The sequence below is a fragment of the Myodes glareolus genome, chromosome 25 (genome assembly GCF_982192425.1).
Source record: "Myodes glareolus chromosome 25, mMyoGla1.1, whole genome shotgun sequence".
Classification (NCBI taxonomy): domain Eukaryota; kingdom Metazoa; phylum Chordata; class Mammalia; order Rodentia; family Cricetidae; genus Myodes; species Myodes glareolus.
Window position 1 is genome coordinate 8,971,134 of NC_142050.1, and position 72,089 is coordinate 9,043,222.

The following is a 72,089-nucleotide window of genomic DNA, read 5'->3' on the forward strand; positions in this document are numbered from 1 at the left end:
TGAGTGGGTACATATGATAATTGTTTTTCTGGGTCTGGGTTACTTCACTCTTAAGAGTATGTTGTTTCCCCAGTGAGACTCCCTTGGAGAATCCTGAATTTACAACTGCAAGTCGATATTTTTTGGAGGTTTCTTCTGGATTATGGAGCGGGTTTTGTTGCCTCTTCTTTCAACTGCAGGAACACATATGGTGCAGACATGAGCAGGACCTGGTAATGCTGTCTCTGTGAGTTCATTTGTGTCCATCCTCTAACATTTAAAAGGACGTGTTTCCTTTTTCTCTTTCATCTCTTCTGGCACAGCAGAGCACTGGGATGATCTCTCAAAGTCAAGTTGAAGAGTAGGAGGAATAAGAATATGAGCAAAGAGGTCAAGACCATGATGGGGACACCCTCTGGAACAGTTTACCTGAGCTAATGGGAGCTCACCATCTCCAGCTTGAGAGTGAAGGAACAAGCATAGGACCAAACTATACCCTCTAAATGTGGGTGACAGTTGCATGACAGCTTGCACTGGATTTTTGGGAACCCATTCACTTTGGATAGAAGTCTTGCTCAGTCTAGAAATATTAGGGAGGACCTTGGACCTTCCCCAAAGCAATGTGCCTTATCCTATCTGAGGAGTGGTGGAGTGGTGAGGGGTAAGGTGTGGGAAAGGTGGAGAGAATGGGAGGAGGGGAGGGAGTGGGAACTGGGATTGGTATGCAAAATGAAAATGAAAATTTGTGGGTATTTATTTATTTATTTATTTATTTATTTATTTATTTATTTATTATATATACAATCTGTCTATGTGTATGCCTGCAGGCCAGAAGAGGGCACCAGACCTCATTACAGATGGTTGTGAGCCAGCATGTGGTTGCTGGGAATTGATCTCAGGACCTTTGGAAGAGCAGGCAATGCTCTTAACCTCTGAACAATCTCTCTAGTCCCTGTGTTTTTTAAAAAATAAAAAATAAATTAAAAAAGAAGATTATCTTGGAGGGTTGGATGTCTATAAAGCCATAAGCTCCAAATCTCTGTGTTTAATGATATGTGTACTTTTGTTCAACATAAAACCTTCCTGTAAATGTGTGGAGGGCAACCTATATTCTTGGCTACATCCTGAGTTTTCAGTGGTTCCCATGTGACCATATTGGACAATAGTTCAGGAAAATGCAATCTATTCTTGGTATTGCAAGCTTTATTTGATTATAGGAGATGGCCAGTTGGAGCTCTGTCTCCCCATTATTTGCCAATTTCACTTAGATTACCTTAATATATGTAAATAATTTAGGAATTTTCTACTATATTATGTTAACATACTATTCTTCAATGGGCCTTAAATTTTAGCTACCACTGTATTCCTTCTTACATCCTCCTCTTTGCCTCCCATTCTTACATGATCCTCCTATTCCAGTCCCTCTAAGTCATCCATTTGATATGTATATATTCTGTTTGTCTAAATATCTGTCCTAATCCCATATTATATGCCTTCTGTATATGGTTCTATAGAATGTAGCTTTATCATTTAAATAACAACTCATATTCATATATATGAAAATAGATGCCATATTTGGCTTTCTGGATTGTGTTACCTCATTCATGGTAGTTCTTTTTTATATAGATCCATTCATTTATCTGTGAAATTCTTGATTTTTTTTGATTTTTATTTTTAAGTAATAATCAATTGTATAAATGTACTACATGTTTTATATCCATTCATAAGTTGCTGAACATCTACCTTGTTTCCAATTTCTGTTTGTTATGAATGGAACAAAAGTGAACATAGGAGAGCAAGTGTCTTCATGGTAGAATAAAGACCCTTTGGGTATATTCTCATAAAAGGGATAGCTAGAACTTGAGATTGATTGATTCTTATCTTTCTAAGAAAGACCCACACTGATTTCCATAGTGACTGTATAAATTTGCTCTCCCACATCAATTTATGACTCTTCCCATTACTCCACTTTCTAGACAGCATAAACTATAATTTGTTATATTGATTTTAGTTATTCTGAGGGGTGTAAGTTGAAACCTAAATATAGTTTTGATTTGCATTTCCCTTATGAGTACGGATGTTTAACATTTATTCAAGTGGTTCTCCACCATTTGAGTTTCCTCTTTTGATAAAGCCCTCTTTAGACCTGTACTTCATTTTTAATTCTCTTTGTTTTCTTGATTTGCAGGGTTCTTTTTAGTTCTTTTTGTGTATTGGATATTAGCCCTCTATTGTATGTGTATTTGGCATAAATATTTTTTCATTCTTTAGGCTGCCATTCTGTCCCAGTCATTGTGTCCTTGTCTGTGTAGAAGTACTTAGTTATTTATGTTTTTGTTTATTATTTCATGACCCAATGCGTGTGCTAATGGTGCTCTGTAAAGAAAGTACTTTCCTTTGCTAATGAATTCAAAGATACCCCCCTATTTTCTCTTCTATCAGAATCATTGCACATGGTTTTATGTAGGGTATTGATTGATCTGTTTGGAATTGAGTATTCTGCAACACAATTAGTATATATTTACTTAGGTTCTTCTGCATGGAACCATCCAGTTTGATCAGAACTATTTGTCGAAGATGCTATTTTTATAGAAATGCAAATGTGTATTTCTGACATCTTTATCTCAACTCAGGTTTCAAGGTATGTAGATTTATGTCTTTGTCTTCACTTAGATTACATTGGTTAATATGTCTATTTCTTTAAACAAGAACCATGTTGTTTGTATTATCATAGCTCTGAAATACAAGTTGAAATCAGAGATGAAAATATTTCTAACAGCTATTTCAATTTTATTTTTCAGATTTTTGTCAATCTTGAGCTTTTTATATTTTTATTTTAAGATAAATATTTTCCCTTAAAGGCCTTGGAAGAATTGTGTTGGGATTTGATAGGGGTTGCATTGAATCTGTACATAGTTTTAAGTAGGATACCCATTTTTAAACTATATTAATTATATAGTACACAAACATAAGAGAACTTCACATTTTCAGATATCATCTTCAGTTTTATTTAACAATGTCTTAAAGTGTTTATGATATGAGTTTTTCACTTGCTTGGTTAGATACACCGTCAGATATTTTATATTACTTGAGGATATTGTGAAAGGTGTTGATTCCATGATTTCTTTCTCATTCTGTCTTTTATACATTAGAATGCTACTGATTTTTGTGAGTTAATTTTGGATTCCTATACATTACTAAAAGTATCCGCTGGAGGTCTTAGTTTCTGTTGGTATTTTAGGGTAACATAATCTACAATTAAAGATCTTCCCAATTTGTATCTGCTTTCTATTCTTCAGTTCTCTTATGGGTCTAGCTAAGAAGCAAAGTACTATGTTGAATAGGAATGAGGAGAATGAAAAGTCTTGTTTCTGATTTTAGTAGAATTGTTTTAAGTTCTTTCCATTAATTTGGGGTTAGTATGGGCTTGCTTTAGACTGCATTTATAATGCTAAGCTTTGTCCCTTGCGTTCCCAATCTCTCTGGATCATGACAGGGTGTTTGATATTATCAAGGGCCATTTACGCATCTAATAAGATGATCTGCTATTATTGTTGTTCAATTTGTTTATATGGTGGATTACATTTATTGATTTCCCTTATGTTGAACTGACTCTGCATTTCTGGAAAAAAGCCTACTTGTTCATGTTAGATGATCTTCTTTCGTGTGCTATTTATTTGCTTTGAAAGTATTTTATTGCGTTTTTTGCATATATGTTCATAGGCAAAAATTGGCTTTTATTTCTTTTTTGTTGTTGTTGTTGTTGTTGGTCCTTTCCATGGTTTGTATACCAGGGTAAAAGTGGCACTTAGGAAAAAACTTGGTAATGATCTTCCCATTTCCATTGTATGGAATAATTTGAGAAATGTTGGCATTAACTCTTCTTTGTACATCCGTTAGAATTCTACAGTACATCTATCTAACCCTGGCCACTTTAGGTGGTTAGAATTTTAATTACAGCTTTTACTTCAATAGTGTTTTTAGATCTTCTCAAATTGCTTATTTTATCTTGTTTTAACATTGGTAAATGACATGGGCCAAGAAAATTATTCATTTCTTTTAGATTTCCCAATTTAGTGCAGTACAGGCTTTTAAAGTTTTCTCTTATAATTCTCTGGATTTTCTGTATCTCTTTTTATGCCACCCCTTATTTTCTTGTTTCTTGCTAATTTGGATTCTCTCTTGTCTTTTAGTTAACTTGACTAAGAGTTTGTCAATAGTACTGATCTGTTTTCGAAGAACTAACACTTTTCTTACGGATTCTTTTCCTTTTTTTTTTTTTTCTTGTACAGAGATTCATGAGAGGCTGCAGTAGCTAGTATGCTATAGAGTCATGGATGAAACTGGGAGATTAAATTTGGAGGAAAAGAGGGAGAGTGAATATGTGAAGCTAGCCTACTTGTTTTGCTGGCCTACATGCTTCAGTGTCAGGCTTGACTGGTGTGTTCCCAGGGAATGAATGCTGGATTTGAGGCACAAGTGGATGAGTTGGGGTTAAGCTTGGAGGAGAAGAACTGTGTGATCTGCTGGAGATGGGGGAAGAGAGAAAAGACAGGCCACAGCAGGTGATCTCCTACAGAGTTGGGAGTGAGGTAGAAGGGTTTGAATTTGGAGAAGAGGATATAGTGGTAAAGAGCTGAAGAGCTGCAGTTAGACTACCTTCTTTCCTCCTCACCTGGACTGAGGTTTCCCTGGGCATGCCCGCTAGCGTTGGGGCCTCAGTTAAAGGCATGACTGGGGAAAGGAAAATTGAAGGAGATCTGCATAATACACTAGACTAGGGCCAGTCAGGAAGGGGCACAGCAGCATATGGTCTGCTATAGAGGTAGAAATGCATCTGGGGCTGGAGGAGAGAAGAAAAGGGTTATCATCTGCAGTCAGCATTCTTCATTCTCTCCACAGCGGACTTTAATATGAAGAGTGCTACTGACAATGAAGTCATCACTAAAATAGTATAAAAGTTAAAATTTAAAATTCCACATCCAGCAGGTTTTTTTCCGAAATGAATGAGATACACTTTCAGACAGAAATATTCTGAAACAGTGACTACCTTTTGGATACACACAGTAAGTAAGAAAGATTGAACAGAATGTTGCCTTCAAAGAAAAATATAATCAGGTAGTTTTTGTGCACCTATTTAATACCCATGTTTAGTAATTCAAAGATGCAGAAAATTCCTGATATTTTCATATTATTTTAATAATTTCATTGGTAACTAACTATGTAAATCAAATCATAGAAACTTTGCATGCAACTTGTAATATTAAAAAGCAAAATGCATGGTAATTTAGCACATAATCAGATGGGAGAAATGAAGTATAATATGGTAAAGTTGGCAGGCTGCATTGAATATGATACATTATGCTTAGGAAGACATGATAAGTATGTCTTCAATTATTTAGTAAAGCTCAGTATGGCAGAGTTAAAACTTATAAACTAAAGGGTAAAGTCAAATGAAATCATGAAAATACCTAATTAATCTGAAGGCAAGTAAATATAAAAGAAAAAAATAAAAGAACAAATCAGTTAGAAGACAAACAAGGTAAAGACTAGGAAATGTTTGCAGATCAAATACCCCATTCAGAAATCCTGTTCAGAATACAAAAAAGAATTTCTAAAGCACAACCTTTTAAAAACACCAAAACTGAAAAACAAGTTCTTCAGATAAGATAAATTGACAGGAAATAAACACATGAAAAGGCATGCAGTATCACTAGTCATTAAAAGCAAAAATGAAAAGAGCATAAAACAAACAAGCAACAGCAACAAACAAAACATATTAGAGCCACAAGAAAAAGTATTCACACTATGAGAAGGCTAAATCATAGTCACTTGATATGTACTGTGCTTTGAAGATATGGGAGCCATGGGACTCTGAATAGTGCGTAGAGGAATGTCAGGTAGAATTTCCCACAAAAATATTTTATAGATTTATAAACTGAGGTGTGCAAGACCCCATTGCTGATGACAACACTTACACAATTCTTTGTTTTTTTCTTTCTTTTTGGTCCTGGTTTTATTTTAAATATGATAATATTTAGCAATGTAGTTTTTTGTTTGATTAATTGATTGATTGAACGAATATAATTTTCTTATTATTCTTTGTTTTAGGTGACTTATTTTTAAAACACAAGTATTATTTTTGCATGGACATTTTGGTGGTGGCTTCTAAATGTTGAATGATGAATAAAATTACTATAGATATACCAACGATGTCTTTTACTTATATGCAGATACAAATTTTCTATTCATTTGGGTAAATATAAAAAAAATATGAATCGGGGTCATACCATTAGATAATATGCTTAGATTTGTAAGAAACTGCATGTTAGTAGTATTTCTTTTTCTGTGAGCAGAGGGCCATGGGATGCCAAAATCATCCCATACAACAGACCTCACTCAAGGGATTTAGTAGATAAGATGTAGAGTTACAAAAGGCTACCTCTGAGCAATGCTGTAAAGAGAGCTGTGCTCTTCCAGCCCTCACTATAGGAACTAGCTCATGTGCACCGGAAGACTATGGGACCTGTGGCAACAGCGGAAATGTGTTACATTGGGTGACTGGTTATGAATTAGCTGCTGATATTGTTGCCAAAGGAGTGTGTCCTGGAAAGGGCAACTGCTTCTGGAATGTGGGTCATTCTTGGTTTACAACACTGTTAAACTGTCTTCAAAGTGTGATTGCCAGCCAGGTAGTGGTGGCGCATGCCTTAATCTCAGCACTTGTGAGGCAGAGGCAGGCCGATCTCTGTGAGCTCGAGGCCAGCCTGGTCTACAAGAGCTAGTTCCGGAACAGATTCCAAAACTACAGAGAAACTCTATCTCAAAAAACAAACAAAACAAAACAAAACAAAAAAAGTGCTATTGCCTCACTGTGGTCAGCAAGGAAAATGAGTTCATTTGTAAATAATAATCAAATAATATAATGAACTATCTTTGATTCACTATTAGATTTAACAGTTTAAAATCTCTTTTCCCATCTGTGAAAAAGACATCCTTTAAATATAAAAAAAATTAAAAGACAATCCTAAGAAATCATTAGTACACATGAACCACCGAAAAAAAAAACATTTAAATATTTAGTAATCTTGTTCCCTCTCATAATAAAGAAAGATGTCTGTAGTTGTAGAAAAACAATAAACTGGTAGTTCTTTCATTTCTGTGTTCATAAGAAGAAAATGCATTCCATCCTGATAATTTAAGAATGTTAAAATTTTGAAGAAAAAAATCCAATTTATTACGACTAAGTGTTATTTCACATTTTTCTACAATTGTTCCTAGGAAGCCATTAGCCCTGACTAAGAATTATTAGGTTGTCAAATTTTTGTCTATTCTAAAGATTACATAAGCATGAAAATCCTGGTTCTTTTTTCTAAGAAAAACAAAACAAAACTAACTAACTGACAAACAAGCAAAAACTACTGTTCTATCATGATATGCTTAAAATTGGAAAGCACAACAGATTTGTAAAATAAATTGTTTGGCAGGCTAAATACATCTCAGAAAGCAGATAAGGATTTCTTTTACATAAAAGATTTACATAAAGGATTTCTTGTGCATATCAGTATTTGGAATTTAGTTGCTTGTTTGCATTAATAGCTTTTGTCAATTCTTTGTTCTCAATGGTCATATTTGAAACACATGAGGAATATCTATACACAGAGATGCATTAGTATTCAGTAGCATTCAGTAGTATTCAGTCAGTTAAATAGACAAGGCTTTGTATTAAGTGCCCACAATGTGATGACTCATGGCAGCCTTTAAAGACTACTTCTCTCACTCAGCTATCAATCAAACTGACAGCATTCTTTAGATTAACTTTGGATTTCCCAGCACAAATTAATTAATCTGTCCACTACTTCCTATCTCAGTGTTTCCATCAGAAAACAAATAAAGCCAATCAAGATTCCAATTCTTTGCTGATTAGCCAATAAACTGTGACAGTGGACTGGTGGCAACACCATTTCTGAGACTTTCGTGGAGATTATTTATAGAGGTAACGTTGTTGTGCTCAATCTCCACACCACAAATAAGAACGCTGTTTTCTCTGTTTCTTTCACCTTGTAAGAAATCATTCAAGCAGATGAAACTGTTAAAGAAACCCATGCAAGGCTTTTCTCTTGTGGTTACACTATTGATACTGATTGTTCACGCTGTGGCTTTAAGTGCAACAAATTATAACAATGGTAATTGTCTTTGTGGAAGTGAAAATGTCCACACTATACCAGACATGATTGCCTTGTCATCAGGAATCCTTACAAAGATGCACACTCTACCCCCAAAGAAAATCACATCTGGATATACATCACTTAAATATGTAGTTCAGGAAAATCTATCACTCCAGATTGAGTAATTTAGGGTCCTTTTGAACTTAGTTAGTAGCAAGAGATTTTTGTGGGTGAGAAGTCAATTCATACACTTCATCTTCTCTTACATGAAAATATGGATAAATAAGCTTTTAAATTTGATAATTCATATAAACATTGTAATGTCTTCTTCCTGAAAACACTATATCCAGAAAAATTTTTGGCCTTGAAGTATTTTCATCATGACATATATATAATGTATATATATATATATATATATATATATATATATATATATATATATATATATATATATATAAAAATTTACTACTGATCTTATACACTGGACACCAAACCATAAGACAAGGGGATGAAAGGGAATGTGTAAAATGAGTAGTAGTGACAAAGGTCACCTACATTTCTTGTCTTGTGGTTTGGTGTCCAGTGTATAAGAAAGTAACGAATTTCATCACAGTTTCAAAGTATAAGCAATGCATCTATCCGTGCTGGTGCTGTCTCTTATTCTGACAGTGCCTGAATTCTTCCATTCTCACCCATTAGACGTTTGGTTTCAATACTTAATTGATTTCAGCTACTGGAGAACAATTTGTATTCCAGTGCCTAAGTGCAATTATTTTGGAAGAAGACGCAAACAGCTCATTTCTAATGACGTTTTTTTCACCACTGTACTCAGCCAACCATCTTGTGTTTTGCAAAGAAGAGTTCCTCCTGCAGTATCTATTTTACTATTTATAGCAACCATCTCTTAACCTTCAAAGAAATTGTTCCATTGTGTTGTCTTTGAAATTCCTTTATTTGACAAATATATGCACAATATTTTGTCCCTCAAATATAGCATGTAGTCACAAATTTCTAATTTCGTTGTTTCCATTACCATTCATTATAATGATTGCAGACTCTCAAAATCTCAGCTGCCTGTTACTTATGCTCACAGTAGACCCTGCTCTACCTGACACCTGAATGCCAACTCTCTCTCCTCTTTCCCCTGCTTCCTTAACTTTTAAAATGACGATTAAATATTTTTCTCACAAGACACTTTTGTGCATTATAAATTTTTCAAAAATATAATGTACACATTTAAAACTCCCTTTTCTTCCTGTCAATAAATAAACCACTTGGGAATAGTTAATATATTTTCTCCGCATTATTGCAAAAACTATTTCTACTAATTTTAAAAAAATTCTATTATCTATGTGTCCATCTGGGATCTGATTTGTTCTCTCCTCTAAATGCATCTTCTGATTTTGATGACTTTTACATATTTTATACTTAAACTAGTTTTCACTGGTGAGTATATCAGTTTGTGGCTACTAGACCTTTACTCACAAGATCAAGTGGTCTTACAAAAACTAGTTCACTGAGAAGAACAGGCTGGTCTGAAATGTGTAGAGATTTACCTTCTACTGTTTTCCTAAAATTAAATGCATATTTCTCCATGCCTGGAAATTACTCAAATCTGATTTATTGTTAATATCAAGTATTTAAGAATGTGTGTGTGTGAGAGAGAGAGAGACAGAAAGACAGATAGACAGACAGACAGACAGACAGACAGACTGAGAGACAGAGAGAGGGCATTGCAGGCAGAGTGTATATGGAAGTCAGAGGACAGCTTTATGGAATCCAATCTTCTTCCACCTTTACAATGGTTCCAGAGATTGAGTTCAGTTTGACAGTATTGCATAAATGGTGCATTTCTGAATTATTTCACCAAACTGGTGTGGGAGGTCTTTCTTTCTGTGTGTTGCTTGTATTGGTGAATGAATAAAGAAATTGCCTTGGCATGATGTGGCAGAACTTAGGTAGGCAGGGAATACAGAACTTAATTCTGGGAGGAAGAAAGGAGAGAGAGAGGGGGGTGGCATGGATCCACTGGAGACAGACACTGGGAATTTTAACTGGTAAGCCACTGCCATATGGCAATACACATATTAATAGAATTGGGTTAAATTAATATGTAAGAATTAGCCGATAAGAAGTTAGAGCTAATGGACCAACCAGTATTTTAATTAATACAGTTTTTGTCTGATTATTTTGAGTGTAAGCCAGCCAGGCAGCCAGGAAGAACAAGCAGCTCTTCCCCCAACACCAAATATCATCTGTCTTCTTTTTACATCATTCTTATACAACAAGGTCTTAGAATTTTTCTTAAATCATCAAATACTGAAAAATGCATTGGAGACTTTTCTACTTTCATCTTGTCCAGGAGACAAACAGTTCTAACTTCAATTTGTAACAGCCACCGAAATATGCCACTCAGATTCCCCTTCAAGAATGAAATTCCATTTGCTGCAAGAAGTGAAATTAACTAACAGTCTCCAGCTTCACTGCCCTCAGGATTCACTTCAGCTTTCAAGCTAAGACTTTTTCCAAGGCAGCTCTCACGCAGTGTGTGGCAAAAGAATTAGAATCTAGACATTTTTCCAAAGTACAAATTTTCTCCAAATGGGCACTCCATGCTTCACTAATATATAACTATTTCACCAAAGTTTCCACAAAAAGTAGGAATATTAACTTCAAGGCATGTACTTTTAGGAAAAATTACTTCTACTTTTAGGAGCTTTACTTCATTTTCATTTATTAATTAATCTGTCACCTAAGAAGAAGGAAATACTGAAAGCACAGGTCTTATGCAGTCCTGAGGAAACTATAACTCCTAACATAATACTGAAAATAATTGCAAATAGTAAACAAATGCAATATAAACAAATAATTTAACGTTTTCATCTTTAAAAATGTAGTCTTCTAGCATCTTCTTAAAGTCTAATTAAAATTAAATTAAAATGAAAATATTATATATTTTATTTGCTCTGATAATAAATTCAAATTTTAATTTAGAAATATTAAAGGTGGGTAACAAAGAGAAATAAAACATATAAAATGAAAATTTCATAGTTAAGTCAAGTTTAATATCATTGATATTCTCCAATAAGAGCAAACATATTTAAAATTTAAACAAGTGGCTGCATGCATGTATTCTTAAACCTCAATGGTGAAGCTCTAGAAGAAAAGCCTATGCTGAAAATGACATGCAACTAAGAATATATATCTCTGTGCTTGTAATTTACTTTGTAGGATTCTCTAGAAAATATTAGTGACTTCCCCAAACTATAAATTTATGTAATATACAGATAATACAGTGCTACTATTAGCTATTCAAACAGTATAAACTAAATCAGTGCATGCATTACTTTCTCTGAAATGACATTAAATCTTTTGCTCAAACCATATAACTTAAACAGAAATTTATTTTCCTACAACTATGGAGACTAGTAGCAGAACATGATTCTAACAGGGAAGGCTATCGTATCTATATCTGAGCTCAGAAATATCCTCATATTCTAATAGGAACTCAGGATTGACAGAAATAAAATATATTATGTACATTGAAATTAGAATGGTTGTGACTAAGGAATGCCAAGTGGCAGACTGAAGATGACTCATATTTTTATACCCCAAACCATGTTCTATTTGTTTTGTGGAAGAGCACCATATCTAAAGTTGTGTGTTCCAATCTACTTTAATGTGTGATCATGACATATCATGACTCTCAATGTCTTGTGACCATAAAAGGTATGTGTAGCTCCCAGAAAGACTTATTGGAGGGTTGTGGCCAGGTCTTTAGCACATTTTTTAGAATAATCTCTTGGTCTTTCTTCTTTCTCCTTGCTCATGCCAAAAAGAGAGATATGAGATAATTTTGTTAGCCTGCCCAAGTCTTTGTATGTGAAAATCTCTATATCAGGGCTAGCATGAAAGACCTTTATGTGCTTTACCCAGGAAGGTAATTCTCAGTCCCAGCATTCCTGCTATTTTCCTCCTATCCTTCTCCAATTTCATCTCCTTATGTTTCTCTTCCTTTTTTTTCTCCTTACTCTTTCTTATGTTCCTTATGTTTCTTATGTTCTCCATCTATGGAGATGTTTTTATCTCCATCACTTAATCCTCATTGTAAATGGGGATCTGGGATACATTTGGAATTATTTGTTTAAAAATGATAAAATGTATTATACTTTAACCCATTTATTATTGATTGCTTTGTGCTCTTGACCCTACAAACGGCATTACAAATATCCATCATGTTTATTACTATTCAGAGTTTCTTTTTTGATGGGATTCTAAGATCAGATAGAAATGGAAACATTTTCAAAATATTATTTTCTGATATTCCCTGGATTATTAGCTATGACCGAGAATAATTAAAACCTGAAATATTACTCTGAAAAGTTCATATTCTAATATACACAATTAAAATGTTACTTCTCATTATTTCAACTCTTTTTTAATATGTAAAGCAGAAATCAGTTGAAATGTCTGTAAAGATAATATGTTCTTAATTCAGAAAATATAATTATTAGGAAGATTCCTATTGCTAATAATCTTCAAATTACATAATTTAGAAGCAAAGTTACCCTTGGCAGTTAAAAATAAAATCAGATCCCAAAAAGTATATATGATACAGTAAGTTAATACAGTTGTTCTACAATATTCTCAAGCCTAGAGTTATTATCAATTAAAACACAATAATTAGATTTTTTATATGTTCCATTCATGTCAGATTACCTAAAACCTGCCAAGTGGTAGAAATAATGTACACAGCAGAGATATTGCATATGTATATCAGAAAACAAAAGGTATTCATTTTCCTTTGCTTTATGAAAAATATCACAAATAATTTGAGAGTGTTTCTGATTAAAATGATGCAGTTACTAAAACTTTTTAAAATATATTATACTTCTTTGAGAATTTTGCTCAGGTTTTTTAAATCGCATTCATTCAAGCTCTTTCCAAGTTTATTCTCTTGCTCTATATACTTAACTTCATGTTCTATTTTCATCATAAATCCTACAAATAATTATGATATTCAAGTATTCTTGAATATGTGCCTTCTACTGGCACATGCTTAATGATACTGAGTCTACCTTCTTAATGAAAATTGATTTTCTATGTACTAGCACCTAGAAATTTTCAATGACTCCATGACTATAGGTCAGATTCATACCCTCTCCCTGCTGCCATTTAGTCTAACTTGGGCTTGCACAGCTCTTGTGCATGCCATCATAACAATTGTGAATAAACAATGTACACATACAATGATTTGTCCAGATGGCACTATTTCCTTGTAGTAGCTACTGTGTGTGACTCTTGTAGTATTTATGTTCTCTCTTCTACAATGATACATCAGTAGATGGAGGAAGAAGTTCAATATAAATGTTTCATTTAGGAATTAGAATTCTAGAGTTTTTAAATATACTCTAGTTAAGTTTTTGTCTGGTTAGATAAAATCTATTGTATGTAAGAACTACATTTGATGAAGGTTGAGAGATGCCAAAATTAGCTATGGGGATAATGATGAATCATTAGAAGTTGTTTTAATACTATGCTTATTTAGTAGAATAATATTAACAGATTCTCTCCTCAGGTCTGTGTTCTTTCTAGTCATATGTTCTTTGTCCAATAATTATGTCATATATAGGCTTCAATTTGTGAGCCAGTCTTAAATTCAATCAGAAAGTGATTGTTTACTCTCATGACCATTCCTGCCACTGTTACATCAGTGGCTATGTCTTGTCAGTACTATTATAGTCATTATTGTAAATGACTATTTATTGTAAATAAATTATACCTTATAATAGTATTTACATTTTTGTAAATTATATGTTATAATAGTATTTACATTATACATTTATTTATTATATATTATATATTTAGTATACACATTATTATAAATGACTATTTATTGTATATAAATTATAGATTATAATAGTATTTACATTATATTTACAATATTATATTTGTATAATATTTTACAATACAATAAAATATTAAAAATTACAATATTTTAATATTATTGTAAATACTATTATAGTCATTATTGTAAATTATTATCAGTCATTATTATAGCTTTTAGGTTTCATAGGTGGGTGAGACTGATGGTTAATCTTACAGAAGTCATGATACATTCTGGCACTATTAATTATAGCCAGTATGGCAGAAGCATCCAGATCAGTAATAGCTTGATTTATCTGTATACTGTAAACCGCGTGTGTGCTTTAATCAGCAATAGGGTTTGACTCTCAAGTTCTAAAGGTTGACCAAGAAGAATTACAAAAATTTGTAATGTTTTGCTATCTATAAGTCCTCACTGACCAAGAACTTCAAAAGAAATGATCTATTCCTGGGGATAGGCTTTTTATTTATTAGCCTATGGTATTTAGCATGGATATTTTTGTCCCATAATTAAACTTTATTTAAATTAACTTCATTTAAACCTGGTGTGGGAGGTCCTTCTGTTTATGTGTTGCTTTTCTTGGTTTAGTGAATAAAGAAAATGCCCTGGCCTGTTGATAGGGCAGAACTTAGGTGGACAAGGAAAATTAAATGGAATGCTGGGAGAAGGAAGGTGGAGTTGAAGGGACACCAGGAAGCTGCTGCCAGAGTCAGACATGCTAAAACTTTGCCAGGAATCACTCTCATGTGGTGTAGATTAATAGAAATGAATTAAATTAATATAAGAGTTAGCCAGTAAGAAGGTAGAACTAATGGGCTAAGCAGGGATTTAATTAAAAGAGTTTCTGTGTGATTATTTCGGGTCTAAACTAGCCAAGCATCTGGGAACAAATAAGCAGCTCTCTTCTTTCAACAGACTGGTGCCTATGTAGCCAACTAAAATTCATTTAAAAACCTGAGAGGGCTTGAAAAGGAATTCTAGACAAAAAAAAAAAAAGCAGAGTTTAACACAGCTTCTTACTGTTCGCTGATGGTGTGCCACAGCTTCTTTAAGAGAGGTTTTCCTGACTCAGCAACAGCAGCAGAAAAAAAGCATGCCATTTTAAAATGCAAACTTTCTGAGACATGTTGCCAGTGCCACCTCTGGCTCTTTTGGGAGACCAAGTATTTGGATAGCGTTTGTGAGTAGAGTATTGCAGCTTGCTTGATGGCAGCTTGGACCAACCATGTGCCTGGAAGTGGGTCGGTATGTGCCACTCAGAGGGGCAGGAGGTTCTGCCATGCTGGACTGGGTAGGGAAAGTATGCAGTACTGTATTTGACCTAGTAATACTGCAGCTTATGTTTTAAGAATTGCTTAGCATTTTAAGAAGTACTCCTCAACAGTAAAGAATTACAGATACACAGTAGGACAGATTCAGATATAAAAGACCTCTAAGTGGGTCACAGTGTTGGAAAAATGCATGTAGGCTTGGAAGAGAAAAGGAATAAGAAAGTATAGAGAGTTGGAAAAGAAGTAAATGGTTTTTTTAAAGGTAAAGTATTTAAAGAAACAATACAGATAGTCATAGATTAAAAGGAGTAGAGAAAAATGAGCCACATAAAAATTCACAGAGTGTTTGGATTATGTATATTATTGTGTTATCTTTGAATTTTTTTGACTGAGAATAGGTAAGAACAAAGAGAAAATTCATTGTATGGACTGTTAGGTTAAACCAGCATGTATATTATAAAGGTATCATGACTTTGAAATTTGGGTCTAGTATACATTGCTTTGGAAAAGAGGTTCTTCACTTGTTTCCACAAAGGATGAGAACTTATGTATTGCTTCCAGACTGGTAGAGTTTGATGGAACAAGACACCGCCCCCCTACCCCTTGAAAGGTTGCTGTGAACCACAAAGGAAATACTTCACCCAATAAACAGCAGGAAGTAGTTTGGAGAAAATATACTCATATTCCCAAATATTGTTTATAAATATTTATTTACATTTAAAGGAGGATATGATATAGATATCTTATAGAGATTTGCATTGGTATAGACCTTTGTTTATTTATACAAATTTAAGGTAAAATTTTATACTGTGTATGTATATTTCTACCCTTGATTTTGTGTTTGTGTAGTTCATTTAAAATGTAATTAAGAAATATAGGTTAATAGATAGTCATCTATAATAGTCAAGATTGTAGTCATTTTAGGTAGGTGTTTTTTTAGATATATACAGAAATATTCCAGTTAGTTAGGTATTCTTCAAATTTTTCAAAGACCTTCAGAATATGGCATTTAAATGTTTTAAAAATTTAGAACTTTTCATGACAGTGAGACACGTCTACTCCTGGCAGCACCAATCTACTTCAAAAAGAGAATGGGCATCAAGGAGGCTCCTTATGAAATTTTTTAGATGAACTGGACATGCCGAATCCACAGAGAAATTACTGCTGAACTTGCCTAAAGGTGAGATAATCCTTATGGTTCCTGTTACAGGAAAGAGTCTGACAGATGCTCTGCAGGATACAAAAGAGAGACTGACAAACTGCCAATATTGGTGGAACTGCCTTTGAAATTCCCTGCTTCGTGGAAAAGTCTGCTGGATACTACGGGCCTCAAGGCTGAAGATGGATGGCCCAATGGTACAGAAAAACTTTGGGTGACTGTCTAGCAGCAAGATGTCTCTTTCAATTCTAGAGTTTTGGAAGTTGCTTACAATGCACTTTCTGTTTACATAGGTAATAATATATCCTTCTGGAGTCTTTGATGCAGTTGAAGAATTGATAGTTATAGTTTTCCTTAGTTATGATAAAAGATAAAGTATATATAAATATTATAACTGCAATTCTTGCTTGATAACTGTTTTGTTTGTTTTATGTAATTTTACTATGTTAAAGTTAAAGCCTTCCTTTTTGTTTAGACAGAAAAGGGGGAAAGGTATGGGCAGTCCTTCTGTCTATGTGTTGCTTTATTGGTTGATGAATAAAGAAAATGCCTTGGCCTGTTGATAGGGCAGGTGAGGGAAAATTAACAGAATACTGGAAAAAGAAAAGCTGAGACAGAGGGATAAAATGGAGTCACTGCCAGAGTTAGGCATGCTGAAACTTTGCCAGTAAGTCACTGCCACATGTCAATACACAGATTAACAGAAATGGGTTAAATTAATATAATAGTTGGCTAGTAAGAAGCTAGAAGAAATGGGTCAATTGGTGATTTAATTAATACAGTTTTTGTGTGATTATTTCGGGTCTATGCTAGCCAAGTGGCCAGGAACAAACAAGAGTCTCTCTTCTTCCAACATAAATCATTATAACTCTGTGTGTAGATATGTGTGATTGTGTGTGTGCACATGCGCACACATGTACATGCCCTTGGGCATGTGCATGCATATTTGTGTGTGTATAGAAACTCCTAAGTAGTCTTTTTGAAAACATACTATGTGTGTTTAGCTTCTCTATGCATTTCTTCCCATTCACTTCTCTTCTGTTCACAACACCATTTTATTTTTTTTTAAATTTACTTATTTATTTATTTATAAGAATTTCCACTTCCTCCCCTCATCCCAATACCCTCCCGCTCCCCCAACTCCCTCTCCTCAACCCTCTCCAGTCCCAAGAGCAGTCAGGGTTCCCTGCCCTGTGGAAAGTCCAAGTTCCTCCCCCCTCCCTCCAGGTCTAGGAAGGTGAGCATCCAAACAGACCAGGATCCCAAAAAGCCAGTACATGCAGAAGAAACAAGACCCAGTGCCATTGTCAATGGCTTCTCAGTCAGCCCCCATGTCAGCCACATTCAGAGAATCCGGTTTGATCACATGCTCGTTCAGTCCCAGTCCAGCAGGACTTAGTGAGCCTATAATTCGTGATCCTAGAGAAGCTAAATAAGAAGGTGAACCTGAAGAAAATCATATAGGTATCCTCCTGGATATTAGAAGTAGACAAGATTGCCAGGCAAACTTGGGAGCACGGGAGGTAGGGGAGTGGGGGGGTGGAAGTAAGGGGAGATGGTTAGGGAGAGGGGGATGATTGGGGATGGCTTGGGAGAATGGGAGGGGAGAGGGAGGAAGGATGGTTATGGGAGCAGGAAGGTATATATCTCAACTAAGGGAGCCATTTTAGGGTTTGCAAGAGACTTGACTCTGGAGGGGTTCCCAGGCCCAAGGAGAGGTCCCCAGATTGTTCCCTGGGCAGCAGAGGAGAGGGTGCCTGAACTGGCCTTGTCCCATAACCATACTGATGAATATTTTGCATGTCACCATAGAACCTTCCTCTGGCGATGGATGGAGATAGAGACAGAGACCCACACTGGAACACAGTACTTAATTCCCTAGGTCCAAATGAGAAGCAGAGGGAAGGAGAACATGAGCAAAGAAGGCAGAACCAGAGGGAACCTTCATCCGACGATGGATGGAGATAGAGACGGAGACCCACATTGGAGCACTGGACTGAGCCCCCAAGGTCCAAATGAAGAGCAGAAGGAGGGAGAACATGAAAAAGGAAGTCAAGACCGCGAAGGGTGTGTTCACCCACTGATACAAGGGGACTGATCAAATGAGAGCTCACCAAGGCCTGCTGGACTGGGACTGAACGAACATGTGATCAAACCGGATTCTCTGAATGTGGCTGACATGGAGGCTGACTGAGAAGCCATTGACAATGGCACTGAGCCTTATCTCGTCTGCATGTACTGGCTTTTTGGGATCCTAGTCTGTTTGGATGCTCACCTTCCTAGACCTGGAGGGATGGGGGAGGAACTTGAACTTCCCACAGGGCAGGAAACCCTGACTGCTCTTTAATTGTGAGGAGAGGGAATGGTGGGAATGGGAGGGTATTGGAAGCAGGGGAGGAAGTGGAAATTTTTATAAATAAATAAGTAAGTAAATTTTAAAAAACACTATGTTCTAATTTGATGGAGGAGGGTTATCTGTCTATTGTGTTATTTTCATTGATCAATAAAGAGACTGCCTTGGCCCTTTGATAGGACAGAAAATTAGGTAGGCGGAGTAAACAGAATAGAATGCTGGGAAGAAGGGAAGTGAGGCAGACTCCATGGAGCCAGCCACCAGGTCAGACATGCTGAATCTTTCCCGGTAAGCCACACCTCGTGGTGTGATACAGATTATTAGAAATGGGTTAATCAAGATGTAAGAGTTAGCCAGTAACTAATTCTCTAGAGATAATGGGCCAGGCAGTATTTAAATGAATACAACTTATGTGTTGTTATTTTTGGGACTAAGCTAGCCATGCAGGAGCCGGGTGGGATGAAAAGCAGGCCTGCCCGCAGCTCCTCACTACAGATGGCGCCCACGTGGATAACTGCATCCACAGAAAGCCTGAGAAAGTTTGGGAAAGAATGGAGTAAAGCATGTTTTCTTGGTGGCAGCAATTTCTCGGGTCTGCTCTGCTTGCTAGAGGCAAGCAAGGCTTTCATCTAAGAGAGGCTTCCTGACTCAGCTTTAGCTGCAAAACTTTGTGGCTCTTTTAAGAGGTCCTGCCACGAAACACTTAAACGTTGATGAAAAGCTGAACGCACGCTTTTCGGTTTTCAGCCATAGCAGGGAAAAAGCTGTGCTGCTTTAAAATGCCAGTTTTCTGGGCCGTCCTGCCAGGACAAACTCTGACTCTTTCAGGCTGGCAGTCTGACTGAGAGTGGTCTGTGAGCAGAATGCTGCAGCTTGCTTGCTGACAAGGACCTTGAAACGCCATAGAGTTGTGGCAGTGAACACAGCTCTGGCTGGTACCTCTACCATGTGTCTGGAAAGCTAAGAAATGGACTGGGTCTAGCCATCAAAGCCACGGTTTTAGACTTATGTGGTCAGAAAAAGAGATATACAGTAAAAAAAAAGAGTCAAAGAGGAAGGAAAACCTCTAAATGGTTTACTATGAGTTAAAAATATATGTAGGCTAAAGGTTAAAGTTCTTAGGGTAAAAAAAGGAAGAAAGAGAGTAGTTGGGTGTGGTGATATACACCTTTAATCCCAACACAAGGGAGGCAGAGGTAGACTGACCTCTGTGACCTCAAGGTGTGGTAGTACACACCTTTAATCCAGTGCCTGGGAGGCAGAGACAGACAGATCTCTGAGTTCAAGGTGTGGTAGCATACACCTTTGAGCCCAACACTTGGGAGGCAGAGACAAGTGGATCTCTGTGAGTTCAAGGACAGCCTGGTCTACAGAGTTATTCCAGGACAAAGATATACAGAGAACCTGTGTCAAAAAGTAAAAGTAAAAATAAAAGAAATAGAGGTTAAAAATAAAGCTGCATAAAGATGAAAAATACACAGAGAATCTTGATACTGTATGTTATTATGCTCTCTTTGAATTGTTTGAATGCTGAGGAAGGAGCAACAGCTGCTAAAAGATATTTGTTTATAAATGCTGCTGAACTAATCCAAGATAGATATGTTGAAAATACCTTGACTTCTGAATTTGGATCTAAGGATTTGATACTTTGGAAAGGAGGTTCTTCTTTTGTTTTCACAGAGGATGAGACCCTGTGGATTGCTTCTATCCCAATATGGTATGATAGACCACGCCCTCCTGAAAGGTTTCTGTGAACACCCTCAAAAAATTTCTTCACTCAACTGCCGACTGAGATGAACCTGGCAGACAGGTTATACCATGAAAGACCTGATTAACTGCGCCCCTATACAGCAGGAAGAAGTTTGGAGAGAAATAACTACGTCCATATTCCCAAATATTGTTCATAAATGTTCTTTTACATTTAAAGGGGGATATGATATAGATATGAATAATTTCATTGGTATGGATTTTAAGGTCAATTTTGTTATATGTATATATATTTCTGATCTTGATTGATGTATTGTGATTGTATAGTTCATTTAAAAATGCAATGTATAATTAAAAATATAGGTTGTTAATGGATAATCATTGATAATAGTCAAGCTTGTAGTAATGTTAGTTTGATTATCTAGATGTGCATAGATATATTTCAGATATGCATTCTTCATATCTTTCAAAGACTACAGAACATGGCATTTAATGTTTTAATAACTTAGGACTTTTCATGACAATGAGACATGTCTGCTCCTGGCAGCACCAATCTACTTTAAGAGGAAGATGGGCATCGAAGAGGCTCCTTATGGAGTTGGTTAGCCATTTGGGCAAGAAACTGCTCTTGCCTGGACTGTTGTATAAACTGGACACAGAGAACCCCCAGAGAGAGGACTGCTGAACTTGCCTAAAGGTGAGATGATCTTTCGAGGTTCTTGATTCATGAAAGAGTCTGCGAGACATTCTGCAGGACACAACAGATAGTGACTGAACTGTCTTTGAAATTTCCTGCTTCATGGAAATGTCTCTGGATATTATGGGCCTGAAGGCCGAAAATGGATGCCCCAACGATACAGAGGAACTTTGGGTGACTGTCCAGGCAGCGAGATGTCTCTGTCATTTCTAGAGTTTTGGAAGTTGCTTACTTCTTGTTTACTTAGGTAATATATCCTTCTGGAGTCTTTGGAGTTGAAGAATGGATAGTCATAGTTATAGTTTTCCATTATTATGATAAAGATATAGTTATAAATATTGTGACTGTAATTCTTGCTTGATAACTGTTTTGTTATGTGTAATTTTACTATGTTAAAATGAAAGCCTTTCTTTTTTGTTTAAACAGAAAAAGGGGAAATGATGGAGGAGGGTTATCTGTCTATTGTGTTATTTTCATTGATCAATAAAGAGACTGCCTTGGCCCTTTGATAGGACAGAAAATTAGGTAGGCGGAGTAAACAGAATAGAATGCTGGGAAGAAGGGAAGTGAGGCAGACTCCATGGAGCCAGCCACCAGGTCAGACATGCTGAATCTTTCCCGGTAAGCCACACCTCGTGGTGTGATACAGATTATTAGAAATGGGTTAATCAAGATGTGAGAGTTAGCCAGTAACTAATTCTCTAGAGATAATGGGCCAGGCAATATTTAAATGAATACAACTTATGTGTTGTTATTTTTGGGACTAAGCTAGCCATGCAGGAGCCGGGTGGGATGAAAAGCAGGCCTGCCCGCAGCTCCTCACTACACTAATTCCCTTCTCTTTTTTTTTATTTTTCAGGTTTACTGGTAGAAATAGACTTTTAATGCATACTTTGTGCTTACATAAACTCTATGTTCTTTTAAAGGCTTTTATTCTTTGGAGCATTTTGGCATCTAAATTAACATATTTTCTATATATTTCACTACTTAATAGAATTTAAAGTATTTTAGATTTTAAAACTAAATTTGATAAATCAAGCATGCTGTAAACCCTACCTAACCCCGAGAAGTGTGCGTCCTTCTGAAAAAGTCACAAAAAAATGAACTTAAATTATTCAACATAAAATTTTCCACATTCCATTTATGAATAAAGAAATACTAGGCTCATTATTATATAACACTCACTCTCTAGTAAGTCAGATTGTCAGACACGCTTCAGTAAACTATCTCCATTTTAACCTGTATCTTAATTCACTTCTTCTTAGACATGATCTTGTCACTGTTAACCCTGTGTCATATTCAGTCTAAGCCCCAAAGCTTAAGTAAGTCTCAAACATGTAGTTTTTATCATGGATAGGTTCACCATAGTTACATATCTGCCTACAGCATATACACATACAGTGGGCTACGTGTTAAACTCTTTCAAGTAACTTAAGTATGTCTACAAAGTCTTAGACAGTAGTGTCCAAACATAGCACTGAGCTGCAACTGGGAAATCCCAGCCATACCTACTGCAGTATTAAGAGAAAGAATCATGAGACCTAACATACTGAGTTATGCAGATACAAAAGTGCTTAGCATGACAAAATTACCAAAATAAAAACATTTTGAAGGTTTTTTGGTTATAGCAACATTAACTATTCTTTACTTTTGGATAATTTAATATCTGCATATTTAAATTTTATATAAACAATCTCTTTGTAACAAGTTTTAAAAAAAGCACACAAAAATAGTGCAAACTATAATCTGATAGGTTTTTCATCTTGATTACCCCATCATAAGTAACTCAAGAAGTGTTTGACTCTGAGGCTCCAGTAACATACAGCACTGACCAGATCCTGTCATTTCATCCATTGTTTGCGGCCCCAAATTCTCAGACAGGCCACCAGCAGACAGGACAGGTGCAGTTCTCTGACAACCAGCGATCAATACAATGAATGTGAAACTCATGCAGACACGGCAGCTGCCGGAGCTTGTTCCCAGCCACATAATCACTGATGCCCACACTACACACTTTACCTAACTCACTGTCAACCCCAGTTTGTTCACAGCTCCTGGTAGAAAGATTGTCAATCTGCTCTTTGGTTAAGCCATGAAGTGGGTCATCATCACCTTCATTCAGTTAGAAGAAATGAGCAAGGCGCAGAATGGGTAATGTTCCAGCCTCAACTACATTGTCTGTCCTCTCTAACTGCCATCCATTTCTACTGCTACCATTGTGGGCCTGTGGCCGGGTGGGCTCACTTACATCTAGCATTTCAGCACTGTCTTCTTGGGCCTGCCTGGCCTGTGAGGAACCTCTACCCAGCTGACTGCTGTTGTCAGCCACATCTACGTTATTCGGTTCTAGGTACAGCTCTGGTAAATGCTGACCATTTCTTTGATTCTCAGACTCAGGCTCCACCTCTGTTAGAGAACTCAGTTCTTTAAACCCAGTCATGATCTGCCTTAAAATTGACCGAAGAGTCAGAGAGGATAGTTCAACCCCCTCATTCTCAGAAATCCTACGAAGAGGAACTATTATGGTACTAACATAGGTTCGGACACCTGACTCTTCTAAATGAGAAATAGTTTTGTGAAAGCCCCCGCTGTTGCTTTCAACTGTACTTTCTGCCAGCCCTGTTGGATCCTGCCTCTTCTGTGGATACCCACACCCGATCCCGGCGTGCGCCTTCCCGAACTCAGGCCCACAAGAATGGACGATTGTCCTGAGGGTTTAAAGAGACACACACAAAAAAAGGACTTTGCTCACTTACCAAGAGTAAATGGCCACTTTATTAAACTCAAGTCGGGTATTTATACCAGTGGACAACCGGGATCAAAAGGGCAAGGCCTCCTCCCATCCAGGAGCAGGAGGAGAAGATTACAGGCCCCCGGCGCCTCAGGCAGTGTCAGCTGGGAGGGGCCATGCGTGTGGAGCCCACTGCTAGAACCTTGAATACAGGTGGAATCACCATAACAAAGAGAGCCAGGTTCTTCTTAAGCTATCCCCTCAAGCCAGTGCTAGTGCAGAATCTCCAGGGAGCCGGAGGTCACACGGCCCTGCGAATCGCCAGGAAGAAGGGAAAAAGACCTTGGTACCTACAAACCCTGCCCTATATCGGATTCTATTTGCAATGCTATCCCTATCTCGAGTTTCTCCAGGAGGAATCCTCCTGACTTGCAGGCCTAGAGTGATTGCTGGGTACACTATGTGGCAGCTGAGGACCTGTTGGATTCTCCTTCTTCTACTGTTATTCTTGACACAAGTCTTAGGTTGGACAGTGGCGTGTAAACAGTACCTCTGCGTGCTCTACCTTGTTCTAAAAAGACTTGAGTTACTCCTGTATGCCTAACAGACCTGTTCCTACCAGTTTGCTGGACTGGTCTATTCTGCCTTTGGGAATTATTATAAACAGTACCATTCTGTGTCTGAATTGGGGACCAGCTTCGACTCCTGAAAGCAAGACGTAATCTTATTGGCTCTAATCTTTGGTTTGTGTTCCTTACTGTAACATTACTTCTAGCCCCATTTTCCCAAATATGTGCTGCTCCCAAATGTTGTCGTTCCCTTTGCCTGAAATTACTACCATCTGACTGGTCTGTGTGAGTGTTGATAACATTAGTGCGATGGACACTAACTCTAGGAGCTCCTCCAATTCCATTTCTTAACCTTCCCCGTGCTGAGAAGGATCCCTGCACTGACCTCTAACCCCTTGCACCACGCCTACCCCCTGGACCACTGGAACTCATGGAGGTTTGGCTTCTTGTTCCATAGCCACAGGACTAAGATGATCTTTGCTGCCTGAGATCTCTGCTAACACCTGACAGAGGAATGTCTGTATAATCCTCCCCTCTGTATAATCAGAGCCTCTGTTGTCAGAGGGCACCACTCCTCTATTCTATTTAGTATGAGGCTTTTTTTTTGAAATCCATTTAACCTTCCTTGTACCTTTTTCTCCTCAAACGGTACATTTGCTCTTTTCCCTTGTTCAGCTTGTGTCTTTTCTTTATAGATATGCACATAAGCATAGCAATTAAAATACAAGCAGCAGTCAATACCTGCTGTCTAGGAATTTTCATGATAGCTCTTAATCTATAACTCTCCAATTTGTCCCCAGGAAGATTCTGTTTTGGACAAGTGCAGAAAACAGCCACATTCTTCACCTGAATATGACAAGATCAGTCTCTAGGTCACATACTAACAGCATTCTCCCCTGAAATTAATTGAGTTAGGCCTCCACAGTTTAAGCCAAACTCAGCACTGCTGTTTTCCATGCTCCTACAAGTATGGCCCATTAAGCCCCGTTTAAAGTATTCACTGCTTTTCTAGTCCAAAGTCCTATAGTATTCCATATTCCTCCAAGTAAGAGAATGGTCTAATCTATCACAAAAATATCTAACTCTTATGTGTTAGGGATTTATTGCTTTGAAGAGATACCATGAGCAAGGCAACTTTTACAAAAGGAAATATTTAATGCAGGCTAACTTACACTTAAGATATTTAGTTCATTATCATTATGGTAGGAAGCCTGGCAGCATGTAGGCAGACATAGTGTTGGAGAAATAGCTGAGAGTTCTACATCCAGATAGGTAAGCAGCAGGAAGAGAGAATAAACTTGTGTCTGGCTTGAGTTTCTGAAGTCTCAGAACACAGCAGCAGTGACATTCCTCCATCAAGGTCACAGCGACTCCAATTAGGCAATAAACCCTAATACTTCCGGATAATGTCACTCCCTCTGATCTTACGGGGGATGTTTTCATTCAAATCATCATATTATGCTGAGACACATGAGTGCTCAAAAGAAAAATGCATTAATTTTGCTTTCTGTGCCTTAAAATTCATAGTTTATCTTTCCTATGTTGTTCTTACAATATTTAACTTTAGTTAAAAAAAATCTTCTTTTTCTTTTATGATGTTAGCCAGGCACTTTGTGATAAATTGTGAGAATTTATGAGCAATAAAATCATAGACTTCACACTGTTATCAAAACTTATTCTGTGGTATAAACAATTATTGCCATGCAAAGGCCTATCTGTTCAGATTTGATTCCGAATCATGGCATTATTGGAAACATTTGAAACCTGAAGGAGGCATGTCTCAGTTGGAGGAAGTTATAGCATATGAAGTCTGTTGTTGACATATTAGGAATATGCACTTTTCTCTTTCTCCCTTTGCTTCCCAGAAAGTATGAGGTAAATCGATTTCTCCACTGAGCTCTGTTCATGATGCGCTATGCCATCATGGACACCACCACGGTCAACTTTCCAAGAATTGAGACATGTGAGATAGTGATCCTTTCCCATCTTATTAATTGTTTATCTTATGTATGTATTCTGATCATGAAATCTTACTAACATTTTTGAATAAAGTAATTTATAAGTTTAGAATGATTTCATGATATTTATAAAAAATCATACATGTGTGTTAAGACAAATTGATGAGGGAAGAATTCTAAGAAACAGAAAGAAAGCATCACAAAATAAGCTACAAAAGATGAAAGCTTTTTAAAATAAATAAACATCAAATTTTACAGTTTAATTCATAGTAACTTAAATCAGAGCCAGGTGTGGGGGTCTTTGTTGCTTGTTTCCTGAGGCAAGGGATGGTGCAATTGCACAAATTTATAGGTGAGCATTAAGGTTGTAAGATGAAAGAAAAGATGTAAATTTAGAGAACTCCACAGCTAGAGCAGCTATAATAATTGTCGGAGAGGTGACATCTCAAGACCTGGGTACGTAATGATCAGAGCACAGGATCTAGCCACTAATATACTAAAAATCAAGAGAATACAGATTATATGCTTCAAGCTGAGTTTTCTGTAGAATGGGCATAGGGGAAGGGGAATTCTTCAGTGGTAGAATGTAAAAGTTAACTACTATTGTTAGGCAAGCTGTTTTAGAAGTTGCATTGCATGTTATCCCTTTTGTGTAACCACTGAGAGTCTGGGATCAGGTACAGCTGCTTTTCTTCAGCAATTCTCTAATAATTCTTTTCTTGAAACTTTGAGTTCAGTTTAGAGCTTTGGTATTTTAATTTTTGTTTGGGGGTGGGTGGGAGTGATTTAGAAACCAAGGCCATTTTGAGCTACTGAGAACATTCTAGACCACGTTAAGCATGTTTACATGGTCCTGTCACAAAATAAAAGCTAAAATAAGGGACTAGGGGATATGTCAGTAGTAGACCGCTTGACCAGAATGCATTAAGCAGTTGTTTCAGTAAGCACTGACAAAATTACATCAATCACTGAGCTTTTGTAAGTCCATAAAATAGATACTAAACTGATAATAAAAAAAGCAGAATATATATTTGAACTTTTTCAGACATATGGAATAAAAAGTAGGAGAATAGCTCTTTTTAGAAAGATTAAAACGAAGTCTACTCAGTGAAATATACATTTGTGAGAAAACTCTTTTAATTTTCTACTGTATGATTAGTACATCATACAAAAATGCTATAAATAGTACACACTTAGGTACAGAACCTGAGATTATGCTTTAAGAAATTTCTGAAACAAAAGTCATTCTAGATGGGAAACCTGAACTAAACTAAAGTAATAATTTGACTAACTTCTAGATTGGGGGACCAATGAGTTTAGTGAAATTTCCTCTTTATAAATAACAAACAGTTACATTTTAATATTTTACTTGTATTGCATTTTTCTGAAAATAATTTCCAAAAACATTTTTAATGTGTCAGTTAAATTCTGTTGATTCTCTAAAACCTGACTGTCTTTGAGACATATTAAATTTCTCGGGAATCAGAATCATAAAGCAAGTTGCCATATATCCGTGAGCTTTGGTGATTCTGGTTTCCTCAGCTAGAAACTGCACTTGAGTACTTAATGTCAAAATAATATTGGCCACAGGAGATGCTGAAATCTAAAAGCACACAGTGCAATCAATCCATAAAATAAAGGTTACTAATTGGGTAATATTGTGCCTACTTATAAATTGTCTCTCATAAATTTGATGAAGGAACCTAAAGATATTATACAGAATTTTTTACTCATGAAATATATTTTATTAAATTGGACATTGCCTAACCCAGTTTGTATATTATAGTTTAAACAAAACTCATATATTATTACAAAGTTCTCTCTCTGAATCACCTAACCAGCTGGCACAAAATCCACAATGAATGTGGATGATGTTTTCCATATCCGGTCATGAGCAACTGAAAGCAACACTAGCAGTGAAAAGCTCACCACAAGCTGAGCAACAAACAAGCAGAGTCTTTACCCACAGCTCCCTGTGTTACATGCCTGTGACTCAGAGTTCACAACGTCTCTTCTCACGAGAATCTGAGGCTTATGTGAACTTTTTCAGAGAGGTCTTGTGAATCTTATTATTTTTATTTAAATTTTATTTTCCCTTTTATTGAAAGCATAATTTTTCTCATACAATATATCCTAATTATTTTTTCTCTTCCCTCTTCTCCTCCCAACTGGATCCACTCTGTTGCTGTACCTCACTAGAAAGTAATGCCTTCTAAGAGATAAAAACAAAATACAACCAAATAAAATATAGCAAGAGAGAACAAAAACTATCACATTGAATTTGGCCAAAGCAAACCAACAGAAAAAAAAATGCCCCAAGAGAAGGCTCAAGAATCTGAGATCGACTAATTCATACACTCGAGATTCTCATAAAAATACTCAGCTGGAAGCTATAGTATTTATGCAGAAGACCTGCTGCAGACCTGTATAGGCCTTATGCTTGCTGCTTCAGTCTTTGCAACTTTGTATGAGCTTTTCAGAGTCGATTTAAAGGCCTTATTACCCTAGTGTCCTTCATTCTCTATGACTCTTATACTCTTTTTGTCTCTTCTTTGCTGCAGAAGGAAGTTTTTGGTTTTTTTGTTTTGTTTTGTTTTGTTTTATGATGGTTGAATAAGACACTTGTCGGGGTTCTCTGGCAGAAAGTTTAGGGCCATTCTATACCTACTGGTCTTTCCCTGTGACTGAGTGTGATGGTGAGTGTCAGACAAACCAGACCTCAACCCCTGGGCATTTGGGAGAAGCACACACCCTTAGTAAGGAGTCTGTTGAAGCAGGATCTCGTTAACTGCATCAGGCAGCAACTTATATAGGCTGAGATAGGGGATGGGAAGCCTGAGATGGGTCGAGGAGAAGCAAGGAGCAAGGATCAATAGTACTCTGTCACATTAGTGGTGACTGGGAAGAGGTGGGCCTAGGTTTGGGTTGTGCTGAGTCACTTTGTGAAAGTTGTGTCCAGAGACAAGTTACACTAGGCCTAACGCCAAATCAAGTTAGGCTCAGGAAGTTACACTGGAACTCATGCCAAGGCCTCATGAGGCCCAACAGTCACTAATCTATGAGTATAGCAGAATGTCATTAGTATTCATTTTTAAGAGTTATTTTATCATTTTTTGACCAACTGGGTTTTTTTTGATCATTAAATTAGAGGGATTTCTTAAATCTTATGGGTTCTTCAGTTCCTGGGATCTATAAATTTGTTTACTTTGTTGAAGGAGGGTGTTTGTTAATCCTGGCTGCCCAGAACCAAAATAACCACACAGAAACAAAATTATTTAAATTATTGTTTGGCCCATTAGCTCTAGCTTTTTATTGACTAACTCTTACATATTAATTTAACCCATCTCCATTAATCTGTGTATCAACACATAGCTGGGGTTTACCAGGAAAACTTCTGGCATCAATCTCCGGTGGAGCTACATAGCTTGTCTCTGACTCTGTCCTTCTTTCTCCCATCATAAAATTTAGTTTTCCTCACTTAACTAAGTTCTGTCCTTCTGTAAGGTACAAAACAATTTTTTTTAATTAACCAATGGTATTCACAGCATACAAAGGAAAATCCACATCATTACTTCCTGCATTTTACAGAGCTTATCTCTGGGACAAAATACTTCTATTCAGGATAGCCAATGACATGAAAGGTTAGCAGGACAGATTTGAATTACTACTCAACTCATACATGTTTATTGTAGTGTTTCTCCTTTATTTATTATCAGGGGTACCTAGCAAAGTTTAGTATCTTACTAATCAAAAGGTGGCTCCATTTATATATCTTTAAGAACTGTTACTTCTAGGACTTATTAGAGCAGATTTTTTTCAGATATGAGTGTTTAATATTTTAGAAAAATTGGGGAAATATTTTTAAATTTTAAGAAATTTTTGATATTCTTTTTCTTCAACATTATCTATGTTTGTTTCAAATATATGTAGTTCTTTGAATATGTTAGGTAGATAGAGACAGCTTCATATATTTTTTTCATGATTCCCATATCAATATTATCTGAGCTTTTTTGCAAGTTATTGTTAGACCCTTATACTTAAAACTCAGACTCAAATATTTAGAAGATTTCATTATTATGTTTATTTTTAAGATAAGAGTGATATATTTTTCTATATTGTAAAATTACAATGCCCCATTATTTTTATTAATACTTTTATAGTAATACTCTGACAAAGAAGCATGGAACCTGCTTTAAATTTGTTTTTACTTAGGTAGATGTGGTCATGTTCTTAATAAATAGCATAATATAGGTCACCTATGCCGACTCATGTGGATAAAAATCAACTGAAAACTCAGTGAGTTATGTTGCAATTTCAAGAATAATGAGTCTGTGCCCTTAAACGTGAAAGATACATTTCATATTCTTTAATTTGAAACATGAACATGTGTATTACATCAGAGGAATGGACTTTGTTTGGTAACTTATGAAAAAAATGTTTACTCAAACTCATTGTAACATTATCCAAAATTGTAACTTTAACTCATTGTAACTTTATCATGATACTTGACTCTCAGAAGCTGAGTATGTTGGTAAAATTGGGAGCAATCTCAAATACACACACACATACACACACACACACACACACACACACACACATTACTGAGCTGTCTGGGAATAACAACTTTCAGAAATCCAACTGGTACCTCTGTTTTCTGACTACATTCTGACTGCTGTTTACACAGAATGATGAGAAAATGAGATGGGACAGAAAATGTCAGGTAATCATTATCCTTCTTGGAAGAGTATGAACCCTTGGTTTTATTACAAAATGCATTTGTGTTATAAGGAGGTTAATCTATGCTTGAGTCAAAAGTAATAAAATACCATTTACATTAAAGTCTCACTAAATTAAAACTTAAGTGATTGCCCACAACTATAGAATTATATCTCTTGTCTCTCTGGTTTCTCTTTCTGGTGTGTGTGTGTGTGTGTGTGTGTGTGTGTGTGTGTGTGTGTGTGGTGTGTGGGCTGTGTGTGGTGTGTATGTGGGGGGGTGTGCATGCGTCATGGTGGCAGACATATAACCCATCCAGATTTTACACACACAGGTACTCTCAAATAGCAAGTTTATACAACTTAAAATTTGTTTGTGGGCCTTTTCATTTTAGAATTTACAAACAATTGCTTTAGTTATAAATTCAGGCGCATGGGTAACATAAGCTAAAGCACTGTTACCATTTCATAAAGCTGAAGAACAAAAATATCAGCCAAGAATATAGGCAGCCTCTTAGAAACTGGGGAATTCAAACTAATGGATTTGATCCTAGAATTGCAAGAAGAAAATGAATCTCATCAACATGAGCTTTTGTTGAGAAGAACTCATTTTTGATTTTCAGTACTCAGTAGAAAAGATATGCATTTTATTTGCTTATTTAGACTCCTGTGCCTATGGTAAAGCACTGTATCAGCAACTGGGAGCTAACAAAGGCAGTCAGGTCAAGCGCCTGCTTTGAGATTTCCCTATTTTGCCTGGGAGTCTCTGAGTATGGGTAATATACCTAGAGACAGCACACAATGGAAACTTTATCTAAGTGATTTGAGCAGAAACTGTAAGGCCTTTTATGATCTGTCCAAAGAGATTTCACAATAATACCTGTACAAAATTTTATTCATCAAAAAATGAAGATCTCAAATTGTGGTGGGAGTGAATGAAATGCCTAATGAGGCAAGATTCAGCCTGCTGATCAGAAAGGAAAGAATTAATGACAATGGCACTTTGTACTGCAAAACTGAAAACATCCGGCATACTATAGAAATGAAAAAGAGTATACCACCATGTGGTAGAGGGACAGAGTGGGTGTGTTTCCTAGAAGAATTAGTGTTGATTAGTTGGAAAATAAAACTAAACTTGTACATAACTGCTTGACACATAGTCCTTAATAATGATATTACTAAGCACATATTAGTTCATAGGTACAGAGCTCTGGTCACACAGAGTTTATATCACAGGGCCAGAGAGACCAGATGTTGTTCTCCCCTACCTGTGAGGACACAGTGAGAAGATGGCTGTAGTAGCTCTCAGACAGACAGCATAATAGTCCTTAGAAATTCCCAGAGAGGTATTCATCACTCAGATAGTCAAATCCACATATGACGAGACAGTAATTTCTTTTGCTTAAGATACTTATTGTTCTCTCTGTTCAAACAAACATCATAATCACTTTACAGGTAAAGGCGGATGGACATAGAGAAAGTAGAGAAACAAATAGTAGAGAGATAGAAAGAGTTAAGAAGAAAAACAAATAGGAAGAGACATCTCAAGAAAGATAGTTCTCAAGTCAGAAAGTTGACTGCAAAGGATGGACACAACTTGTTGTCTGTTATAGTTTAAATGATAAAGAAATGTTATATACATATAATTACACTGAGGTATTGAAAATTCATGTTTTCTTATAATTTACTTATTCTTTCTTATAAAGAAAAGTGGATAATTATATTTTTATTTTATTGTGTACAATGCCACAATATAATGCTTCAAATACATGGATGGGATCTTTAAATTCTTCCATTGCAAAAACTTCTTAGTTAAAAAAGTGTATTTGTGTATAATACATAAACATAAAGTATATGTATATATGTATATGATCATGCTTTTGCACATATATGAACATGAATGTTTGTACATATGCATCTGAAGGTTACAGGTGAACTTCAGATGTTGTTCTTTAGAGTAAGACGAACTGAAGATCATATTTACCTGGCATCGCAGATCTCTTTATTTCTCCATATGCAGAATGTAGTATTGCTTTTGTTTTTGAGAGAATACTTAAATTACATTTTATCTGGGAATTTAAAAAGGTAAGTAAAACAAATTCTTCAACTAATGGTCTAGTTACTATTATTAATACGTTATATTCTAGACTTAAATATCAAATTCAATAAATACAAATATAAACTGTTCTTTTGAACACCCTAACTACTTAATATACACACTCATAATTATAAATATATTTTCAATTATTCTTCTATACCTATAGAGGAAAACAAACAGAATATATCATTGAAATGATTTAAATTACCTGGAACTGGGCTTTTAGAACAATTATATGCATTTTGTTTTTCTTCCAAGGTTTTTGCATTGTTGGCCTTGACTTAATACACAGGACTATGTAGGAAATGACAGCGATATTGAGCTTTGACAAACTGAATTGGTCTCAAGCTGTTGACAGATGAGCAATAATTCTGCCACCTGGTGCAGAAACTTTCCCACAGAAGATAAGGTTTCCTCTTGAAATGCTTGTGATTTCCTTAAATGTGCCACATATTTAAATTATGTACTTGAAAATGACTGTGTGATCAATGGCCACCTCACAGTTTCTTCAGATAAACATACAAAGGAGTACAGTTGTGTTTATTTTTTTCCTGTGCAGTAAGATTTTTTTTAGTGGAATTTCATTGTAGGAATTGGCAAAATAGTTGTTTTTTTCTGCCTGTATTGTTTTGTTTTGCTATGTTATGAAGGGGAATGCCTTGCTTTTAAATGTTTATTTCAAGACCATGACAGGAAAATTTCCACTTTAATACTGTGTATAAAATACATGTAATGTAAATATGTCTATTGGTGACACATTTAAAACATGATATGAATTTGTAACGTTTAATGAGGTTTATTAATTAAATGTTTAATGTTAACATCTCAAATACTAAACTAACTAGTTTTTTCATAATCTTATAGTATTGCCTTTAAGATTATTTGCAAAGAATTTGAAGATAACTTTATGTATCACCCCTTTGCAGCAGATCGAAACCATTACAGAATGCATAATTGGTTAAAATGCAGAGAATGATGGACCATCATATGGTCAGCCTGAATTGATACAACACAACTCTCTACTTGTGTTTCAGAGAGTATCAGTGAGTGGGGACAAAAAGATTGAAAGGGACAGAGGACCAAGGCATCTCTAGAGCAATTATGTCTTTTATATTGCATACAGAACGTGTTCTCATGAGAGATCAACAATATAGTTTCAAAAAAGAAAGAAAGGAAGGAAGAAAAGAAGAAAAAGAAAGAAAGAAAGGAAGGAAGGAAGAAGGAAAGAAAGAAAGAAAGAAAGAAAGAAAGAAAGAAAGAAAGAAAGAAAGAAGGAATCAGTTGACATGCCAATATAAATTGGGGAATCTCACAAGATTCCACTCCTAGCTAAAGAGCTGCAAGCAATTGATGACAGCAGAGAGAAGGAGTATCCTGATTTCCCAGGTATGAACCACCTAATAGATTATTCAATACCAAGTGGTCTTCTCCAACTTACATGAACAATAATTAAAATGGAATCAGCAAGTTGTATTTATTTTTATATCTATGTACATATGAAGTAGCGGGCTGCTTATTCATTTCCCAGCTGCCCAGAGTCTCAAAATATTCAAACAGAAACTGTATTAATTTAATCACTGCATGGCCCATTAGCTCTAGCTTCTTATTTGCTAACTTTTACATCTTAATTTAACCCATCTCCATTAATCTGTGCATCATGGCCTACCAGCAAAGTTTCAGCACGTCTGTCTCTGATGGCTCCATGGCTTCTCCCTGACTCTGTTTTCCTCCTCTCATCATTCAGTTTAGTTTTCCCCACCTAAGTTTTACATTGCTATAGGCCAAGCAAGTTTCTTTATTGATTAATGGTAATCACAGCATACAGAGGGGAATCCTACATCATACATATAGAAAATGAATAATCAGAGAAAAGTGAAAAAAAGAGAATATAAGGGTTGATTTGGAAAGTGGGGAATATAATAGGAGGTGAAAATAATCAAAATTCAGTACATAAAATTCTCAAAAAATTATTACAAATAATTACATTAAAAATTTAATTCCCTTTTAAATTTTATTTTATTACTGTATGTATATGAGTGTTTTGACTACAGGCCTATCTATGAACCACATGTGTGCAATGCTCACAGAAAGCCAAAAAAGACATTAAATCTCTTGAAACTGGAGCCCATGGTGTTTGATAGCCAGTTTGTAGATGCTGGAAATCAAACCCGTGGAAAAGCAGTCAGTGATCTTAAGTGCCAAGCCAACAGTCCAGATCCTGTATTTAACTTTTAAATATTTTAATAATGCAATGTTTAATAATCAATAAATAAATATATGCAGAGTATTTTTAATTGAAGTATTTTTAATTTTATTAATTTCTGTTATAAATTCATTGCTAAAGTTGAATGACCATGTAAAAGGCTTATTTACAATTCATGTTTTATCTCTTAAAAAGATATTGTTTAATATCACAGAGAAATTTCAGATTGCAAAGCTGTATACTTTTAGTTCACTGCACAATTAAAAATTATATCTTTTTTATTTTGTAAATAAGCTTTTTATTTTACATATAAATCCCATTTCCCTCTCCCTTCCTCCACCTGCTTCCCACAACTTTCCCCACCCCATTCCTATTCATTCCTCAGTGAGGGTGAGGATTTCCCATGGATAATCAACAAACTGTGTCATGTCACTTGAAGTAGGACCAAGGCCATTCTCCCTGTATCTAGGTTGAGCAATGTTTCCCTACATAGGCAATGTTTAATTTACAAAAAAGACCAAATATGTAAATAAAATCTTAATTTACCTTTTATACTCTTTACTATTGTGTCTTTTATCCATATTACAAATTAAAGTCATTTAATTTTAGCAGTTTTGAAAAATAATAATCTAACATAAAATTAAATATCCTAAACTCATCATAATAAAGAAACAAGCAGCACTTATTTATGTTGCTACTGAAAAATAAATAACTGTAGAATTCAATATGCTCAACATAATTAATATCAATCTTGCATACTTGAAATTTGCTAAGAGAATATATCTTTAATATTAGAGAATGGAACAAATAGCACAAGACAGTAAATGGGAGATGAAGACTAAGTGAGCTCATGGATATTGTCTAATAGAATTGTGGCAATTATTCTATAATTTATTCCTACTCAAATCATTACATTACATGCTCAGATACATAGAGTTTTCAATTATACCTTTAATCTAGTATTAACAAAATACTTCGTTATACTCCAATGTGAGTCAGTCCATCATTTAATGACAAGAATATATACTAAAAATGTGTGGCTATGTACTTTAACCATGGTATAAATATTTAAGTATACTTACAAAAAACATAAATGGTATAGCCTACTCTACACTTTTCTATATGATATACCTAGCTGCTTGTAGGCTACAAAATATTGCATAAAACTATACCACTAATGGCATTCTTTCTGTCAACAATCATAATTTACCAATCTTGTGTCCAATCCCCATTTCCAATGACATAATAATTGGCCTGTTATTATGCAGGATTTGTACAGATAGACACAGGTGCAGTGAATTCTTGGACACAATAGCTGTATCATAGCCAGAGAAATCTTCTGCTATACATCTCCAGATTACCGGACTTTTATATTCTTTTAGTCCCTCTTTCACAGTGTTGCCCAAGTCTTGGAAAAGTGATATTGGATAAGGATCCTCCACAGTCACTTATTCTTGGCAGTTTGGCCAGTAATGGGTTGCTGATAGTATGAGCAATTCACAGCTGGATGTAGTTGTTGATGTTTCTCTCCCCAAAGGCATCAGTGTAGCTTCTGGAACTATGAAAGTGATCCAGTAAGAACGTTCCAACACAATCCCAGCTTGAATTTTGTATGTTTTATGACCAAAGTATATGATGTTTTCAGAAACATAATCTTACCTTGAGTTCTGGTAGGCAAACAAGAGTAATGACAATAATTTGAGTTATTTTTAGGGAAGCAAGAGCTTCCATGAACAACAAATCATAGGGAACTATCAAACACAAATCTTGGAATTTATTTAGTTACCCATAGTTTTCGGTAGGAACATTATTCATACAGGAATCCTATACATCTGTCTAATGGATTCGTTCTGTCTTTCTGGATTTTTATCATGATTATATTTGTAACTGGGATCTACATATAATCTAAAACATATGACATTTTATAATTTCATAAGCCATTCATCAGATAATGAACATGAAAATCCTTCCCTTTCCTTAGTTTTGTGATTAGAGTTACAATAAACATGGAAATGCAACTGCCTTTTTGTAGGGTATGGACATATACCCACGAGTATCTGGCTATTTCTATGTGTACTCTCTACTTTACTTTTTAATAGTTCCAGAGATTCATATCTATTTGGAAATACTTTTCTGTACTCTGAGAGCTAAGTATCAAGCTCCTTTCCTCCACAGATATTCAGTCTTCCCAGTACCATTTGTTGATGAGGCTGTCTTATCTCTAAAGTGTACTTTTGACTTCGTTGTCAAAAATCAAGTGGCTATACTTGACCAGACTTAAAACTGTATCCTCTATTCTAAAGATGCATTTCAAAAATAACTAAAATAGAATAGTCCAAAATAAAGATGAATAGTATAGTCAAAACATAAAACAATACATAGTTGTTTACTTTATTTATCAAGTATTAGGAACTGCTGATAATTGCTTATACTGAACTTTATGTACATCAGCATCATTACAAATATGTGTGTATGGCTTTGCCTTATGAATTTTTTATTATGACTATGTTATCTGATTTTTAAATAAAATTAAAGAATGTTAAACTAAGAACAGAAATATTATGGTGCTAGAAAAAGTGACCAGATTAGGAAAGAAACTGATTCTTTGTGTGGGGATGGCAGATCTGTGTACCAAGAATGTGTGTGGGTACTAATTTTAAGCATCTTAGTTACAAAGGAGATAACATCATAAGATTTTCACTCATACTCAAAAGAAATTATGCCTGTGAAAATGTTGTCTTTCTCAGAAACTTGACAAAGGCAAGAGTCCAATCTGTCTTTCTTTGACTGGTGATTCTCAGGAGAAAGAATTCAGACTAGGTCTTGTGATTCAAACCTCTTTTGTGGCAACAAGTATTAATGGATTTAAGATTCACCTTTCCTTATAAAGATGGGTTATTATCACTCATTCTCTAGCTACTTAGCCACTATAGAGCCAATATTACATAGAAAAATCAATTATGAAAGATTGTTAATAGTGCCCAAAGTGCCACTTCTACCTAACCACTCATTTGTAATTGTTAGGCAAACAATAATAAATAATTTGGCCCCTGACTGTGCATTTTAGCAATTATACTTCTGATGTATCAGACTGCCAGCTGTGGAAATGGGTTCCTTGGCTTCTATTTTTTAGTTACTTATAACAATTTGTTTAATTACTGAACCATAAAACAGACAAAACTCATTAAGAAATGGATGCCAGGCAAGAAGTGCAGATGCACATTAGTGCTGGCCACCACCTGTGGCAAAGCTTTCCAGCTCACTTGATCAAAGATACTTATAGTGATTTCACAGTGGAAGTGAATATACACAGGCTTCCCATATGTACACGAGAAAACTGGTAGCAGCTGCCTTAACAGAGCTATGTGCAAGGAACAATCACTCTGTGTACAATTCTCTCTCACACAAATGAAATTGACACTTTATAACGTGCTCAGGTTAAAGTAATGTTACGTGAACATAATTTGCATTGAGTCTACTTTGATACACTTTTAACCCAAAATATGAAGAACATAAGTTTATATTTAGAACACAAATCCATTAATCAGTCCAATATTTCAAAAAATTGATAGAAATGCAATTAAAAAAGCAAAACAAAAAGCATTAATAATTCCATTAACTAATCTACAATGAATGTTAAGTATCTATTGTCATAGCTGCGTGATGAAATACTTTCAGGTATGTCAAAAACAGGCTTTTGGTATAATTTGATAGTTTTCAGTATTAAAGAAATAGAGTTTTTTCCATCAATCAGACCCTGTAACCTACAAGCCCCACTCTGACCCCAAATTTTCCTATCCACCCCTTCGACCTCAGAGAAATTCTGAAACAAAGGGTGCAAACACATAAAGATGAACAAGTTATGAGTGACCCCCCACACAGTGGAACACCCACTTTCTTGGCACTCCATACTGGGGCAAAGTCTCAGGCATCTCCACTATCTGCCTTAATTTCTCTAGCCAGCCAGCAGGTGACTTTCCTGCATCCATAAAAGCATAGGAAACAGATAACCTCACACCAGAAAACCACAAGGAAGGTAAATACACAAACACTACCAGTGAAAAGTAACACAAATTAGAAATCACTAGTCATTAACATTTCTTAATATTAGAGGATTTAATTCATCTATAAAAAGACACAGGCTCAGAGAATGAATACGAACAGGACCTAGCCTTCTGCTGTATACAAGAAACATACCTCAACCTCAAAGACAGAAATAACCTCAGAGTAAAGAGTTGGAAAAATATTTTCCAATCAAATGGACCTAACTTCCTAGAAGTGTAGCTATTCTAATAATCTAAGAAAATAGATTTTAAACTTAAATTAATGAGAACAAATGGAGAAGGGTGCTTCATATCCATAACAGGAATAATACATCAAGATGAAGTCTCAATCCTGAACATCTATACCCAAATACACAAACATGCACAAATATGAAAGAAATATTACTGAAGCCTAAATTGCACATCAATCCCCACACATTAATAGTAGGAGATTAAAAAATTCTACTGTCCACAATGTCCAGGTAAACCAGACAGAAACTTAACAGAGAAATAAGAGAACTAACAGATGTCATGAGTCAAATGGATTTAACAGACATCTATAGAAAATTTCACCAAAACACAAAAGAATATACCTTCTTAATATCTCATAAAACCTTTTCTAAAATTGACCAAATACCCAGTAACAAAGAAATTCAAAAGATACAAAAAATGTGGAATAATCCCCTGTATCTTAATGAATCACCATGGTTTAAAGTTAGTTTAACAACAACACTAATTGCAAACATCCTATAAACTCATGGAAATTGAACAGTGCTCAATTGAACCACCCCTGAGTCAGTGAAGAAATAATGAAGGGAAATAAAGATATCCTAGACTTCAATGAAAATGAAGGCACAATGTACCCAAACTATGGGACATTTTAAAAGCAATGCTAATAGGAAAGCTCATAGCCATAAATGCCTACATAAAGTCCTTGGAGAAATCTCACAGTAGTGACTTAACAGCACACCTGAATGCTCTAGGATGGAAGGAAGCAGACTCACTCAGGAGGAATAGATAACATGAAATAATCAAAATGAGGGCTGAAATCAATAAAATAGAAGCAGTAAAAGACAATCACTGAAACAAAGAGATGGTTCTTTGAGAAAACCAACAATATAGTTGAACACTTATTCAGACTAATCAAACGATAGAGAGACCATCCAAATAAACAAAATTGAAAATGAAAGGAAATACATAACAACAGACATTGAGCAAATCCAGAGAATCATTAGGTCATACTACAAAAACCAGAACTCCACAAAATTGGAAAATGTAAAAGAAATGAACAATTTCTGTATAGATGCCACAGATTAAAATCAGTTAAGATCAGGTGAAGAATTTAAATAAACCTATAACGTGCAAAGAAATAGAAGCAGTCATGAATAGCCTCTCAATTAAAAAAAAAAAGCCCGGGACTGCATGACTTCAGTGCAGAATAGCTAATACCTATACTCCTCATGGTATTCCACATAATAGAAACAAAAAGAACATTGACAAACTCCTTTTATGAGGCTACAGTTACCCTGATACCAAAATCACACAAAGACTCAACCAAGAAAGAGAATTACAGACTAATATCACTCATGAACGTAGATGCAAAAATACTCAATAAAATATAGGCAAACCTAATTATCCACCATGATCAAGTTGCCTTCATCCCAGAGATGCAGGAATGGTTCATCATACAGAATTCATCAATGTAATCCATCATACAAATCAATGGAAAGAGAAAAACATATAATCTTCTCATTAGAAAAATATTCTGAAAAATATTCTGCAAAATTCAACACCTATTCATGATAAAGGTCTTGGAGAGTTTAGGGATACAATAAACATATCTAAACATAATAAAAGCTATATAAAACAGGCTGATGGACAATATAAATATGATCACACTAAACCTAATAGAATAGAAAATAGGAAGTAGTCTTGCATACATGGGCACAAGTGACCACTTCCTTAATATAATCCCATTAGCACAGACACTAAGAGCAACAATAAATAAATGGGACCTCCTGAAACTGAGAAGTTTCTGTAAAGCAAGGACACAGTCAATATAACAAAACGGCAGCCTACTGACTGGGAAAAATAATCTTCACCAAGTTCTCATCAGGCAGAGGACTAATCTCCAAAATATAAAAAGAACTCAAGAAATTAGACATCAAAATTCTAAATAATCCTATTCAAATGAGGCACTGAATTAAGCAGAGAATTCTCAAAAAATAATCTCAAATGGCCTAAAGTCACTTAAAAAAAATCAACTCTTTTTGTCATCAGGGAAATGCAAAATAAAACTTGTACACTACTCTGGAAATCAGGATGGGGATTTCTCAGAAAATTGGGAATCATCTTTCAGGACCAATACCACTCTTGGGCATATACACAAAGGATGCTCAATCATACTATAAGGAAATTTATTCAGCAATGTTCACAGCAGCATTATTTGTAATGGCCAGAACATGGAAATAACCTAGATGCCTGCCAACTGAAGAATGGATAAAGAAAACATGGCATATTTACATAATGGTGTACTTGCTGTGTGAGACCCTTTCTCTCCTTCAGCCAATAGACTTTCAGATACCAGTCCACTTGGCCAAGGTCCTTTATACTATAAATGCAACTGTAGTACCTGTACTTGCTCTCTTGCTTCCAGCTCTTGCTACCAGCTGCTATATTCTGTTCCTGATCCCATTTGTGCAGAAGACTGTCATCTAGGACAGTGATCTGTAAATCTCCTATGAATAAATAACCCTTTATTATATATAATCCTGAACTAGTATGGGATTATTTTGTAACTTCTGACATCTGGAGCCCAAATGTGGGGACCAGTCTACATTTTTGGGATCAGTCCACTAGCCATAATTCTCTTGCACATGAATCTATCCTGCTGTTAAATGCTGGAGGCTACTTCTCAGCACTCACTGGCTCCCACATGCTGCCTCTCTGTGGCTTATATGCCAGCCCATATGCTGTTGCCTATGATCCCTATGGTGTACACAGTCTGCAGCTCGCACTGATGGAAAACTTTGGGTTTTCTCTTTATCCTGGGCCCCAACTCTTAAAATCACTTTATCACCATAATGACTGCTCTCAATTTGTTAAACAAAGCATATTTTTCAGTATCTAAGTAAGCAATACATGCTGTTTGCTGCTTCTTGTATCTTGGCCAGTGGCTGAAACTGCCACACCTGCTGGACAATAACAATTATTATACCTACTCTTATTCATTGTAACTGCCTTACAACAAGTAAGATATGAAAAACTGCAAAACATAACTGATAATATCCAGTAATTCAATAAATATTTTGTTTATCCTATGTAAGGTATTCTGCAAGACTTATGTGATTTTCCTTCTACATTCCTTTATTTGATTCTAGGAATTAACTTTGTTTTCAATATTATCACATTAAAAAGTGATTCAATACTACAGAGAGGGATAGAATAATGCCTAACCAAGTAGTTCATTTAAACAAATCCCTAGATGGTGATAAGGTCTTAAGTAGTCCAAGAGAATTAACAACTGAAGCAGAAAAAGAATTGATGGTCATTGAAGAGAAATTACAGGAGGCAGTTGTAGATAGAGTGAATCCAAATCTTAATTGTATTCTAGTCCTATTGCCTTCCAGAATTATTCCTACAGTAATTTTCATGCAGAGAGAAGATATTATCTTAGAATGGATCTTTTTACCACATCAATCAAGTAAAAAATAAAAAAAACTTATATGAAAACGGTCTCGAATTAGGTATAAAAAGAAAATTGAGACTTCAGCAACTAGCAGGAATAGACACAGCAGAGATTATTGTACCTTTTACTGATGATGAAATTTTAAAAAATATATTGGAAGACAATGAACTTTGACAAAGAGCTTGTGCTAATTTTGGGGGGAAGAAATTAATAGTAATTTTCACAAAAGTGATAGAATTAATCTAATAAAAAGAACTACTTACATTCTTCATCAAATTCTATGTGATGCACCAATAGCTAGAGCTAGTACATTTTATAATGATGTGAATAAATAAGGAAAGGCAGCTTACAAATAAGAAGAATTAAGTAATGTCAAACAAAGCCCTTATAATTCTTTCCAAATGGCAGAATTATATGCTATCCTCATGGTACCAAGAAATTTTAAGAACCTCTCAATATAGTTACTGATTCACAATATGCAGAAAGAATTGTCATGCAAATTGAAACTACCGGATGATATAGAATTGACTTCATTATTCATATAGGTTCAAAATATAATCAGGAATATGCTTTGGACAATATTCATAACACATATTTGATCCCATACATGTCTGTCTGGTCCTCTAGCACAAGGTAAAGCAGAAATTGATTGATTATTGATAGGAAGTGGGCTGAAGGCCTCAAAATTTTGTAAGAAACATCATGTCAATAGCAAAGGTTAAAGAAAGAGTTTTCTATTACATGGCAAGAAGCTGAGGAGATTATAGAGAGATGTTCTACTTGATCTTTCGATAGCCAAAATCATTATCAGCAGGGACCAAATCAAAGAGTACTCAAAGGAATTAGATCTGGTAGATGGATGTGTTTCTCTTTACAGAATTTGGAAAATTAAAAATAAAATATGTATACTACACCATTGACACTTACTCAGGTTTTCAATGGGCAACTGTCTTGAGCTCAGAAAAGCCTGATTCAATAATCTAACTTTTATTAGAAGTTGTGACTGTCATGGATATACCTGCAAAATAAAGACAGACAATGGTTCAGCATGTGTGTCTATGAAACAGGTTTTTGCTTATTATAATATAAAGCCTATTACAAGTATAACATAAAACCCTACAGATCAGGCAGTTATAGGTAGATCAAATCAAACAATAAAGGATATGCTAAACAAATAGAAAGGGATAAAAAATACTCCCAGAAATCAATTGCAAAATGCTTTGTTAACCTTTAATTTTCTTAAAGAAAGAACAACAATAACAGAGAGACATTGGATAATAAAAAAAATCTTCTGAATTAAATCAGCCCATATATTTCAAGCACAATGGAAACCAGGAGATGTGCTATGTTGTAGAAGGGGTCTTACTCTTGTTTCCATAGGAGAAGTAAAGCTATTGATACCATCAAATGATAAAAACTTCTGTTTGAAAAAGAGAAACCTTTTGAGAAAGAGAAATGATGACACATCCACAAAGGTGACAATCATACAGGTGGTGAGAAAACATCATAAGGGCTGGAGTAGGGTTCTGTTCTTATCTTTGTAGGGAAATATTCACCTTCAAATAGTGGAGATACCTTGAACACCTAGACACCTAAAGATAAAATGATAGTTATCCAGAAAGAATCAACAAATAAAGAGTATTCTGTTTTATGATACTGTATTATTTGTATGAAAAAAATAATTTTTGGGACACCTACCTAAAAATAAGAACTAGCTTTGGAGTTGGATAATGGCTATCTTCTTCTAAATCCAAGTGTGTTGTTAAAAGAAAACTTCAGAAATTCTGTCTCATGTCAGGAGCCATCTGGTATGGGACAGAAAGAAGATAGGTTTTAAGGAAATATTTTACATTTCTCCATGCTCATTTTGTTTATATTGGATCTTTCATTGAATAAATGTATATATGAATAATGCTTAAGTTTTCCACAATGAACAGTATATTTTCCTGAAAGAATCTTTGAAGCTTGCAGAAAGAAGATGGTGCCCCACAACAATGACTCCACCTAGTTGATATAACATCATGATGCTGATTACATTATTATGAGACCAGTTTTGGGGTATCAGCCTCAGAAATGGTGCACCATTTTACAACATTCTGGTCACAACTCCAAATAAAAACTTTTAAACAAACAAAGAAATGACCCTATCAACTACTCAGATACCATTTGTAATTATACAAAAAAGCAATCCTGAAACTTAAACATCATTTTACTTTTACAAGATCCAATAGAAAAAACATTGCCCCCATGACAGCAGAAAGCAATTCTAGAAAGTGATGTCCCATCTTCCAACAAAGTTTGTCATTACAGTTAAAGACACCATTTAGGATTTGATTATTACTCGCATAGGGTTGGGGATTGGGGTGAAAATTATATAAGCCTAGTGATCTCAAAAAAGGGGAGATTGAATAAGATAATAGGTAATTTAGTGTGAACTTATATACAATAATAATAATAATAATAATAATAATAATAATGAGTCATAGAGTGAATAATTGTGAGCTGTTATTTATGGATAATTTACATTGATATAGTTTCTGGTATCTTGATACAAGCTTAAATTATACTTGTTATTTCTTTTTTTTATTATTAAATTATAAAAGTTTCCATATCAGCCCCTCCTCCCACCACCCTCCCACTCCCCCCACTCCCTCTCCTCCTCCCTCTCTATCCCCTAGAGCAGTCAGGGTTTCCTGCCCTGTGGGAAGTTCGAGTTCCTCCCCCCCTCCCTCCAGGTCCAGGGAAGGTGAGAGTCCAAACAGACTGGAGCGCCAAAATCCAGTATATGCAGAGGAAGCAAGTCCCAGTGTCATTGTCAACGGCTTTTCAAAAAGGCTCCGGGCCAGCCACATTCAGAGAATCTGGTTGGATCACGTCCTCGTTCAGTCCCAGTCCAACAGGCCTTGGTGAACTCTCATTATATCAGTCCCCTTGTATCAGTGGGTGCTCGCATCCCTCGCAGTCCTGATTACTTTTTTTATTTTCTTCATCATTCTGTTCCTCATTTGGACTGTGGAGTGCTCAGTTCGGTGTTTCAATATGGGTCTCCATCTGTATCGCCATCCAACGTCGGATGAAGGTTTCCTGTGCCCTTGCCTTCATTGCTCACGATCTCTTTCCTTCTGCCTCTCATTTGGACCTTCTGTTTAAAATATTTGTATACCTGAAGACGCAGGGCGATTGGTAATGAAAAGTCCCCAGACTATCTTTCAAAAGATACAGCTTTAATAAAACAGAAGGAAAAACTTACACAGAGTCCCACCCATCTGGAATGCTGTATCCAGGCCAGGTCATGAGGGAGAAAGAGAGAGCGCGGGCTTTCACCCGCCAGGTTTATAGGTAAACTTTTGCCTTAGGGCAACAGTCCCCCAAAACAGGATGTGATTGGCTGAACTCCCCTATTATATACCTATGCAGAGATATTTTGTCATGTTATATGCAAGTGAGTCTCTACCTCTGTTTAAGACCTTTTGTATATTGACACATTTTAAGGATATATTCATCATATTGCATTATATATTTCTACTCCTGATTAAGATATTTTTATATTGTTTCCATTTTGATGCCATTGTCTTTCTTTACTGCACAGTTGTTTAAAGATAGTTTAATATTCTGATATGAAGTCTTAATCTTCAAGTAATATAGGTATTAAGTATTATAGATAGGTAATTGTTCATGTTTGTGTTACTTTTAGTCAGACTAATTAGATTCTTTAGACACACAGAGAATGTATTCTGCATACATAGGTAACCTTCAACCACTTCAAAGATATGTCAAACATGGCATTTAAATAACTTAGGATTCTGTTGACATGGTTCTTGGCAACACCAATCTATTCCCAAAACAGTGTTGAGCACCAAGGACATGTCACTTGGAGTTTGTCATCTTCTTGGCACAAACTGCCCATGCCTTGACCTCTGACGAAGTGTACCGTGTCTGTACTAGACAAGCAGAATATGAGAAAAAGATGGTCAAATTTTGCCAAGACAGGGTAAGATGGTTCTGAAAAATGTGCTGCTTCTGAAAATGGTCTGTCAGTTATTCTAGACCTTAGCCAAATTGTTTTTTTCAACATTGCAAATGAGACTTTGGGTGATTGCTCAGGCAGCCAGTTGTCTCTGTCATCTACTGTGTAACCCCCCAGTTTTGCGTCACCCTCTCCTGACATAGTTTGCATGCCTTCCATACCGATCATGAGCTTGGGGCAAAGGACTGGGGATTGAAATAAAGACACACACACAAAGAAACCTGGGTCATTCATCAAGAAATAGTTGAATGCCACTTTATTTAGCTTTCTGCAAAGTTAATATACCTTTTCCCCAGTAGAGGAACCCCCTTCCTGCCAGCCAGAAATGCACAGTGTGAGGAGCCTGGCGCTGTGTGGGAATTTCTTCACAGGCAGGGGGTTGGAGGTAGAGAGAGCAGCAACAGACAGTGAAGAGGGACCTTGGCATCGTGTGATTTTCCCAGACAGGTGGAAAATTACCATACCAAAGGTGGACTGTTCCCTGTAGCTAAATCACCAGGATAGCATAGTGAGCATAGGAATTAGTAGGAAGCTTAATTGGCTAACCAAAACAGTTCTTGAGATTTGCACCTCAAAGAGCAGGGGAAAACCCAGGATCCTACAGGTCCCCCTTTTATATAAATTATATGACTAGACCTGTTTTGAGTGGCAACGGACATCAGGCAAAACCCCTTATCCATCATGGGAAAGTATTCAGGTCCAAACACATTTTCTGTCTTAGGTTGGGGCAGCCCCCCCAAAAATCTTACCTGTCATTGGCTCACAAGTCATTCATCACCAAGTTTAGCCAGATTTACGCTGAGAGATACTCTGGGGTAAATGCTAAAAGGACTTGCCATGTGACAACATTGACCTGAGTTAGCCTTTGGCTTTGGCATCATGAAATCATGAAGATGACACTCCAGCATATATAAGCATTCCTAAAGGAGATTGTGCCTGCACAATCTTAAAAAGTCTGCTCAAAATGGAGCCCTTTAAATAAGGTCTCAGCACTGGTGGAAGGAACCCTGGTATAGCTAACTAGAATAATAATTGATAGTCAATTAGTAAATCTTGTATTCCAGGGTCCATAAAAAATAGCAAAAAGCCTATTCTGTGACCTAGCAGAGGTCAAAAATCACAACCAACAGCAAAGTTAACTGCAGTATTTAATTGTAAATTTAGCTCAATTTGAACGGTCATGGCATTTGCAACCTGCCCTGAGAGGGTATCTACAGCGCTAGCAAACGAGGCTAACTGAATAAGGGGAATCTAGTAGCATAGCTGCTCTGGCAGCCACAGCAATGACTGTCAATAGCATGGGAGGGGTGGATGTGTAAAGGAAGAGTCCATGACGTGTGGACCACCACCGCAGCTTTTTAGGAATCCAGCAGCTCTTCACTCGGCAGGTCAGTGTCTGCTGGATCTCTTGGTTTTGTCCCATCTTTAGGCCTCTGGACAGCAGAATCCACAGCACACCCCAGATGCTCCGGTACCCAGACGGGATTATCAGCATTCTGCAGAAAGACACATAACGCTCCCTTGCCCCAAATTAATACATGATCTGGACCATCCCAGGTGCCATCTACTAGATTTTTCCATTTAACAAGCGGCTTTCCGGAGAAATTAGGTCGCCAATTTCGCTCAGCAGCGGTATGAGAACAAGTATCAACAGTCAAAAAGTTTAAAATGTATAAAATAAAAGACAAATGTTCCCTGGGGGTGGAACCATAGTCCCCCTTTTTTGTTTTAAATAATCTCCTCCCAAGAGACAAGCCCTGCAAAGGTGTATCCAGTCATTAGGGGTAAGGTTGAGCTTTGCGAATGACTCCAACAATGCCATGGTGAAAGAGGCATGTGCTCCATAGGCCACGACTGTCTCTTTTAACTGTTTAATATTTTTAAAGGTCAGAGGGTTATGTTGTCTGGTCCTTTGTTTTTGTGGATCAATAATTTTTTTAACAGGTTAAATTTGTCTCTTTTTACTTAGATTATTTAGCCTGTTTTGAATCTTTTGAATTTTTGTCTCTAGATGTATAGGGGTGGAAGCAGTAGCACAAGGATTAGAGGTGGCAAAAAATGTTTTTTTGTGGCGGAGGTCTTATCAGGAGATCTCTGTTTGTATTTTTGTTTTTTTAATTGTTTATTTGAAAGTGTGATCTTCTTTTTTAGAATTTTTTTTATATTTTTAACATTTTTAATTTTTTGCTCCTTAAACTCCTAATAGAACTTATAGATTCTGCTTTTTTAATCTCCTTAAGGATTTTGTTTAAAACCTCTAACTGCTCTTTTATTATTATATCATTATTGAGGAGAGTATCTCTGATTAAGTGCCATAGCAAAAAAAATTGCTAGGGGGAAAACTTTTGTCCCTCATTTTTTTAGAGCATTTTGAAGGTCAGCTTTCATCTGCTCCCAATCAGTGATATTAAAATTTTCTGCGTGTAGAAACCAGGGACAGAACTCTAAAACTGTCTTAACAATCTCTTGTGCTGTCTCAACTTTAATATCGGTGTCCTGGCTCTCCGAAAGACCTAACAATTGACCTGTTAACCGACCTTTTAACTTTGAAGTAGAAATACTTGCATCCATTTAGCCAATATATCTTTGTTACTTATTTTTTTGTTGGCCAGCCTTTGAAGGGCGACCCCTCAGGTACTCTTCACTCTTAAAACTCACAGATGGATCCCGCAGATGAGTGTAGTCGCTTCAGATATTCCAGCGGGGCCTCCAATTGTAACCATCAGGTTCTGTGTCACCCTCTCCTGGCATGGTTTGCACACCTTTCATACTGATCATGAGCTTGGGGCAAAGGCCTGGGAATTGAAATAAAGACACACACACAAAGAAACCTGGGTCATTTGTCAAGAGATAGTTGAATGCCACTTTATTTAGCTTTCTGCAAAGTTAATATACCTTTGCCCCAGTAGAGGAATCCCCTTCCAGCCAGACGGGAACACACAGTGTGAGGAGTCTGGCGCTGTGTGGGAATTTCTTCACAGGCAGGGGGTCAGAGGTAGAGAGAGCAGCGACAGACAGTGAAGAGGGACCTTGGCGTCGTGTGATTTTCCCAGACAGGTGGAAAATTACCACACCAAAGGTGGACTGTGCCCTGTAGCTAAATCACCAGGCTAGCAGAGTGAGCACAGGAATTAGCAGGAAGCTTATTTGACTAGCCAAAACAGTCTTAGCGATTTACACCTCAAAGAGCAGGGGAAAACCCGGGATTGTACACTATTGCACATTTTGAAATCTGCTTGATTGCATTTTCTGCCTACTCAAGTAATATGATCTCCCTTCTCAGGTCTTTGATAGGGTTGAAGATTACTGTTACCATCCTTTTATGATCTAGCCAAGTCATATCCAATATAAGACTTAGACTTATTAGGATAGAATGTTTATTAAGATATTTAGCATACATTCCATTCTTAATATTGTTTATGTTTGATTGTAATTCTAATCTTATACTTGATATCTCTTCCTAGTGTATATAGTTTTGTATTGGGTTTGGAATTCTCTTACTTAAACAAAAGGGGGAAGTGCTGTGGAAGGAATCTGTTATGCTTTTAAACTTAAATGATGCACTTGTGAAATGGCTGAGATGGTTACCTAAACACTATCCATATAGTGATACTAGTCTGCATGCCAACTGTTATTCTGGAAAAATTGCAAGATCCCACCCCAAATGAGTATCTACAGGCAATCAATAAATGTGTGCATTGTTCGAAAGTCAGTCTTTACCTAGAAACAGCTCCCTGGGCAATTAAAATTCTATTGGTGAGCACTAAACATATGCAAATGATAAAAACTCTTAATGGGTTCAATAAGCATATACATATGTATGAGGTGTGAATGTACACATGTAGTCATGAAAATATTTATCATAGAAAGAGAGGTGACGAGGGCACTGAGGTAAGATAGAAATGAGAGAATGTGGACTGAGGAGTTAGAGAAGTGGAAATTGTTTAAATATAGTCCTAGTAAATGAGGTTCTCAAAACACATAAAATGGAATAAAGTCTTTAACATGTACTAAAACTTGGTTGGTAAGATTCCTAACCCCCAAGTCAAGATGAGTTCAATTAAGAATCAGACAGGGGTTGGAAAATGCTTACATGGTCCTACTCTTTATTGGTGAACTATTACCTGCTGATAGATTCTAGGAAAAGTTAATTATATTTGTACTCCTTACTGAAGCAACTAGTGTACTTCAAGCCTAATGTTCATGCATATGGTCATGGTTAGTTCCCAGAAAGTCACAAAGCAAAAGAAATGTAAATGAAGATGGGAGACATTTGTGAGAGGTTGTTGCACAGTTTTGGTAGGGAAGAGGCTGATAAGACTGAGTTGGCATGCAAATGTATATATCCAATTTTCAAAAGAAAATAAGAAAAATTAAAAATAACTTACCCATTTTTTCATTAATGAGTTTATTAAACTGGAAATCGTACTTGGAGTACTCTCTTGGATTTCCTTCATTGTCATGTTTCTTTTACTCTTACATGAAAAATACCATGTGGAATCAATTCTTGATGTAATTAAGAACTGGGATAACAAGGAAGTGATATGATAAATGATTCTTGAATGTTTATTTTCTGAACTAAAAACCAGTAAAGGATTGGTAATAATGAGAGTAGCTGAAAACATTCATAAAACCAAATAGGCTGAACCAAGATACTTCTGTACAGTGGGAAAGCTGAAATCAAAGACACATAATTGTAACATGAGGGGGCCTGTTTGTTGGGGGGTTTTCTGTCCTGCCTGGCCCCCCAGCTATTTAGTCCCAGAGAAAAATCACACAAAGGACTCTGTAAGTTATAAAACTGATTGGCCCTTTAGGTCAGGCTTCTTATTAGCTAATGCTCACATCTTGATTAACCCATTTTCCTGATCTTTTTTAGTGATGTGGCTCAGTACCTTTTTCAGTGGGGCAGCTCACATCCTGCTGCTTTGGTGATCTGGGCAGGAGTGGGAGGAATCAGCTTCCTCCTCCCCAGAATTCTCCTGCTCTCCTTGCATCATTTCCATTTTCTGTCTGGTTTTCCCGCCTACACCTCTTGCCTGGCCAATCAGCGTTTATTTAAAACATGATTGACAGAATACAGACAATTCTCCTGCATCAAATAATTGTGGATCAAAGAAAAGTAGAAATATGGTTACATGAACTGTTTTTCATTCTTAAGATCATAAAATTTGGTCAAAATTTATGAGGCAGAGCAAGTGTTCCATCTCACAATATGAAAGAAGATTTAATGGCATGATTCTGCAAAAGGAAAAATAATTAATGAAATTATTAATAGTTTAGATTTTATTCACAATTCTTCTCACAAAAAAGAGTTTCAAACGCAGAAGAAAACTCACATTTTAGTTGTACTGTTAAGAGACAGCCAACACCAGCAGGTTGCTATAATTTATCCTGCATGATTCAAATATATTTGCCTCATTCATGATAGCTTTAATATTCTGTTTGATAATTATAGAAAAGGTAATAATTTCATAACAATGAACTTGTAGGAATGTTGTGGCAATCTAAATGTGTAATATCTGTATTTATGATACAGCACTTAACTGTCGGGGTACATTCTCTTATTTGGAGTATGGAAAATAAACTCATCATGGTGACAAAATGTGATTATCTATTTTATTGCTTAAGTCACACAATGAAGCTTATCATTTGAATAGAATCAGTCTACTGTACATTTAGTAGTACAAAATTTTAGAGGGAAGAGCCATAAGATAAAGAGAAAATCAATTACTGCAATATTGAATCAATTACTTGTTCAATATTGAATATGTTCAAAGTACATTATACCACTCCCATGACAATATCCTTAAGAAAAGCTACTGTTTGTACAATTTATAAATGCAGAAAGGAAAATCAAAATTCTAATTATAAAAGTATCAACTTTAAATGAGTTTTTAAAAGATGTCTCTAACAAATACCTGAGAGAGTTAATGATTAGAAATCTAGATAGTCTTTATTTAAGAAGTCAATTCTTTTTTTCATTGCAGTAAAGAAGAATAATGAACAGAAAAAAAGCTTACCTTAGGTCCAGTGCACTAATCAGATAGCTAATTGTGAAGAAAAACAAGTTATTTTATATTATGTCTGTTTATTTTCTCACACCACATGCTGACTATTATCTTGTCTTGAAATTCTCTTCACAAAACAAATTCAAACATTATTTTAAAATATTTACTTATTTTTATTATGTGTTGTGTATGTATATGTTTTGCCTAAATATGTGTGTCTACCACATATTTATTTGGTGCCCATGGAGCCAAAAGAAGGCATTGAATCTCTTGAAATTGGAGATAATGATGCATGTGAGCCACAGTGTGAGTGGAGGGGACTGAACAGTGTGTCCTCTGGAAGAGTAATAAGTGTTCTTATCCTCTGAGTCATTCATCTCTCCAGCTCCTCATCCATTCATTTTTAATTAAGTCTTATTCAAATTTTCAGGACATTGTGGAACAAAACCAGGTTCAATGTAACAATTTATCACAAATGAGCCTGGCAATGGTGACATAACACTTTAATCCCAGCTTTCAGAGGCAGGTCGATCTCTGTGAGTTCAAAATCAGTCTGATCTATAGAGTGTGTTCTAGGACAGCCAGAGACACATAGGAGAAACCATGTTTTGAAAAACAAAATCAAACAAACAATAAGAATTTATTGCAAATGACCTAACGTGTGTGCACAGTAAGGATCAGATGATAAATAAAGCTAATACTGCCACCCTTTTTCTGTTTTCAACCTGCTTGTTCAGTCTTGGTACTCAGCCCATGGGATGGATGGTGCTGTCCACATTAAGGGTAGTTCATTCTTCAGTTGTATCTTTCTGGAAATAACCTCATTGAAACCTTCAGAGGAGTGTTATAAATCAAATGAGGTTGACAATCATCATCATAGAAGTAAAAGCAATAAATTTAACCTTCTTAATTTCATGAACTTATTTTTATGAATTTTTATGGTCTTTGAATTTATCTCAAGTGTCCTCTTCACATCTCCTGTTTCAAATCTTCATGTCATAATTTGAAATAAGACAGAAACCCAAGTTCACCATATTCTTCAGGAATCAAAGAGAAACCAATGTTGAACATGCCTATTTACCTCTAAGATATTCTTCCCCAATTCTCCCCAGAAGCTGAAATTCATTCCTATATAGACCTGGAAGAAGTAGGGTTTATATGTTTCCTGTATTTTATGTATTTCTATAAAACATAAAAATAGCCTAAAACTCTGTTAGAATAAGTATTCTGCTTTAAATCAAGTTATAACAAAAGATTAACTTATATAAATTGTTTTCTTCTATCCAAACTTATTTTAGTCTTATGAATGGCTTAGGATTGGGGTCTTATCTCTGAAGATAATTGCCTCAACAGCCATTCAGTAGCCTGTTGCAGGTGTGGGACCCTGTAAATACTTTTTCATTTTTGTTGGCATGTTGAGTACTGTGGTCTTCAGATGATTTTGCAGATAACCATATTGTTAATAGTAGCTGGGTATATCATCCCTGTCATGTGCAGAAGGCACGCTCTTGTAGCAGCTGTTCTCTTTCTGAAGCAGTTCTTTCACTTTTCTGAATGATGATCTCTGAGATTTAGGTGTGGGACTTTCATTATATGTGTTCCAGTGGAGAATAGGTGCCACACAGTAACTTACTCTTTAAATTTGGGCTGGTTATTTATCTCTGTACTCATCTTTATCTGCTGGGAAAGATGCATCTTTGATGAGAGTTGAAGGTTGTGCTTATTTATGAAGTTAAGGCTAAGTATTCAGAAGGAAGTTGGAAACTACAATTTATCTAAACTGTAATAATAATCCTCTATATTACATAACAACATCAACCTAGTTTCAAAGCTACATTTACAGAACTAGTCCTGAGGTCCTACTTATAGAGAAAGTCTTAATTACAATTAGAGAACTATTGGTTATACCCAATGTAAAGATGTCACCTTTATATTCCTATGGATATTGTGCCAGATAGTCATTGAAATTCTCAGACTTTACACCTTTGTCATAACATTAATAACTTTTCTCACTTGGTAGATTGCATAGCACCTCCCAACAATACAAAAGCTAGGACTCAGATAGGAGATTTTCCTATCAGCAACAGCTTGAATTCTCCAGGCCCTGTGATGGAATTCATGAATTCTTACTTTCATGTTCTGGCAGACAAAGCAGGGTAATGATGCCAATAATCTACAACAGTGGTTCTCACACTTCCTAATGCTAACATTCTTTAATAGAGCTTCTCATTTTAGGGTGACCTTCAACCATATAATTATTTTTGTTTCTACTTCATAACTGCAGTTTTGCTACTATTATGAGTCATAGTGCAAATATCTAATATGCAGTATATTTGATATGTGGCCACTGTGAAAGAGTCTTTTGACCTCAAAAGAGTTTTTCTTGATCCATAGATTGAGAACTACTGACCCATAATATTTGGGCAACTCAATCATACTTGAAGTTGTTTATTTCTTCTCCTTCCTCCTCCCTATATATCCCTATGTATCACCCTCCCTAATTAAGTATCACTACCTTTCCTATTTCCCTTTCATAGGACCTGTGCCTCACTATTCTCCTTTGAAAACTTCTTCCTCTTCCAGTGTCATCTTTCTGCCTGCCTGGCTTCAGTGCCCACTGCAGTCCTTCATATGCAAATCTCAAGACTTGAATCAAAGGCTTACAAATAAAAGAGAACATGCAGTGTTTGTCTCTTAAGCCAGGGCTAATTCACTGAGCATAATACCTTTATGTTCACTTTTCACCTACAAAATATGATTTAAAAATAATGTATATCTATTGAAACTATTTGTCAGAAAAAGAGAATGGTATGAGATCGAAAGGAGTGGGTAAATATAAGCAAATAGGCCAAGGTAGAAGCAAATAGGGAGACTAATGGAGTAGAAGATAGATATATAAATAATTATAGTAATAAAAGTAATAAAAGTAGGGTTCAAGATGAGATTAATGTTTAATGATTATAGTATGTAGAATTCTGACTCAATGAATTTATAGGTTCTTCTTTCCTTAGATACACTGGATTATTATTATAAACAATAAAATCAGGTCTAAACCTTATTTGGTGATATAATTATTGTATTTTTAATACCCAATTTAAAAACTAAACAATTCCTTGCAAGATAAATATTTGAATATTTGTTTTTATTTTGTTTTTAAATAGGTGATATATTATTATTATTATTTAACACTATTATCAAACACACTAAGGGTCAAACAAATCACCTTCTGAGTCATGTGACTAGACAGATATCTTGTTAACAATTAGATCAAAGTGATATATCAGAAAGGCAAACCTTCTCATATTTTAATGAACACCCTCTTTATGATCTGCTGGTGTGATCTGTCATCTGGGTACACTGTCCTTTTAAAAGACAAGATTTGTCCTTTTCCTGACCCTCCTTTTCTGCCTTGGGAAGTGGATATCCTGCCTCCTCCAGACTTCCCTCTCTCTCTTTTCCTCTCTCCTTATGAGGTAACTTCTGCTCTCTCTTCCTCTCTCTCCTCTTCCCCCTCCCCGGTCTGTGCCTCTTTCTTCTTTCCCTCCTCTCCATTCCCCTTTCTTTTATCTCCCCCCTTTCCCCTTTCTCCCATCTTTCTCTCTATCCCTTACCCCTTTCCTTATCTCTCTCTCTCTCTTCCCCATCTACCCTCCTCCTCTCTCTACCTCTCTTTTTACCCCTTTCAACTTTCTTTTTCCCCCCACAACCCACTAAATAAACACTATAACCAAACTCTCTCTCTGCAATGGCCTATCTTTCTGTCTCCCAAACACTTTGGTCTCCTATTCTTCAAGGTGACCTGCCAAGTCTCAGTGTACTCACTGAGGCCAGGGGGTCCCACTGACAACTTGGGTCACCCACTGCAACACCTACTGGGACAGACATTCCCCTCACCCTTATAAATTTAAGAAATTTAAACCCCTCTTATTTGTCATAAAAAGAAAAAGAATATATGAAATCTTTAAAATCAGCATTGAGTTAAATATACCTATATGATAAGTCATCTCTGTAAAGGAATAAAAAGATACATTTCCTATTCTTCTAATAATTTTACACAGCTTTCTTATGAAGAGCTCCAAATAATTCACAATAAATTGTAGACTCTGGTTAAGTATCTAATATGTATTCACATAAGCATGTGTTTGAAGATAGAGCACATTTGAAAAGGCACCCAGAAGAATCTAATGGTGTTCAATAGAGAATAAAGTAGCTAACTGAATTTTGTAATACAGTCAGTAACATGATTTTAAGAGTGCATGGTATTTGCAAGCAAAGTGCTTTATTATCTATAATGTTGAGACAGTTCACAGAAAGCAGAATTAAACCTTCTTACATCCAAGTGATTTCCTCATAATGGATAATGAGGAAGAGTTTCACTCTAATGCTTTCAATATAAATATTTTGAGTGACATTTCCCTTCTAGATCTTTTTATACTTGATAAAAAAGTTATTTTTGAATATTAAGAGAGAATGCCATTGAGAAAGGGGAGTATCTTACATTATTGATATGAGTACTTCATGTAATAATAATCTAGATCTAAGACTCCAATGTCTCTGGCATTTTGACTTTGTTATACAGTATTGTCATCTACAGAGTTCAAATTTCAAAACCGTGTTGTAAGTCAGTTTATGATTTTTGTCATGATTTGCCATCTTCATACCTATCCTTGGTAACATGCAGCATGCAGGCTACTGGCCAAATATATCTGAAAGTCTCTATTTTTCAATTAGCATTGGATATGTTTTTTTATTTTAATTATAAATTTTAGATATTTCCCCCAAAAATAAGTAGACAAACCAGATAAAAAGAAAAAATACTTAAATGTGTAGCTCATACTTAATAAAATATATTTGCTAGATAATTTTTATGGACAGCCATCAGGTATAAATAATAATGAAGAGACTAGGATATCACACTATTAACATGCTATTAATTTGTCTTGCTTCATTTCATGAATGTCAACAGTAAATATAAGACTTCTGCATGAAAGGCAAAGAATAATTTTAATTAAAGTAACTAGAGCCCAATTGATTACAGTTTATAAAACTTCTGCAACACTGGTCTAAAGTGAAATGAAGTTAATGTTGGTAGAACTTGAGGAACCGTCAATATTCAGTGAGAACATTAGGCAAAAGCTACATTGAGACTTTGCAAACTAAATAATGTATAAGATATACAAAGATATTTTCCTTTTGTGCTAGACTGAGATAGCATATTTCTTAATACTGTTTGCCTGTAAATATTCTTTAAAAAGATCAGTTGAGAAAAATATACATGATACTTTGTTTAAATGTTTAAAAATAGATGACACCTTAGAAGAAATAGCTCCCAAGGTCCAAATGAGGAGCAGAAGGAGGAAGAACATGAGCAAGGAAGTCAGGACCACGAGGGGTGCGTCTACCCACTGAGACAGTGGGACTGATCTAATGGGAGCTCACCAAGGCCAGCTGGAATGAGAGTGATGGATCATGTGATCAAACCGGACCTTCTGAATGTGGCTAGCAATGAAGGCTGACTAAGAAGCCAAGGACAATGGCACTGAGTTTTGATTCTACTGCATGGATTGACTTTGTGGGAGCCTGGTTTGTTTGGATGCTCACCTTTATAGACCTGGATGGAGAGGGAGAACCATGGACTTCACACGGGGTAGGGAACCCTGACTGCTCTTAGGACTACAGAGGGAGAAGGAGGTGGGGGAGGGGGAAGGAAAAGGGAGACGGGGAGTAGGTGGATTTTTTTTTTTAATTTATAAACGATTATTAATTTATAAAAGTTTCCATTTCCACCCCTCCTCTCAACACCCTTCCACTCTCCCCACTCCCTCTCCTCCTCCCTCTTCATCCATAAGAGCAGTCAGGGTTTCCTGCCCTGTGGGAAATTCAAGTTCCTCCCCCCTCCCTCCAGGTCCAGGAAGGTGAGCATCCAAACAGACTGGATCCCAAAAATCCAGTATATGCAGAGGAAACAAGTCCCAGTGTCATTGTCAATGGCTTTTCAGAGAGACTCCGTGTCAGTAACATTCAGAGAATCCGGCCACATTCAGAGAATCTGGTTGGATCACGTGCTCGTTCAGTCCCAGTCCAACTGGCCTTGGTGAACTCTCATTAGATCAGTCCCCTTGTATCAGTGGGTGAACGCACTCCTCACGGTCCTGCCTTTCTTGTTCATGTTCTCCCTCCTTCTTTTCCTCATTTAGACCTTGGGGGCTCAGACCAGTGCTGCAATGTGGGTCTCTGTCTTAATCTCCGTCCATCAACTGGTGAAGGTTCCCTCTGATCTTGCCTTCTTTGCTCACTTTCTTTTTCCTTCTCCTTCTCGTTTGGACCTAAGGAGTTAAGTCCAGTGTTCCAATGTGGGTCTCTGTCTCTATCTCCATCCATCGCCAGAGGAAGGTTCTGTGGTGATATGCAAAATATTCATCAGTATGGTTATGGGCTAAGGCCAGTTCAGGAACCCTCTCCTCTGTCCAGAGAACAATCTGGGGATCTCTCCTTGGACCTGGGATCCCCTTTATAATCAAGTCTCTTGTAAACCCTAAAATGACTCCCTTAGTTGAGATATATACTTCCCTGCTGCCATATCCATCCTTCCTCCCTTCCCCATCCCAATCCCCCAAGCTTTCCCCAATTCCTCCCCTACTCTCTTCTCTCTAACCCTCTCCCCTTCGAACAACCCCCCTATGGCCCATGCACCCGAGGTTGCCTGGCACTCTTGTCTACTTCCAATCTCCAGGAGGATAACTACATGATTTTCTTCAGGTTCACATTCTTATTTAGCTTCTCTAGGATCACGAATAATAGGCTCAAAGACCTTTAATTATGGCTAGAATCCACTTATGAGTGAATACATACCATATTCCTCTTCTTGGGTCTGGCTTACCTGACTCAGTAAAGCGTTTTCTATGTCCATCCATTTGCATGCAAAATTCAAGATGTCATTGTTTTTTAACGCTGAGTAAAACTATAATGTATACATGTTCCACACCTTTTTAAACCATTCTTCTATTGAGGGGCACCTAGGTTGTTTCCAGGTTCTGGCTATTACAAATAGTGCTGCTATGAACATAGTTGAACAAATGCTTTTGTGGTATGATAGGGCATCTCTTGGGTATATTCCCAAGAGTGGAATTGCTGGGTCCTGAGGGAGGTTGACTCCCAGTTTCCTGAGAAACTGCCACACTGATTTCCACAGTGCTGCACAAGTTTGCATTCCCACCAACAATGGATGAGAGTTCCCCTCTCTCCACATCCTCTCCAGCTTAGGCTGTCATTGGTGTTTTTGACTTTAGCTAATCTGACCGGTGTAAAATGGTATCTCATAGTTGTTTTGATTTGCATTTCCCTGATCTCTAAGGATGTTGAGCATGACCTTAAATGTCTTTTGGACAGTCGAAGTTCTTCTGTTGAGAATTCTCTGTTCAGTTCAGTACCCCATTTTTTAATTGGGTTAATTAGAGTTTTAGTGTCTAGTTTCTTGAGTTCTTTGTATATTTTGGAGATCAGGCCTTTGTCTGATGAGGGGTTGGTGAAGATCTTCTCCCAGTCAGAAGGTAGCCTTTTTGTCTTACTGACGGTGTCCTTTGCTTTACAGAAGCTTCTCAGTTTCAGGAGGTCCCGTTTATTCATTGATTCTCTTATTGTCTGTGCTACTGGGGTTCTACCTAGGAAGTGGTCTCCTGTGCCTATGTCTTGTAGACTATTTCCCAATTTCTCTTCTATCTGGTTCAAAGAGGTCAGATTAATGTTGAGGTCTTTAATCCATTTGGACTTGAGATTTGTGCATGGTGATAGATATGGATCTACTTTCATTCTTCTACAGGTTGACATCCAGTTATGCCAGCACCATTTGTTAAAGATGCTTTCCTTCTTCCATTGCATACCTTTAGCTCCCTTGCCGAAAATCAAGTGTTCATAGGTTTGTGGGTTAATATCTGGGTCTTCTATTTGATTCCATATGTCGACTTCTCTGTTCTTATGCCAGTACCGAGCTGTTTTCAATACTGTAGCTCTGTAATAGAGTTTGAAGTCAGGGATGGTTATACCTCCAGAAGTTCCTTTATTATATGATTGTTTTGGTTATCCTGGGTTTTTTGTTTTACCATATAAAATTGATTATTATTCTCTCAAGGTCTGTGAAGAAGTTTGATGGGATTTTGATGGGGATTGCATTGGATCTATAGATTGCTTTTGGTAGAACTGCCATTTTTACTATATTGATCCTCCCAATCCAAGAGCAGGGGAGATCTTTCCATTTTCTGGTATCCTCTTCAATTTCTTTCTACAAAGACTTAAAGTTCTTGTCAAATAGGTCTTTCACTTCCTCGGTCAGAGTTATCCCAAGATATTTTATGCTATTTGTGGCTATCGTGAAAGGTGAAGTTTCTCTGATTTCCCTCCCTGATGTGTGTATAGGAGGGCAACTGATTTTTTGGAGTTGATCTTGTACCCTGCCACATTACTAAAGGTGTTTATCAGTTGTAGCAGATCTTTGGTAGAGTTTTTGGGGTCGCTCATGTATACTATCATATCGTCTGCAAATAACGAGAGTTTAACTTCTTCCTTTCCAGTTTGAATCCCCTTGATCCCTTTATGTTGTCATACTGCTATTGCTAGAACTTCAAGCACTATATTGAAGAGCTATGGGGAGATTGGACAGCCTTGTCGTGTTCCTGATTTCAATGGAATGGCTTTGAGTTTCTCTCCATTCAGTTTGAATTTAGCTGCCAGCTTGCTGACCACATACTCGGTAACAAAGCAAACTTCCACAGATACAAAAAAAAATATTAGTAACCACCTGTGTCTTGTCAGATCACCATGGAATAAAGTTAGAATTCAATAACAATTCGAACACCAGAAAGCCTACAAACACATGGAAGTTGAACAGTCAACTACTGAATCATCCCTGGGTCAAGAAGAAATAAAGAAAGAAATTAAAGTCTTCCTTGAATTTAATGAAAATAAAGACACAACATACTCAAACCTATGGGACACAATGAAAGCAGTGCTAAGAGGAAAGTTCATAGCACTAAGTACCCAATTAAAGAAAACGGAGAAAGTACAAATTGGAGACTTAACAGCACACCTGAAAGCTCTAGAAAAAAAAGAAGCAGACTCACCCAGGAGAAGTAGAAGACTGGAAATAATCAGACTGAGGGCTGAAATCAACAAAATAGAAACACAGAAATCAATCCAAAGAATCAACGAAACAAAAAGTTGGTTCTTGGAGAAAATCAACAAGATTGACAAACCCCTAGCCAAACTAATCAAACAGCAGAGAGAGAACACTCAAATTAATAAGATCAGAAATGAAAAGGGGGACATAACAATAGACACAGAGGAAATTCAGAGAATCATTAGATCGTACTACGAAAGTTTATATGCCACAAAGCTGGAAAATGTACAAGAAATGGACTGGTTTTTAGATAAATACCATTTACCAAAGTTAAATCAAGACCAGGTGAACAATCTAAATAGACCTGTTAGTCGCGAAGAATTAGAAACTGTTATCAAGAACCTCCCGACCAAAAAAAGCCCAGGGCCAGATGGTTTCAATGCAGAATTCTACCAGAACTTCCAAGAAGATCTGATACCTATACTCCTTAAGGTATTTCACAATATAGAAACAGAAGAGTCATTGCCAAACTCTTTTTATGAATCTACAGTTACCCTGATACCAAAACTACATAAAGACACAACCAAGAAAATTTCTAATAAATAAATAAATAAAAGTAATAAAAATAAGACGAATAAATAAATAAATAAGACTCAAAAAAAAGAAATATCTCCTAACATTTTTGCCCACATAGCACTCACAATTTCTTCTAAAGACTGTAGGGTATCTATGTAATGTATTCCATATGTAATAACAGTTTAGAGATAGTATAAGCTTGACAGTTAATTATTAATCTGAACTATTCACAATTTCATCATCTTCAACCAGGTAATTAAACATTTTTATTTTGACTTTTACGAGTATATATCAATGCAAACATAATCATGAAAAATAAAATTTAATAAAAAATCATAATATACAATGGGATTATATTTTAAAAGAAACTAAATGCAAGGTTTAGGAAGACATCCCAGTAATTAGTAGCATTTGATGCGCTTAGAACTCATGTTCAGGTTCTAGGAAAATTCACTGTGGCAAGCAACAGCATATAACTTTATTTCTAGAGAATCTTTTAAACTTCAAAGGCAACAGGCCATGTGTGGTATGCACATATGCATGCAGGCACTCACACATATGCATAAAAAAAATAAAATCACAAGTGAATGTTCTAGACTACAGAAACTAAATGAACCACAGGTCCCTGTACCAGATGATATGATCCCGAAAATTCTGCTTTTGCCCTCTTCAGGATGTGCTCACTCTTTTGATGCCACAATCCATCTTCTAGAAGAAAAACCCTCACATCTCATTTCCTTACACTTAATGCACATACTGCTCTTCACATGCTACTTTCTCCTGACAATCCTTCCTGGGTAGGTTGCTGCCTGACTACTGTGACTCTAGGTACAAATGATACAATTGAGAGATCATTTTCTGAGAACTGGATATACTTTTCATAGTTAACGGCTGAGATAATTATGTGAAAATTTATAAAGTCCGTAGCAAGGTAAGATAGAAATAGGAATGAAAGATGATAAACACCCATATTCTTGTGTCCAGATCCTGTATCTGTCTATGTCACTGAATTCTAGTTCTAATTTTAAAGAAGCTGTTGTTGCTAATATTTATATCTGTCCATCTTGCTTGTTATTCAGAGGCATTTATCTTCTTAGCAAGCTAAAACATACTTTATTTAACAGAGAATGGTTAGGTCAAATCATGAACTTAGACATTTAAACATGTGCCTGGGCTCCTTGAGTGCTCAGTGAGTTTCTGTACAAGCAATTTACAATCAATAGTAAAAAGCAGACAATCTACAATACAATAAAATAAATCAATAATTCACACAGGTACAATCAAGTGAAGTGCTTTCAAAGAAAGAGAATGGCTTAATGATACTAGGAAGGCTCAGAATAAACCCCTGAACAGAGCATCAAAATGTACAAGAGTAAGGTGGGAAAAACAAAATAAAACATAAGTATTCTAATGTATTTTTTGTTATGCATGTAAATTCATGTGTGTCTTAATAAATATGAAATATTTAATTACAATTTACGTAAAGTAAGATAATGTAAAGTATCTTGTGTGGTTAAAAATATTCTAAAAATACATGAGCTAAGAATTTTGCTTCTCTACTAAAAGTAGAATTGTGTTATGAGTATTGATTACATGACCACTAATCTATAATAAGTTAAGTAGTGCAGAAGAACAAATCATGGTTAAATGTCTTGGTTCCAAATACTGAATAGAAATCAATCAGATATAAATACAAGACAACAGTAATTATGTAATTGATATAAGATTTGGCAAAATATTAATAAAGATATACCCAACAATATCTTCTACAAAAAATGGGTCATACTTTTGTGAATCTGAACATTTATATAAAAGCACATACATAAGAGAAATGACAGAGTTTTTCTACAAATATTTTAAATGTAATTTTATATCAAGATTATAATTACATCATTTTCCCCTTTCCTTTACCCCCTCCAAGTCCTCCACAAGATACTGCTATTTTTTTCTCTTTCAAATTCATGGAAGGTGGGCTTGGTGGTGAAAGTCTTTAATCGCAGCACTTGAAAGGCAGAGATAGGCAGATCTCCTAGTTCCAGGCCAGATTGGTCTTCAGAGAGAGTTCCAGTACATCCAGGGGTACACAGAAAAATCCTGTCTCAAAAAAACCAATATTGAATAATTAATGAACAAAACGATAAATGACGATACATAAATTCATGACTACATTTTCAGTTGTAGTTACATACATGTGTGTAGGAGAGTATGCATTCCTAAATACACATTTACAACCTACTCAGTTCTTATGTTATTTATATTATTTATATATGCCAAAGATCATTTCAGAAGAGAAGTCTGTAAGAGTCAGAGAAAGAGAATTTTCTGTAAGATTGTCTCTGAGAAATGCCAGAAGGTACCTCAGTAAGTTTGACCACCATTGTGGTCTTATCTAAGGATTTTTTTCTCAATAAATATTTTATTTAATGTAATTATCACACCCCCTTTTAAACTCAGGGACTTATGCATGCCAGACAAGTAGTCTACCAATAAGCAATGCCTCCACCTTCCCTTCAACTTTTTGTGGGTGATGACCTATCTTATTTGTTTCTTGTTAAAACACCATGAGGTATCATATATATAGTCCGTGCTTAATATATAGTTGCAAGATTAAGAAGGGCATGTTAGAGAAGACTCATTATTTGGTTGATTAATATTATATATTATATATACTATCAATATTTATACTATTAACAATAAACTTACAAGTTGCATTCTTGGAGTCAATCATATTTGATCCAGAGTATGGGATAAGAATGGAAACTTTGCAAAACCAGTAGTCAAGTGCATGGGTTCTGGAAGATCTCTGCTCACCTTCAAGGACATCATTTACCATCTGAGTAATGTGAAACCCTGAACTCTTACAAAACTCAGTTACTTCATCTTTTAAATAGGTCACACAGTCTCTACCTAAATGAGTTGCTGTGATGATGAAATGAACTCGGAAAAGAGGCACTTTGCACCACGTTTAGCAAACAAAAGATGACTGAGAACTTCCACTGATTTTTTTTCCAAATGTATTTTAAAAGACTTCTAACTGTACTAGAGAATCAACATACCAAAAATGTGTATTACTCCCTTAGTAATGTACATGATTCTTTTATAATAAAAAGGAAAATAGAAATGAAAATCAGAATGCATTTAATAAATAAGCAAGTATGCCTTTGAAGAAATCTCATAACATACTCCCCGTGGTAACCATATATTTGTTACTTATTATAATTTTTGTTTTTGTGATAATACTATAATAACAACATTTCTCCTTCCCTTTACACCCTTCCCAAATAATCATCACTAACAATCACTTCTTTTTATATACTTTTTTGAATTGTGAAGTTTACCAAATTAAAAAGAAAATGGAAATGAAAAAATAGAGAAAATAAGAAAAAGTAGTATTAATTTGTATCTGTAGCAGTAATTTTCCATTATATTATCATTGGTATCAGATGATGTGAGAGAGGTAGAAAAAGACTGAAAGAAATTGTAATTGAACAACAGAAATTCTCAGACTACCAAGGGTCTGATTTCAATGAATAATAAATGATGTATCCATTTTTCTAACTTCTTATCCTTTCATTCTGATTTTAAGTAATAACCTACTATCAGCTATTATCTAATTAAAATGGTATAATATGATTTCTAAGCATAAAATTTAAATAAGGACGAATTAAAAGTTTAGCTGTTGTCAAACATTTTAACAAATGAAAACTTTTCAGAACACATACATATATACACATACATATTGCACATTTCACAGTATAAACAACATATGCCATTTAGAATCCACTAGTTTTATCAAGTAATTTCTAAATGTAATATTTTCAACTTGCTTTGCAAAACAAAAGACTATACTTGTTGCTAACATTTCATGATTTTAGTGTTACAATGAAACAAAGTTGGGGCGAGTCAAGTAGAAATTGAACTATTAGTAAAATAGACATTAAATACTTGTACCATTGACTATATTAAAATATTTGCAATTTGAATTTCAAAGTAATATTTAAGATCATTTTTACATATTAGAAGACAGACAGTACTTAAATTCAGTAAATGCTGAGTAAATTTGTTTCCATATTTATCTTGTTTTCCCTGTGGCTTTTCTAAAGAAATATCAATTTTCAAACAACACCCACAGTTATTATTTCAAACAAAGCCAAAGCACATGAACTGTCAGCAAATATTTCATTGGAGATAAGAAAATACCCACTTTGAGTGACTATTTTTTCTACAACATCTCATTAAATATAGGTATGTTTTATGATACCGAATAAAATTTATGTTCAAATTGGAATTCCATTGAGTTGTTTCTATTATCTTCTTCAACCTTTGAAATATTTTCTAGTATAGTGAGTATTTTCTTCTTTTCTCTTTCACTCTAACATCTCATTTTACAATCAGTTTTGTGTTTTAAGGATTGAAAAGGAACTCTTCATATTGAATAATATAAATAATTACTTCAAATGATAAAATTACTTTAAAACTAAATAACATTTTATCTCACAATAGCTGCTATTCAAGACATTTATGTTGTGTAAAAGATAAGACAAGTTTCTGAATTTCTTATTTTTCTTGGTAAAGTTACTGTCATTATTTTTTTTTGGATAGATGACCTAAATATGTATCATGGGGAGACTTAAGCTTGTAATTTAATCTTGGATCATCCTTCTAAGTAGAGAAATTACAAATATGTGTCAAAATTTATTATTTTTAATTTTTTAAAGCTTAAAAAATCATGAATTTCTAGAAGCCCTTACTTGCTTTTGTTCATTTATTTGTTTATTTTCACAATTTCATTTTTAGTTTTTGATGTTTCTAAGAATATATACAAAAATTTAGGGTTAATGCTAATGTGATGCAACATCATATGCATAATCTTTCAATATTTTAAATTAAACACAACAATTAAATAAAAATATAACTTAGAGTTATAAGTGATACTTATACATTGTTTACATTTTGAGGTCATTGTCCTCATTTGTTGAACAGTTGTTTGTTGTCTTAGTCTTTAAGTTTTATAGGTATTAAGAATTATAGATCCATAGTCATCAAGGAACATGGGGCATACTTCACTTGGTAGATTGGTGACTTAGCATTCAGAAAATCTTGGGTTCAGTTTCCTGGATTGTGTGAAAAATTGGTGTGGAGGCCTGGAATTACAATGTCAGTACTAGGTAATAGATATGGAAGAATCAGATGTTCAAGCTCACCCTTAAATAGAGAACAGTTGCCAGCCTAAGCTTCACAAGACTCTCTCTCTCTCTCTCCCATATTAATAAATGAATAGATAAATAGATGATAGATGATAGATAGATAGATAGATAGACAGACAGACAGACAGACAGAGAGACAGAGGGGGGAGAGAGAGAGAGAGAGAGAGAGAGAAAGAGAGAGAGACCATTTGGCTTTCTTGTACGCAATTACAATCTTGCATTTTGGGAGTTAGAGGCATAGAAATAGGCATTCAAAGACAGTATCAAATTCACAACATGTTCAACAGAAGTCTGGACTTCATAAGATCCTGATAAAAACAGCAACGAAACAATAAAAAAGATAAAGATCAATAGCCAAAACAACAACAACAAAAAGAAAAAAGAAAAATTACATAGTTGGGATCCTTTGATGTATTTTTTAAAAAATAGCTTTAAATAGTAAGCAATATAGTATGCCATGTGATTCCAAAGGCTAACAAGAATTAATTTCCCACATCTTTTATATAAGAAATAGATATAAGGAGACTGCTTCTGTGAAGTTTCTTGTGTCAGGAACCAAGGACTTGTGAGCACCGTTATCAATGAATTTGAAATGACTAAAAATCTCAAACATCAGTAAAACATCACATCATGTGTTTGGGTCAGATGACCCATTTGGCTCTAGAAATGTCATTCATATTTCAGGAGACACCCATTGCTATAATCAAAAACGAATTAGCAGATATGGAAATTTCAAGCACCATTCATCATCTGGAACCCATGGACATTAATATGCATCATGTCTGTGATTCTGAGAAAAGGCAAGTCAATCCCAGAATTGAACTGACTATACCATTCAGAGTGACACAGGAACGCATTATAGAGTTTATGTATTAGAAAATGAATAGCAACTGAAAATAAATGATGTTGCCTTTCAAAATTAAATTACTATGGATATTTTCTTAGTTTCCCCCATTTTGTCATTTGAATAAAGCTAGCTGTCATATTTCCTACATTTATATTCTCTAAAACATGTTTTGTAAAAATTCAAAAATATTTACCTAATTTTACTATGTTAATATCTGATAATGAGTTTGATTTCTAAGGAAAGAAAAGGCTAATGTTAGTGTATAATTTTATTTGAGTACTCTGATAAGATTCTTTTTTAGAGATATAGCTGAGCTTTATATTTATCAATAATATTATTCACCATGGGAATTATTCTTAATATAGTCAGTGTTCAAAAAGAGGCAGTAAGAACTAAACACTATTAGGTTAAAATGTTAAACATACAAAAAGTAGACATTCAATAAATAGTGGAAATGAAATTATGAAGTATTCAATTTTGTCTTTCTTAATAAGATAAAAAATAAACCCATACAATGAATTATGTTTGAAACCTAGCAGCAAATATAAATCAAACAAAAGGCAGCTGAGGCTGTGTTTTGCCAACAGATTACTCTCTTTGCATATGGATGTGTGTGAGTATTGATACACAGACATGCTGCCAAATATAGGAGTTATTCCAATTATTATAAGAAGAAAATTGAAAACAAAGCATAGAATCATAACATTAAAATGGCTAACTAACATGAAGAATTCTACAAATTTTAATGAGCCAAATAACTATCATCCAAGTTTTCAAAATCAATAATTCAATGTCCTTTGCTTCTAAAAACCTTATCTAGAATTATATTTCTGTGGTTATATATATGAATATATTCAATGAGTAAAGTCTAATTATACTGTATATTTTTGAGACTAATAGCCACACCATTTTATTTTAATATTTCCCCCTATAAATAAGTGTCTTGCTTGTAATAGTGTAGGTATTCCAAATGTTTATTGAATGATTGGAAATTTGTAAATGAATTAATACTGGACTGTATGAAATAACTTTTAAAACATAATAGCTAATATTAAGAAAAATTATTCTGTACTTGCATTAAACACTGTAAAATGAATATTGTGTGAAAATTTTTGTTTTCCTAAAGAAAATTTAAGACAAGATGTCATCCATTTTAAAATATAACCATAACATGCATTTTTTCAAAAGGCATATACACATATTACATAAATGATCATTTTATTATGTTTATCTACATTTTAGGATGATAAAGCAATAACTCTGTTTTGCTAGATTTCTTAGTTCCTAACAAGTATCATTAGTTCAAACATAACTAAAATTTAACGAAATATTTTGCTTAATGGTTGCCTCTTTTCTTTCATTTTTTTACTTTATTTTATTTTTTAAACAATCTTTTTTATTTTACATACCACAAGTAACATTTATACTTCTCAAGTTAAGTTCACCATGTATTCAGAGTTAAGTTTCATATATACTTAAATGAAGTTTGATGTTAAAAAGCATTGATTTCAACAGAATAAATGAGATTAACTGTTGTTAAATGAAAAGAAAAAGAATGCCAGTCAGTTTGAGATTGAAAAAGTTCAGTGTAATCCATATCTAGTCAAAATTTGGTTTTTTACTTACTGTACAAGTTAATGAAATTGTAATCAAACCAATTACATAATTTGCTATGTTAATAAGGCCATTTTAGAAACATATTCTTTCTGGAATAATTTTAGTTTGTTGAATAGAAATAGTTCTGGGCTCCATCACCACTTATCTACCAAACATGATAATTAATTTTATATAAATGTTACCTTTTCAGTATAGAAGTGACTGTATTCCTACAATAGTTGCACATAGATTAAATTAGATATGCCTATAAATACTCTCAACAGAAAATTTTTAAAAGAAGTCAAAAATTACTCTCAAATGTTATAGAAAATATCTCTATTTTTAAATTATTTTTACTGTTTCAGAATTTAATATATAAATATATTGGATTAATCAAAACTACCATGCTTTCTCTTCCCTTTTATTCCTCCTTCACATCCCAACCTACATCTCCTGATTGATTTGTGTTCTTTTTTTTTTTTTTGAGTTACCCAGAATGTCTTCCTACTCTTAACTTCATATTGTTTGTGTAGAACTAATCTAGATCATTGGTAGCTCTTATGTTTTTCATCCCTAAAGAAAACTGAGTCTTTCTATCCCAGCACCATCATTTACTAATAGATTCTCAGCTAAGACTATAGTTCTTATGAGGTCTTCCTCCCTGCCTCCTAGAGTTTTAAGTGATTTGATACAGTGAAGATCCTGTGCAAGCAGTCACTGTCTCTGTGAATTCATGTGTACAATATCACTGTCATGTCTTGTATATATTTTTTTGTTATAAATGCCTAGTACTTTTGGCTCTTATCATTCTTTCTCCCCTCCTCCAAGATGTCACCAGTTGACCAATAATCACCATCTACAGTAATTTTCATGAGAATGGCTCCCAAAGACTCTTATATTTGAATGCATAGTCACCAGGAACTGAAACAATTTGAAAGAATTAAAGGATTAAGAAGTATGGCCTTGTTGGAAGAGGGTTGTCACTAGGGATATGGACCCAGTTTCTCTCTCTCTCTCTCTCTCTCCTCCCTCTTTCTCTTTCAAAGTATATAGCTTCCTACTGTTGCTCCACCACTTGCTTGCATACTGTTATGCTCCTACCATGATAATGGCCTAAGCTTCCGAAACAGTAAGCAAGCCCCCCAATTAAATATTTTCTTTTATAAGAATTTCCTTTTTGTGATATTTTTTCACAGTAATAAAACAGTAAGACATCATCTACTGTAAAATGTAGCTTCTCTGATGTTGAGAGATACACAACTTTGTGTGTATAAAGGTAAAGAAGAGGACAAGTTTTCACTATGTACCTTTAGCAGAATAATAGTATCAGGTTCTATCTGAGGGCTGAAGTAGTAATGATATTGCTGAATAATAACATAAATAGAAAATATTTCAACAAATGTTACATTTTATTAAAATTTTATAGTAATATGATCTGTTTCTAAGAAATGTAATCCTTATGGAAATATAAAATATTGAAATGCAAA

At 35.4% G+C, this 72,089-nt stretch overlaps 1 pseudogene; it reads right to left on the reverse strand.

The window, feature by feature from the left end:
• Positions 1-23,067: 23,067 nt before the first annotated feature.
• On the reverse strand, positions 23,068-48,748 carry LOC148117823 (E3 ubiquitin-protein ligase RNF6 pseudogene; annotated as a pseudogene).
• Positions 48,749-72,089: the final 23,341 nt, after the last annotated feature.